The 52786-nt window shown below is 54.6% G+C and overlaps 2 protein-coding genes across 21 annotated transcripts; both read left to right on the forward strand.

The window, feature by feature from the left end:
* The first annotated feature begins 4491 nt into the window (after nt 1-4491).
* Nucleotides 4492-43237, forward strand: SLC27A1 (solute carrier family 27 member 1). Of its 20 annotated transcripts, none has more exons than XM_070587382.1 (15): nt 4492-4569; nt 5989-6078; nt 6998-7165; nt 22515-22909; nt 23007-23168; nt 23263-23332; nt 24088-24179; nt 24244-24353; nt 28822-29031; nt 30127-30253; nt 30342-30479; nt 30552-30716; nt 31104-31250; nt 38643-38838; nt 39414-40046. In XM_070587382.1, the coding sequence occupies exons 3-14, from the start codon at nt 6999-7001 to the stop codon at nt 38798-38800; spliced, it is 1941 nt and encodes a 646-aa protein (XP_070443483.1). In that variant the 5' UTR covers nt 4492-4569; nt 5989-6078; nt 6998; the 3' UTR covers nt 38801-38838; nt 39414-40046. The 20 variants fall into 20 exon arrangements, with proteins under 20 accessions (XP_070443483.1, XP_070443473.1, XP_070443482.1 ...); XM_070587381.1 differs by lacking the exon at nt 4492-4569 and adding an exon at nt 4783-5288; XM_070587377.1 differs by lacking the exon at nt 4492-4569 and adding an exon at nt 5178-5288 and having other exon boundaries at nt 5878-6078.
* A 69-nt stretch (nt 43238-43306) lies between these two features.
* PGLS (6-phosphogluconolactonase) lies at nt 43307-50176 on the forward strand. Its single transcript, XM_070587390.1, has 5 exons — nt 43307-45072; nt 47775-47882; nt 48323-48424; nt 48711-48851; nt 49873-50176. Exons 1-5 carry the CDS (start codon nt 44785-44787, stop codon nt 50008-50010), a joined length of 777 nt encoding a protein of 258 aa, XP_070443491.1. The 5' UTR covers nt 43307-44784; the 3' UTR covers nt 50011-50176.
* The last annotated feature ends 2610 nt before the right edge of the window (nt 50177-52786 follow it).

Below are 52786 nucleotides of genomic sequence, written 5' to 3' on the forward strand. Positions count from 1 at the left end.
TACTTACCGGGTAAGATTGCCAGAATCTCTGTAAACAAGGTGCCAGGCCAATATTTCCAAGTGGCTTTATTCCAGAAAGTCCAACCTTTGTTCCCAAAAAGCTGTCTTGTCAAATCTGAGCCTGTATGTTTCTCTCAAATATGACATTCCAGTCAAAGCCTTGGTAAGATAACCAATGTGTCCTGTTATAAGGAGAACAGATTCTTATTGAACTTATGCAAATAACTAGATTTTCACGAAATAACCATACTCACTCACAAAGAGTTTCCAAATTCTGGAGGGATCAGGTAGGGAGAAAAAGATAAATGTTTCAGTTCTGCTCACGAAGGTATAATTTCACCAAATTGCTATAAAGTAAAGTTAGCATAAGAGAAAAAGATTTCCTTAAATCTGAGAAAACAAAACGAAACATTAAAACATCAACAATATTTCAAACAAAAGTCATAAAAAATTATAAACATCCTCATCAGTTCAGACAGTCCTGTATAATCGATTCTTGATCTTAACCTACTGTTGGCAATTTTATGAGGTCATCACTTTCTCTGTTAGAATGTTGTTGTTACCCAGTTCCGTTTTACAATCAGAAACTTGTAGTTTAGAATACTATGTCAGGGGCTGGCCCCGTGGCCAAGTGGTTAAGTTCACACGCTCCGCTGCAGGCGGCCCAGTGTTTGTTGGTTCGAATCCTGGGCAGGGACATGGCACTGCTCGTCGGACCACACTGAGGCGGCATCCCACATGCCACAAGTAGAAGGACCCACAACGAAGAATATACAACTATGTACTGGGGGGCTTTGGGGAGAAAAAGGAAAAAAATAAAATCTTAAAAAAAAAAGAATACTATGTCAGAATTGTTTCCATGAATTTCTCTTAAGACGAAACATATTTGCTAAAGCAAAAAGCATCAGAGTAAAACAGAAACTATCTCAAAAGGACAATTCACAAAGAAACTTGGCTACTTCTGCGACACACAACACTTCTAGATGATAACTAAGATTATGGCTGACGACCAGGACAGATCAGAATTTTAGGAATGCTATATAATTTTAAAACACCTATTTCAACAACATTCATGTGCATAATACCATCTAAGAAAGTTTATCATCACTTATTTGACAATGCTTCCCATGTAGTTTAATAGACCAAATAAGCCTAATTAGTTTAGTATTTTCCTCCTTCCAGGAAACAGAGCAAATTTCTTTGAGAAGTCTCAGGGGCCCTCTGAAAATCCTCAGAGAAATTTTCTTCCTTCTACCAGGTCAAAAGAAAGCCTTCATTCAGGATTTGAATTTTTTTTTTGAGGGAGGAGCTTGTCAAAAACATCAAAAGTTTAGGGGCCGGCCCTGTGGCCGAGTGGTTAAGTTCACGCCCTCCGCTTCTGCGGCCCAGGGTTTCGCCGGTTTGGATCCTGGGCATGGACGTGGCACCGCCCATCAAGTCATGCTGGAGAAGGCACTCAAGCTGCTAGATTTTTTGGCAAGGGCATGCTTATGGCCATTTTTTGGCCTTTTCCCTTTTTTTCCCCCCTTCAGTCTTAGGAACTAGCGGTAGGCTAGATACTCCCCAGAGGATTTGCAAGCTCTTTGAGATAAGGGAAATGGAGGGACCTGAATGCCTCTAGAGCTGCCTTTCCAGCCTTACAAGGATTTTCCGAGGACAGTTGCTCTTGATTTCTCAGAAACTGGGTTGTAACTCAAATCACATTCTAGATTGATCTACCCGTCCAACTGCATCACAAAGGCACAGGGAAGCCACTCAAGTTTTCTCCCAGATGGAGTTTCTGGGGCATAGCCCATCCAATTGAAAGTGTTCCCAATGAGTTAGAATGCATCCAAGGGGCGGGTCTCCGGGGATGCTTGGGGCGTTCCCCGTGGCCGTAAAGCACCGTCAGCATCTGGCTGACAGCAGTCCAGAGGCAGGATGCAGAGCCCTACAGCAGGCGTCAATATGGTTATAAGATCTAGTCCAGTCCCACTCAGCCGGGGCACTTAGTCCCTGAGCCAGCACGAGGCGAGCCAGGGAAGCAGGAGGCAAAGGCCTGGAGTTGGCCGGGGGCTGGGATCTCAGCCCCGGGGTTGGGAGTTAAGTCCCTGGCAAAAGTTTCAAGTTTTTACAGAAAGTCCAGGTTCTGCTCAGGGCGAGCCTGAACTTAACCTCAACTTGGTGACAACAGAGGAGGTGACAAATGAGACAGACAAAGAAAGGAAAAGAGGACATCAGACCTCGCCCTCATGGCCTCTTCCAGAGGGTTACCAAGATAAGAGTCACACAACAGTTCCCGTGCTGGGCACACAACCCAGCAGGACAGTTCACAGAATAAGTCACAGGTCTCCTATCCTCATAACCAACTCAGTATGTGCCTAAAATACTCAACAAATCAACCGCCAAAGGAGGGCACCCCACCTGGTTGCAGGGTGATCAGGCCCGGAAACCGGAGTGGGGACTCCCAGGGATGGAGCTTTGACTCTTTAAAGATTTCTTTGTTTCTCGGTTGCAAAGCTCAAAAGGAGCCCAAAATGGCCACTGTAACTCTAAGAGAGACGAAAGAAATGGGTCCATTACCTTGAAATGCCCCCTGAACCTAGGGCAGTGTCCTACCTGTTGTTCCTCCTGTGGGGTTCCTACAGCAAGGGGTGACAGGGCGTCCCCCTGCATTGCATCCCTTGCATACCTTGCCTATTCTGCCTGGCAGTAATAGGTGCCTGGTGAATGGTCCCCGAGATAAAAGAATAGAGCAAAACAGTGAAGAATTTTCCACTGGTCTGGGGGACATTCTACCCAATTGCGTCCTGGAGCCGTTCTCCCAAGAAGGGGTTCCCATACTCAACCAAAGGTTAGAGTTTGGCACTTTCCTTGAACTGGAGTCCCGATTGGGACTTTCCCACGGTTCAGAGTGTGGGCATGAGCCATAGGGAGTGATCCCAATCCAGCCTGAGGAAAAGAAACCTTCCACGGGAGTCTTGGAGATTGGCGACCATCCTAATGACTTAAGTGGTTGACCGGCGCCCATGTAAAATTTATATCTTAGAGATAGGATTAGGAAGGAGTGGATTAATTTGTTCTCCATCACCCTTAGGCTTAAGGTACTGATTCTCTTCAGGCTGAATGCTGTGATTTGCCCCATAGAGTAGCCATGGGCAGAAAATGTGGATGCAAACAGCTGTCCGAGAAGGTTCCCGATGGAGAACTGAATTTAGATCCATCCTTGAAAAAGAGAAAGGCACAAGGAAGAAAAGGGCCCTTACCAGAACTTCAGCTCACAAGCCAGTGAAGCAAGATCCCTGTGGGGGCCACCAGAAGAAATGATGCAGGCTTGGCGAGCCAAGGAGTCGAAAGAAAGATTTTTTGGACTCTCAAAGTGTGGTAGAAGTGCTCTTTTACTCAGAGTATAGCTTGGGGACAGGGCCCGTGGGCAGTAAGGGCTGCAGCATGGGGACGGGGCCTGTGGGCAGTAAGGGCTGCAGCATGGGGCCGGGGCCCGTGGGCAGGGATAGCTGCAGTGGGTTGAGGGTGGGGCTGAATTTATAAGGCACAGGCATGTGAGTTATTCCTCTACAAGACAGAGGAAAGATCATGTAAAAAATGTTTTTAAGCTGTCAGTGCACGTGGGGTCTGGCTATGGGGTGGTCCTGTAACTTTGGATACGGGTCAGGTCGGGTCAGGTGAGGACACCCTAGGCCTCCCAGAGGGTGGTGTCAATCAGCATGCAGGCCCGGACGCCTCGGCCTTCTCTCCCGGGGCAGCCTTGCTCCACGTCACTTTGTGATGGCAGCCACAAGAAACTAGCACGTTTACTGTGGCGCGCACTTGAATTTGGCAGAGAGAAATGGTTCATTCTCACACAGTGCTCACGTTCTACTTCAGTGAAATCCCCGCGGTGTAATCTTTTAGTATTTTATTTTTAATGTATGCTTCATTTCTCTCCTTCTGGAAAGTTCCAACAGTTCCCTCTGCTGTGGCCTGCAGGCCCCTGTGGTCACATGAGGCTGCGTCCCACACCTACCGGGTGCCTGGCCCATTCACCTCCAGCTGAGAAGTATGTGCAGTGGGTCATCCACAAATCTCTGACGCTCAGGGTGGCAGGCTCACCGCGGAGGGCAGCCAAGGTTCAGAGGGGCGAGGAGACAGGCACAAGGCTGTCAGCTGAAGAGGGGCAGGGCCTGCTCTGCCCCCCTGCCCAGGCCTCAGTTTCCCCTTCTGTGAAATGGGGATAGGATGCTCATCTGGCATCCCTCCAGACAGTTGTGTTTCAGAACTGGGAATTGTGTGTATCTTAGGAAGGTAACTGACGGCGGACGCTGCTGTATATTATGTGATGCCCTGGGGGTCTAGGAGTAGCTCCCACGCAAAGGGAAAAATACGGGTTAATAGGGACACAAGGGACTAGTGACCACTGAAAACAGCCTGGGCCAGCGCAGCGTGAGGGCGTCCCTCCACTGGAGTTACGGCTCCACCTTAAGAAAAAGTTGGGTTTCCAGAGCCTTTTGGATTGTGGGACTGCGGACTGACTGTGGGGAGAGTTGGAGGAGACTGTCACAGATGATTCTTTGTCAGGGCTCAGTCAACTTGGTAAGACGGAGGGGAGGAGGAGAAGGAAAGAGGGGAAAGAGAGGGGGAAGGGGAGGAGAGAAAGAAAGAGGAAGAGGAAGGGGGTAGGAGGAGGCAGGGAGGAGGGCAGGGGTGGGGGAAGTGGAAGGGTGGAGATGACAGGAGGACAGAGGGAGGGGAGAGGGGGAAGACGTGGGTGGAGGAGGAAAGGGGGAGGGGGGAGATACAGGAAGAGGGCAAGGAGGATGGGGGAGGAGGAGAGAGGGAGGAAGGTGGAAGGATGAAGGGAATCAAGGCCAAAAGGAGGAGGGGAGGAGAAATTTAGGGAGGAAGAAAACGGGAAGAGGAGAGGGAGGAGGGAGAGCAAGCCTGGAGCCCACATTTGTGAATGAATGAATCTCAGCCCCAGCTAATGTGACAGGCGCAGCTCTCGGCTTCTGTGCCTGTAAAATGGGGTGATCACAACAGTGCTACCTGGCAGGGTAGGAACCCGGCTGTAGTTGCTGGTCGTCGCTGACTCCGCTGACCCCTGGCCAAAAAAGTAGCAGATCAGTGGCTGGCTCTGGGCCTGTCCTCCGGATCTGTCTCCTCGCCCCCCTTCCACCCACCCTGGGCAGCCCGCGGGGACCAATGGCAGCGTGGGGGCGGGGGGGGGGGAGGGATGAGCTCCTGTCCTGCCCTGTCCTCCAAATGGCGCTGGAGGCAGGCCCTGGCCGCCTCCCAAGGAGAGCGCTGGGAAGGTCGGTCAATGGCAGGTGGGGGGGGGGGGCGGTAGGGGCAGAAGAGGGGGAGCTTGGAGGGAGGGGTCCGAGGCAGAGGCCCGCATGGCCAGAGCGCAGGCAGAGCAGGGCCCAGGAGTCTGCAGAACCACATGCCCGGAGGCCCACCTGCCCGGGCTAAGTTTGGGTCCTCCGTCTTGTTCTCATCGTCCTTGCCCGCCTTCTGCCTGAGCTTCTGGGAGCCGGCGAGGGAGCGGCCAAGACTGAGGGTCTGTGAACGGCTTCAGGTCAGCCAGGGAACAGGGTGGTGAGCAGCCAGGCCAGCGCTGGCCCGCGCCTGATCTGCAGGAGGGCTTTCTCTGAGTGAGCATTTAGGACCTTGGGGTGCAAATAATGGAAGGGTGGGGACCTGGCGTGTGGATTTTGTCCTCTCTGGGCTCCTGAGGTGTTACATTGAGCCTTAACTGACAAGATTTTGGGATATAGATTCCGAATTAGCTGGATCCTTGAAATAGATCTCTAAGATTGAGGTGGGGTTTGGATTTAGAACCTGCTGGGGCCCCTAGGCTGTGAGTTTAGGACGCCCCTGGGTCCCTGGAATGTGTTTCAGACCGAAGAGGCTTTGAGGCGTGGATTTAGGACAGGCTGGGGCAAGAATCCAGTACGGACAGGCCCTGAGTGTGAACTGGAATTTTCTGGTTCCCCGGGCTACGAATCCTAGATGCCACCGAGGGCTCGGGCTGGGAGCGCCTGGGCTGGGAGAACCGAGGAACCACTGCCGGGGACCGCGTGACGCACGTATTTCCTAAACGTAAGGCTGGAGGACGGGGGGGAGGAGCTTGGTTGCCATGGAGACAGCGGCCGTCCCCACCGGGCCGTTCTAGCCCCTGGGTCTCGTTGGCCGCCGCCTCTCTGGCCGAAGCACCCTCTCCATGACTGTAGCCTCCGAAAGGAGGCGGGCCTCGGCTATGCGGCTGGGGGGCTCTGAGCCAGACAGGTCGGAAGAAGGCCTTGGGGCGGGCCGGGGCGGGCCGGGGCGGGCAGGGGGGCGGGGCCTAGGGCGCTGGGTGGGCGGGAGGGAGCCCAGGGGGTGGTGACTGGGCCAAAGCCTGAGGGCGGGCGGGTGGTCAGGGGTGGAACCTGGGCCAGGCCCAGGGCTGGGGGCGGGGCCTAGTTCCGAGCGGGCGGGGCGTATGTTCCCAGCCGGGCCCAATGAGTGGCGGGGATGGAGTAGAGGCGGGACCTGGAGGAAAGCCCAGGACTGTGGCCGTACGGGCGTGGGGAGGGATACTGGGACCAAGGACAGCGGCTAGGTCATGGCTTGGGAGCGGGGCCTGATTGAGCGGTTGAGAAGGGCCTAGGTATGTGGTGGGGACAAGGCTTGCGAGTCAAGACCGCAGTGTGGAGCTTGGGCCCAGAATCTCGCAGCTGGGTCAAGGCATGGGGCGGGGCTTGACAGTGACTGACGGGGCGGAAGAACCGTGTGTGGGCGTGGCCTGTACTAATGATTGGCAGAGAAGCCTGGGCCGGGCTAGAAGCCAGGAGGCCTGGGCCAAGATGGGATGGGGCGGAGTCTGGCCAGAACGGAGCCAATCCGAGGCATGGGGCGGAGTCGGCTCGAGGCGGGCGGCCCGGGCTTGCCCTGGGGGCGGAGCCGGGGCCTGGGGGCGGGGCCGGCTGGCCGAGGTGGCCAGAGCGGCCCGCCGCCTCAGCGCTCTCTGCCTCCCCAGGATGCGGGCGCCGGGTGCGGGCTGGGTCTCCGTGGCCTCGCTGGTGCTGTTATGGCTGCTGGGGCTGCCGTGGACCTGGAGCGCAGCGGCGGCCCTCGGCGTCTACGTGGGCGGCGGCGGCTGGCGTTTCCTGCGCATCGTCTGCAAGACCGCGCGGCGGGACCTCTTGTGAGTGCAGCCCGGGCCTGGTCCCGGGTCGCGGCCGGCCGGGGACGGGCTGCGCGCCCAGGGGGCGAACTGAAGGGGGCTGCAGGGGCGGCGTGGGGGGCGCCGAGGGCTTGGGGGACAGGTTTTGCATACGGGGGCGGGGCTAGGGGCGGGGCCGGGGCCTGAAAGAGTGGCGCGTTCGGGGGCTCTGAGGGTGCCTGCCCCGCACAGCTTGAGGGGCTCTGGAGGGAGATGAGTAGGTTGCAAGTTCTTGAGACTGCTTGGGAGACCTCAGGGGACTGGAGGGCAACTTGGGGGTCTTTGGGCAGCTGGTAGAGTTCCAGAAAGCTGGGGCCGACTGGGAAGTCTTGGGGATTCGGGGGTCTCTGTGGGGCCTTGGTGACTGTGGGAGGCCCCTGGGGCCTCTTCAGAGACTCTGGCAGGTCCCTAGGGGTTCACAGGGGCGACCCAGTGGTCCCTCGGGCCTACCAGGACCCTTTGGGTCTACTTACGGCTTTCTGGGGGCGCGTGAAGGGCTTCTCAGGGCCTCCGTAAAGGATCTTCAGGGTCTTTGAGGGGTGTGTGTCTCCTCGGGGCCGTTTACAGGTTTCTTAGTGGCCGGCATGCTCCTTGAGAGTTTGGGGTCTGTGCGGGGCTTTGGGGCTTGTTCAGGCTCTGTGGGGAGGTTGCTGTACGTTCCAAGACTTGCTTGGGGTTCTCTGGAGACTGGGTCTCTGGGGAGGGGATTCTGGTGTTGTGTGCAGGCATCCTTGGAAGGTCTCCAGGGCTTCTGAGGGGCTTGCTCAAAGAAGCTGTTGGGGTCCTACGGGGTGAATAGGTGTTGCTGGAGGTCTCCATGGGAGCAAATATCAGTGAGAGTGCCCGGGAGGGAGGACCTGAGCACCTGCTGTGGGACCCGCCTCGCGGGCGCCCTGTCCTCTGGCTCCTCCTCCTTACTTCTCCACTGCCCGGTGAAGAACTGAGTCTCTGCGAGCGCAGGGATGGTGTGGAGCTGCAGAGAGTTCCTGCAAACTGACTGCTTCTGAACCTTCTAGAACCCGTCCCTTCCACCAGCCCTGCCCTCAGTCTTTCTGACACGCAGATCTGACTGCGCCCTCCATTCACACACCCTCCAGGACCCCATCCTCTGCAGAGAGACTCAGCCTTCACTGGGTGCGTGAGGTCCTGCCGACCTCGCTCCTGCCCACTTGGCTGCTCCCCCCTCCACGTTCACCTGGCCCCCACATCAGCTTGCCTTGTGAAGCTCAGGCTGCTCCCTCTGCCTGGAGCACACCAGGCTTCTTTTTGCCTGCTGATGCTTTCTGATGTTGCCTCCCTCAGGGCACCCTTTGCCGAATTTTCCTGCTCAGCACCCTCCCACAGCTGCTTGTTGCCCTTGGAATCTAGAGCACGTGAGGTTCCTGATCACGTCCCCTGCCTTCTCTCCTTTCCTTTGTCACTCTTCCAGCTACGCTGGCCTCTTTGCTGTTCCTAAACCAGCTCAGCCTTGTTCCAGCCCCAGGGCCTTTGCACTTGCTGCTCCCCTGCTCTGTCTGGATCACTCTTCCTCTGGTCTTCATTTTTGTCATGCTGTGGCTTATATGTCACCTTCTTGGAGCGCCCTCCCCTGCCACTGTGTCTCTGTAGACCCTCCCACCTTTTTGCTCTCTGGTACAATGGCCAACACTTAGAGGGCTCCCTCTGCGCCAGGCACCATGCTAAGCACGACTTCTTTAAGCCCCCCAACGGCCTTGTGAGCTGAGTCCTCTCTTGTCACCACCCTACAGGTGAGCAAACTGAGGCACAGCATGGTTTTGTCACTTGCCCAAGGTCATTGAGGTGGCAAATGGTGGGGGCAGGACTTGAACCCAGGTAGTGTGGCTCCAAAGCTAGGCTTGTCACCACCAGCAGCATCTGTCCTTTGTAATTATCGTATGGATCTGCTTTCCTGCCTTTAAATCTTGGGTCTGTTTCCCCCACTAGACCGTGGGCTCCATGGGGCCCAGATGGAGAAGGTGGTCTCTGTGCTGCTGCGGCCCTGGTCCCACTCAGGATGGCACACAGAGGAGCACAGGATGTATCCACCTCCTTAGGCTTGCCTGGGCCCCGCTCTGCTCCATGGAGCCAGGCTATCTGGCTGGCTGTCTCCCCGGGGACAGGGCGGGAGCTGGGTCCACTCCGAGTCCCTGACACAGGGCTTGACGCGTTTCTGCAGGAGGCGGCCTTGAAGATGGCCCCACCTCCTGGTCTTCACGCCCTGGTCTGATCTCCCTTGGAGTGTGGGCTGGACCTGGTGACCCCCTTCTAATAAACAGAATACAGCAGAAGTCGTGGGATGTCGCTTCTGAGATGAAGTCGAAGGAGACGGTGGCCTCTGTCTTGAGTGCTCTCTCCCTTCACTCCCTCTGGGGGAGGCTGGCTGCCATGGCACGACGCAGCCCTGTGGAGAGGCCCTGTGCGTCTGCTCGGAAGTGGATTCTGTCACAGTAAAGCACTGAGGTGACCGCAGCCCAGCTGACACCTTGTGAAGCCTCACAGAGACCCTGAATTAGAACCACCCAGCTCAGCTGCTCCCAGATTCCTGACCCACAGAAACTGGGAGATGATAAATGTTGTTTAGCTGGTAATTTTTAGAGTAATTTGTTAGGCAGCAATAGCTAACTAACGCAGCTTGTTCTAGTGCTCTCACAGTCCTGTGAAGAAGGAGTGTTAATCAATCCTATTTTACAGGTTGGTGAACCAGGGCACAGAGAGGTGAGGTCATTTACCCGGGAACACACAGCCAGGGAAGGGCAGGGCTCCGGAGTCTGTGTTCTTAGCCGCTGTACTATGCTGGGGTGGGGGCGGGGACTGCATTTAGACCCTGGGTTCAGATAATATTTAAGCACCCTGCCCCAGGTCTCCCCACTTGTTCTCTCTTGCAGCATGAAATCTGACCACGTTCATGCTTGGTTTTGTCCTGTCCCCGTGTCCTGGAGCTCACGGTGAAAGCAGGAGGGGGCAGAGGGAACAGAGGGACGAGAAGAGGCCTTGGGAAAGGCCAAGAGGCAGACAGTGGCCTCTTTGTCCCCAGGGTGGGGGTGGCTTTGGCTGCTGCCAGGCAGGGTGGCCTGGGCACGTGGCTGGAGCCGGCGCTGGAGTCCACTGCCTGCCCATGTGGGTGTGCTCCGGAGAGGCCATGGGAAGGCCAGCCATGCCAGGATGCTTGCGCATCCAAGCAGGGCCAGCTGTGGACACGGCTCCTGTTTCTCACTGTGCGGCCTGTGCACTGGCGCAGCAGTGAGTGTGTTGGTGGCTGTGAGGGCGGCAGTTAGGAGCTTGGTGCCCGAGGCAGCGTGTCTGGTGTGGGCCTTGGTGCTGCCCCCTGCTGGCCTGTGGACGCCATCCTGAGTCCCAGGTCTCTGATGGGTGAGCATAGTCCTTGGGCTGCACCTCTCCTTCCAGAGGCGTCAACTGAGACCTGCCGCGTGGTACATGGTGGGTGCTTGACGGATGCTTTGTGACAAGCCTGAGGAGGAGCTGAGGGGCCCTGCCAGGAGGCCTGGTTCTGGGTTGTTCTGTCCCCAACTCACTGTGTGACCTGGGGCGTGTTAGTTCACTTCTGAGCCCCCAGCTCATCCATCATCTGACAGATGGGGGTCTTAGGACCCTGCTTTGGAGGGTGGTTGTAAGGTTATCACGGTGCCTGGCACACAGCAGGTGCTCAATAAATGCAGAGGTTGCTCAGCTTGGCTACTAGATTTATTGATTGACTGGATGAGACACCAGGATCTGACCAGGGAGGTAGGTGTATAAACAGCTAATGTTTAATATTTTGCGTTTTTACTTTTGTTTTGTCATAGTTAATACATAACACCTGGTACAAAATGCAGACGTTACGGGAGTCTGCGGTGACTGTTGCCCTCTCCGCTGCCCCAGCCCTGCGCGTCCCCCTCGCAGGCATCCTGTGCCCCTTCCCGAGGTCTGGTTACAGAAGCCCTCGCAGCCCCTCCTGCCCCGTGCCTGTCCTCCAGCTCCGCTTGCCTGGCGCGCTCCTTCCGTCACACCTGTAGTCTTTGCTCTTATCCCAGACGTGGAGCTCGCGGGGACAGACGCGCAGCCCTCTGCCTCGGGCCACAGCTGCCTGCCCGGCCTCCGCCACGCTTCCCTCCCTCCCAGGGTGACTCTTGCCTCTTGTCTGAATCTTTTGGACTTTATCTGCGTGTCTTTAAGCGGCTTATATGACGTGTACCTTGTCTCAGTTGAGACTTGATCTGTTCATCTCCCTCCGTGGAAGATGAGGGTCGGCGTCCCTTTACCCCGCGTCCCTGTCCTCGCTCTCCGCCTGTCCCTGTGCACATGCATGCATCCCACCCCCCAGACACACGTCCTTCCCTCCCTTCATTGTCCCAGTGTTATTACAGTGGATTCTCAGTATTTGGGGTAGTTTTGTTCTGTAAAGTCACTGCAAACGTGGAGTTTCTAGGGAAAATACAGGGTTAGGTTCCTGGGAGCCTCTGGTCACAACATTCCCATCAGCCAGTCAGTACAGAGCCTTGGTTTATGTGTGTTCTGTTTAAAGACACCTCGTCTTCTATATATTGTTGATTTACTACCGTTGAACTCACGCCAACGGCATAGTCACTCCTGCCTGAACAAGACTGATGTAATATATGTTTTCTCCACAAGGCACATCCCGCCTTCTTGTGCTTAGGACTAGACACCACTTCAGCGTGACCCCTAGAGGCCACTTTAAACAGCAGAATCACCAACAGAAAGCACAAAATGCAAAAAATGTGGTACTAAATAGATTGCCAAAAGGACGCTTGTTTACAACATGAGCTGAAACAAAAAGACAGAACGCCACCTAGTTTGACCTAACCTGGGAATATGCACATTGGTAACTCAATTTTTTTGCCACTCTGCGTGTGTCCTTGAATGATTGTGAAAGCAATGCAAATGTTGATTTTGGGGTTACAAATAAATTTTAGTGAGTGGGTGAATCTGCAGTTAAGGGATCTGTGAATAATGAGGATTGACTGTATATCATATTTGGGTTAGGTTATTAATCAGCTTTTACATTGTTTTGATTGTAACAGTATTCTTGGTGGAACCATGTAGTATACTATAACCACTTTTTATTTCCTGAGCAACTTTATGTGTTTTCTCTGAGGTTATTGATTGCCTTTGTATTTGTTAGTTTTCTGTGTGTTTATCTCTACTTCAAGCCCAAACTCCACAACAGCTGTCTTCAAGCCCAAACTCCTCTCACGACACTTACAGCATCAGATGGGCTTTCAGCTCCACCTTTGTGCAGAAGTCTCTCTTCTAGCCTCCGATCTGTCCAGGCTGGGTGGGTTGACCCCTGCACCTGTGTGCGGCCGTCACCCTGGCTTGCTCCCAGCCGCCTTCCTGAGGGTTAGCATCACTTCTGTCTTGGGTTGGGTACCCTGTTTCTTGGTTTGGGTCCCTGGTAGTCCTCCTGTTTGGTTTATTCCTTCAGTTTATTGAGCACATCTTTATCAGCTTTGGTAGAAGTCATACGTGGAAAGTTAATATTTTGAGACTCTCCATGTATGAAAATATCTTTATTTCCACCTCACACCTGATAATGGTCTAGGTATAGTCTTCTAGGTTGGAAACTATTTTCCTTCAAAATTGAAGTCATTTCTCATTTTCTTCTCAAATCATGGCTGTTGTTAAGAAGTCTGAAGTCTTTCTGATTCCTGATCCTTTGTAGTGATCTGTTTTTTCTTTCTGGAAGCTTGTGAGATCTTTTCAAGATGGTGGGCTATTTCCATCTGTTGTATGGTCTGTTGGGGGGGCCTCAGGTCAAGGAAGTTTTCGCGAATGATAGCGTTGGTGATTTCCTCTGTTCTTCTCGGGACCCCTATTGTTGAGTGCCTGGAGCAGTGTCCAGCTTGATAGCTAATTGTTAAATGAATATAATGTTGGACCTTCTGGTCTGGCTCTCTAATTTTCTTATCTTTTTTATTTATTTATTTATTTTAAAGATTTTATTTTTCCTTTTTCTCCCCAAAGCGCCCCGGTACATAGTTGCATATATATATATTTTTAATTCTGGGTCCTTCTAGTTGTGGCATGTGGGATGCTGCCTCAGCATGGCTTGATGAGCGGTGCCATGTCCGCACCCAGGATCGGAATCGGCAAAACCCTGGGCTGCTGAAGCAGAGTGCATGACCTCAACCACTCGGCCACGGGGCCAGCCCCATATCTTTTTTTTCATTTTTTTTGAGGAAGATTAGCCCTGAGCTAACTACTGCCAATCCTCCTCTTTTTGCTGAGGAAGACTGGCCCTGAGCTAACGTCCATGCTCATCTTCCTCTACTTTATATGTGGGACGCCTGCCACAGCATGGCTTGCCAAGCGGTGCCATGTCCACACTCGGGATCCGGACCAGCAAACCGTGGGCTGCAGAGAAGTGCAACGTGCGAACTTAACCACTGCGACACTGGGCCGGCCCTATCTTTTTTATTTTTAATCTCTGTCTTCTTGTCCCACTTTCTATGATATTTCTTCAAATATATCTTCTAACCCTTCTATTAATGTTTAACTTATGCTCTCACATTTAAATTATTTAAATTAATAGACTATTATTTATTTTTGTTTTTTTCTTGTTTTTTTTTATAGACTTCATTTTTTATTGTCAGTTTTAGGTTTACAGAAAAATTGAACAGAAAGTACAGAGAGCTCCCATGTACCCGCTCACCTCCCTCCGGTTTCCCCTGTATGAAGATCTTGTGTTAGTGTACTTGTTACAATTGATGCCAATACTGATACATTATTATTGGCTACAGCTCACATTTCCCGTTAGGGGTCACTCTGTGTTGTACATTCTATGGTGCCCTCACATTTTACTTTTCCAGGATAGTTTTTTCATTCCCTGGACGCTTTTTTACAGCAGCCTGTTCTTTTCCATGGATACGATATGTCTTCTTACATCTCCAGGGATATTCATGACTTTATTAATTTTCTTTCCTCTTTTGCACAATCTTTTTCCTTAAAGATGTTCTTCTTTGTTTATTTTAGTCTCCGTCATCCCCGTTGGAGGAAATCCCCACGGGTCTGGTAGTCTTGGGTGTAAAGGCACATATCTCAGCACAGATATGTGTGGGGAGAGCGGGTCCTGTCAACTGGGAGCTTCGCGATGGGGTCACCTGGCCAGGCGGTGCTTTGGGGAGACCCGTGGCAGTCTCTCTGCGTCTTTGCTCTGGACCTACTCAGATTCCCCGTGGGAAGCTCTTCTGGTCTCCCGCCTGGACAGCGCCCTCCCAGAAGTGCAGCAGGCCAGAGGCCGAGGGGCTCGCCGCCCAGCAGTGGCATCCCCACCTGGAAACCCTCCCGTGGAGGGACCTCCAGTCCTCTCTGGGGGGGCAAGGCTCGCTTCTTCTTTTTTAAATTTATTGAGATATAATTGACATATAACATTTTGTTAGTTTCAGGTGTACAACATAATGATTCGATATTTGTATATACTGTGAAACGATCACCGCAATGTCTGGTTAATATCTGTCACCGTGCATAGTTACAAAATACTTCTTCTTGTGATGAGAACTGTTAGTGTCTACTCTCTTCGCAACTTTCATACGTGCAGTGCATTGTTACTAACTGCGGTCATTACGTGCCCAGGACTTATTTATTTCATAGAGGGGTCGCTTCTTAAATGGATGTCTATCAGTCCCCTACTGCAGGCCCGGATTCGGCCTTCTCCCACCCCTGGGGGCCCCACCTCTCCACTGCTCCCCAGCTTCCAAAAATGGGGTGATTTGGTCTCCACTCCCATTTTTCCAGTCTTCGTGAGTTCACACTTTAAAAAAAGTCCCTTCACTGGCTGGTTTGGGGGGTGTGGGGAGGAACAACGATCAGCCACCGTCTGGATGTGCGATCTGCGGTCTCTGCCACCGCACCCGTGACTTGCCCACTTACCTGGGGGCTCCTTCCTTGTCCACCTGCGGGGGCAGCGCTCTCGCGAGGGCTGAGCAGCCTCCCGGTGTAAGGATGAGCCGCTGTTCACGCAGCCCCTCCCCTACAGAAGGACTTTGAGGTTCTTGCCCATCTTCTGCTCATTTCCCCCATGCGACTTTAATGTGCGCCAAATCTATACTCCAATGATTGGAATGATCTGGAGACGTGGAGAGAGATTCCAGCCCTGTGCTGTCTCGTCACGCTCTCTGCCTCCCTCCCTCCTCCCTGGCCTGCTCTCTTTTAAACATGCCAGTTTCCTTCCTGCCTCCGGGCCTTTGCACTGGCAGTGTCCTCCGTCTGGAATGATTTCCCCCAGCTTTACCCATGGCTGGCTCCCTCCCATCCTTTCAGATTCAGTGCAAAGGTCTCTTCCTCCGAGAGGGCCCCCGGCCCCGTGGATAAAGTCTGTCTGACTTTATGTGTTCACACCATCCTGTTTGTCTCCTTCTTGGGAAACTGATCATAAAACTCCCGTTGCTTTTGTTTGCTTTTCCTTTGGTTGTTAACTGCCTCCCCTCCCTAGATTGGGAACCCTGTGGGGGTGGGGATCATGCATAGCTTGGTCACCTGTGTGTCCCTGTTGCGTCGAGATGTCCAGTGTGTGGTGTGCTCAGTGCGGTGCCCTGATGAGTGGCTCAGCCCCTACAGGAAGGGCTTCTCTGTGAGGAGGCTTTTGGGTGTGAGTAGTGGAAATCCCAACCAGAAGTGGCATCGACAGTAAGGAACATGTATAGCTGTGTGTTAACATGGAGTTGGGACATGAAGTGGGTTCAGTTTGGTCAGTTCATGGCTCAGTGTTGTCATTGACCCAGGTTCCATCTATTTGTCTGCTCTTCTATCCCCACTGCAAAGGCTTGGCATCACTGGCTGGGTGCCCTCACAGTGTCATAGTGGCTGCTGTGGCTCCAGCCATCACATGCTGATGACAGCTTCCCTGGGCAGAAGAAAGGGAACACAGGACTGCCATGTCCCATGTTGCACGGGTGTTTGAGAGGGGCTGATGTATTAGGGAGAGGTGTATAGGTGGGCAGTTTTGCAGCTGAGGGAGGCAGTGGGGTGAGCAGGCAGAGGCAGGTTTCCAGGGCTTTTAATGCTGAGCAGAGGAGTATCGTGTACCCAGGGAAGGGTTCTGAGCAGGAAAACAGCACAGCTAGGCTGCCTGCACTGAGGAGGAGGAGGGTGGCCCTGTGAGGAGGGTTTGGGGCAACCAGGCAGGCACTTGTTCCCAGGCAGTGGGAGTGGAGTCCCTGTGGGGGGACTGGGGTGGGAGCAGGAAGCGAGACAGCGCAGCGTTGGAGAGGAGGCACGGTGTAGTAGTTCCCTGCGGCTGGCATGGCGCAGGGGCCCGCAGTTGGCAGCTGGAAACTACGGACATTGGTTCTGCCAGAGCTTCCACACCAGGCGTCAGGGGTCCAGCCGAGGGGCTGGCTTCTGCCCCGGGCTCTGAGGGGGCCGTCCCAGGCCGCTCTCTCTGCTTCTGGGGGCTGCTGGCCTTGGCTTGTGGACACACCCCTCCCATCTCTGCGCCCGTCTCCACATGGCCCGCCCCTCTGCGTCTTTCAGGACCCCTGTCATTGGGTTCAGGGCCCACCCTACTCCGGGAGGGTCTCTTCTCAGGATCCTCAGCTTAATGACATCTGCAAAGACCCTTTTTCCGCACACGGACACAGTCACAGGCTCTGGGGGTCCGCGGGGAGTGGGGCCTGCCCCAGGGCAGAGCCAGGAGACCAGGAGGAGTTGACTGCCCTGGTCCGGGCGTGTGGTGGCGGGCGGGCTGGGCCGGCGAGATGGTCAGAGTCTGCATGGTCTGCATGGGAGAAAGTCATTTGTCCAGCCCGTCCCCGAGGACCTCCTGGGCGTCACACCCCATCTAGACCTGGGGGACACCATGGTCGCCGTGAGGTGCTGTGGGTGCGTCAGATGCTCTTTCTGTCCTGTGGAGCCCAAAGCCCAGTCAGGGAGAAGGACAGTCGAGAAAGAAATGGGGAAATAGTACAGCATCGGGAAGGGGCGAGAAGGAGAGCTTGGTGGGGAGGGGCGGGGTGCTGGGGCTGCTGCAGCCAGGGCACTCGGTGCAGGGGACGCCGCACATGTGGCCAGACGAGAAGGAGCCAACCTTGCAAAGCCCTGGGGGCAGGAAGAGTGTCCATGCAGACGACAGCAAGTGCCTAAGTGCCGAGGCAGGACCCTGCTGGGCAGGATACGGATGGATCCTCCTTATTTGAGCCTTCTTCTCTGTCGGGCACTTAATGCTCCTGCGAGATATTAGGCTGAGAATGGCACTGTTCCGCCGTGGACAGACAGGTCGCTGCTCTGGCCCCGCCTCGTTTGTGAATATCGCAGTGGCGGTGGCGGTACCGTCACTTTGTTGAGCTGGAGAGCACCTTGGGGTCAGTAGGTTCAGTCTCCTGATATGCCAAGTAAGGAAAAGGCCCAGAGAGGGCAGGGTCTGCCCAGCCCCACAGCTGGTGGCAGTGGCGTGGGATTTGAACCAAGGCTGTCCGCTCCAGGCCGCTTTTCCTTCCCTGGGCTGTGCCACGGCTCGCAGCCTCTGCAGGCGCTCGAGGCGTCCGCGCTGGCGCCAGGCCCCCGGATGCCGCCCGGCCTCCTCGCCGACCTCACCCCAGCGCTCCGCGGGCTCAGCCCCGCTCGGGAACGCGCTTGTCCCTCTCTCTTCCTGGCGGGGTGGCTGTGAGTGAAGTCCCTGGGCAGAGAAAGTGCTGGCTCACTTCTGATTTCTGACTGATAGTGCATCCCTCCGGGGGACGGACAGCAGCAGATTATTGAGAACCCAGGACGCGCCAGGCCCTGTGCTCCAAAACCTGCATCCGCCTCTTCCGTCCCTATGATGACCAGAAGGTGCAGGATCTTGTCCCCATTTACCATGAGACCCAGAGAGGGAGGTCCTGTGTGCGGCCGCTGTGTGAGCATCCTGGGGCTGCCATGGCAAGTCACCACAAATTTGATGGCTTAACATGACGGGCCTTCGCTGTCTCAGCTGGAGACCAGAAGCCCAAAGTCAAGGTGTGGGCGGGCGGCTCCCGGGCGGCTCCCTGGCGGCTCAGGGAGGCCCTTCCTCGCCTCTCCCCGCTTCTGCAGGCTCCAGGCGTCCTCGGCTGTGGCTGTGTCACCAGTTTCTGCCTCCGTCTCCACGTGGCCTTCCCCTCTGCGTCTCTGTGTCTTTTCTTACAAAGACGCTGGCAGTGGATTTAGGGCCCAGCCGGGGAATTAGGATGCTCACCGTAATTACGTCTGCAAAGACCCTATTTCCAAGTAAGGTCACAGTCTGCAGTTCCGGCTGGACAGGAGTTTTCGGGGACCCTATTCAGTAACTATAGTCACACAGGCAGAGGCGGCGGCTGCGTTGGGGCCAGCCTGTGGGGCAGCAGCGTTGTCCTCAGTTCCAGGCCGGTGCTTAGCAGTGGCACTACCGCCCTGGACACGACAGACAGACAGACAGACAGAGAGCCTCCTCTCATGGAAGCACAACGACCCCAGGACCCTGTGAAGGCCGGCGGCTGTCTAGATTGGGGTGCCCCCTCTGAAGCAGAGAAACAGGCCGGGAGGGTATCAGTCACCCGGCTGTGGAGCAAACTGCCCAAAATCGGGGTCTCAAAACAGCGCTCGCTGTCATTGCCTGTGGCTTCTGTGGTTCAGGAATTCAGATGTCAACAAGATGTCGCCACTTGTCTCTGCTCTGCTGTGTCTGGGGCCTCGGCTGGAAGACTCAAAATCTGGGAGCAGAATCACCTGAAGTCTCAGACGTTCCCTCGACATGTTGCCAGAACACTCACCCGTGGCCTCTCCGCGCGGTTTGGGCCTCCTTCCGGCCGGCACCGGGCTCCCAGGGCCGGTGTCCGGGGACAGAGCGCCTGTGTGCCAGGGAGAAGGTGTGGCATCCTCGCGCTCCAGTGTCAGAGGTCACACGGCATCACTTCTGCCACGTTCTGTACATTAGAAGCGAGTCCCTGAGTCTGCCCATACTCAAGGGGAGGGGAATCCGACCTGCTTTTGAAGGGAGGACTGTCAGAGAGTTTGCAGGCATATTTTCAAACAGTCACGGCAGCTGGGCGGAGCTGGGAGGGCCTCCCTGAGCAGGTGACGGTGGAGCTGAGAGGTGAAGGATAAGGAGCCGATGATGGGCTTAGAGCAGTGGAACTGCACAGGCAAAGGCCCTGGGGCAGGAACCTTTGCTGTGCTGGAGATGTGAGGAGGAGGCGAGAGTGAGCTGGGGGAATGGAGTGTGATGAGGCAGGCAGATGGATGGGGCTGCGCCGTGCAGGGCCTCACAGGTCACAGGGATGGCGTTAGGTCGGAAAAACCATGGGAACCTTCAGAAGCCTAAAACATTTTTTCAAGAATATTTTAGGGGCCAGCCCCGTGGCCGAGTGGTTAAGTTCCTGAGCTCTGCTTAGGTGGCCCAGGGTTTTGCTGGTTCGGATCCTGGGCGCAGACACGGCACCGCTCGTCAAGCCACCCTGAGGCAGCATCCCACATGCTACAACTAGAAGGACCATAACTAAAATATGCAACTATGTACTGGGGTGCTTTAGGGAGAAAAAGGAAAAATAAAATCTTTAAAAAAGAAAAAAGAATATTTTGTTATGGAAATTTTCAAGCCTGTAGAAGCAGAGAGAATAATGTCCTGAGCTCACGCGCCCGTCTCCCTGCCTCCACACCCACATGCTGGTTTCCTGGTGCCCCCGCTTCCTCCTCCGTCTGAACCCCTGTGGCACATCCTGTCATCGGTTGTCTTGCAGACCGTGTCTCTGGGAGCCGAGGACTCCCCTTTCCAGCCTTGCCGTAGTGCGGTCTTCCTGGGTTTCATTCATTCGTTCATCTGTACTGTAGTCAAATACGCGTAATATAAAACTTACCACGGGTGTCCCTGGCACGTTCACAGTGTTGTGCGACTGTCACCTCTGTCTAGGTCCAGAACATTCCCATCATCCCAAAGGAGATCCCCTCCCCATGGGCAGTCCCTCCCTGTCCTCCCCGCCAGCCCTTGGCACCCACCAGTCTGCTTCTTCATGGGTTGTTTTTGGGGTGTAATTTACATACCATAAAATGCCCCCGATCTAATTGTGCACTTGGGGTTTTGACAAAGGTCCATTCCCAGGGAGCCCCCCACGGTCAAGGTACAGAACTTTCCCGTCTCCCCAGGAGACCCTGCCGCCCCGCAGATCTCACTTCCCGCAGCAGACCAGTGCACCTGTGCATGGGCGCTCCCCCTTTGGGGGTGAATGGAGGGTCTGGGCCATCGTGCGGGCCACTAGGGAGGGAGGGCACCCCAGGCTCGGGGTTCCGATGACTCGTGAACACAGTCATCTGGCCTCGGTGTACCAAGCACCCGCCGTGTGCTGGGCCCCTTGGCCAATGCAGCTGTCGCTTCCCTGGGTACTCACAACCCAGCGGGAACAGAACCATGGCAGGATGCCTTTGCACAGGGGCTCTGAGAGGGGCATAGGCGGGCAGGGAGGGCTCCCAGGGTGGAGAAGAGAACTTTCCCTGAGCCCAGCCAGTGCCTCACCCGGCCTGGACCCATCTGGGGAATCTGTGCCGTGAGGAGGAGCAGGGAGCATAGTGCAGGGACCGATCCCTGGAAGGCTTCCTGGGGAAGGTGGTGAGGCTGCTAGGAGGAGCTCAGTGTGCTGGCGGGTGATGTGTGTGCAGGTGCAAACATTGAGCTGAGTCATGAGGGCCACAGAACCCTGGTCCCTCCCCAGGGGCAGCTGGAGGGGCCTTCTAGGGGCTCCCAGGGTAAGCAGCTTGTCCCAAGCAGGGAGTCTGGCAGATCTCGTCGGAACCCTGCCCCTGTGTTTTTAAACCTGCCGATGCAGGTAGCCGTGTGGGCCCGGGCTGTCCTCTCCTCTAACAGACCCCATCTGCCCACCCAGGACCTCGTCTCCCTCTTGCCTGATTCCCACCACACTGCCTCTGTGCTGGTTCTTAAATGTACCTTGTTCCCCAGGCGTATTCCGACCCCAGGGCCTTTGTACTGGCTGTACCCCTGGCTTTACACCACAGCCGCTCCTTTTTGCTTTCTGAGGCCCTGCTCAGACTTCACCTGCCTGCCTCTCTTGAGGGCCTTCCCTGCCCCGGCCCTGGCCCACGTCACTGACTGCATTGCCTGCCACAGCCCTGTCACCATCCAGTACCTCCCTCCTGCTTGTTCGTGTGTTCATGTACGTGGAGGAGGTCTCTCTCCTGGGAGGACTGTGAGCCCGAGTGCTGGATCTGGTCATCTCTGAGCCAAGAACAGTTCCAATACACAGTCAGTGCTGGCACACACCGGCTGCCTGCATGAATGAAGGAGGGAGGGAGGGAGGGAATGAATGTCCGAGCCGAGGTCTGCTGTAGACAGGTTGAGTCCGGGGCTGTGCGGAGGCCGTTGCAGGGAATCTGGGAGGCAGCGGGGAGGGGGCGGGCCAGGGATGGGTTTGATAAGAAGTGGATGCTAAACCCCTGGGACACGGTGGCCAGATGAGGCTGAACGGTGGGTGAAGTCGAGACCATGTCCTGGACTGGTCAGGGCAGAGCAAGCTGCTCTGATACACGGGCCCCCACCTGTCAGTGGCTTCACCCGGAACTAGCTTACCTGTCAGAGCCAGGGGCTCTGGGAGGCGGGGCCGGGAGCCAGACGACGTGGGGGTCTTCTCATTTCTCGAGCTCCTGCACCGGGAAGTTCTGGGTTCTTCGGCTCTGTGATCTAAAGCAAGTTTTGTTTGCTTCAGACACTCTCCCTCATCTGACAGCCTGGCATCAGTGGTGGCCGCTCACCGCCACACGGTCATAAGGGACCCGGCTCCTTCCCCCGGGGTTCTGCTGTCCCCTGGGGCCACTGCTGCCCTGCCATTGCCAGGGGCAGGTGGGGAGGGGGAACAAGACACCTGCCACCAGGGCCTCTGGCCAGCAGGTCTCCAGGCCCCACCTGCGGCAGAGGCAGCCCCTCCCCTGGGCGGGGCACACGTGCTGGACTCGGCCATCTGTGCCTACAGCCGTCAAGTGACCTGGTGGTGGAGCAGCCGCCCGGCTCAGGGCCAGGCCAGGTTCTGGTTGCGACAGGTGGAGCATGAGGAGTCCAGGCTGGTGGCATGGGGGTTCAGGGTAGGGCACTGGGGTCATCCCAGGAGAGAGAAACTGGCACAGGCCTGGGCCCTGGCTCCTTGGGGTCACCGAGCAAGCTGGGGTGGAGGACAGGGGCCTGGCCGGCTGGCTTTGAGAGCCGCCCCCTCTGGGCTGGTTGGTGAGTGTCCCTTTGCCCTTTCTCTGAGACCCAGCAACCCAAAGGTCCTTGTGGAGCCCTCGCCACCGGGGCGCGGGGCCTTTCCCTCTGCGCTCTGCAGAGCGGGTGCTGAGGCTCGGGCAGGGCGCCTGGTGACGCTGTGTCCCCGTCCCCCCGCAGTGGTCTCTCCGTGCTGATCCGCGTGCGCCTGGAGCTGCAGCGGCACCGGCGCGCCTGCCACACGGTCCCGCGCATCTTCCAGGCAGTGGCGCAGCGGCAGCCTGAGCGCCCGGCGCTGGTGGACGCAGCCAGCGGGGCGTGCTGGACCTTCGCGCAGCTGGACGCCTACTCCAACGCCGTGGCCAACCTCTTCCGCCAGCTGGGCTTCGTGCCGGGCGACGTGGTGGCCATCTTCCTGGAGGGCAGGCCTGAGTTTGTGGGGCTGTGGCTCGGCCTGGCCAAGGCGGGCGTGGAGGCCGCGCTGCTCAACGTGAACCTGCGGCGCGAGCCCCTGGCCTTCTGCCTGGGCACCTCGGGCGCCAAGGCCCTGGTCTTCGGAGGGGAGCTGGCGGCAGGTGAGGGCGGGTGGGGACCTGGCCCGGCAGCCGGTGCACCCTAGGCGGTGGGAGGGGCCCGCCCAGCCGTGACCGCGACGTGTGTTTCGGGCTGCAGCGGTGGCCGAGGTGAGCGCACAGCTGGGGAAGAGCCTGCTCAAGTTCTGCTCTGGAGACGTGGAGCCTGAGGGCGTCTTGCCAGACACCCAGCTCCTGGAGCCGCTGCTGAGGGAGGCCTCCACTGCCCCTCTGGCACAGCCCCCTGGCAAGGGCATGGACGGTGAGTCTGGGGTGCATGCCCCCCCGCCAAAACTCAGCTTGTCCCCGCAGCCCCCCGGCCCCACCCCCATCCCCAACAGCCGCATTTCCTGCAGATCGACTCTTCTACATCTACACATCGGGGACCACGGGGCTGCCCAAGGCCGCCATCATCGTGCACAGCAGGTGAGGGCCCGTGCACTGCCCCAGCCCTGGAGAACGACTCCAGGTGGTCTCTCCAGCCGGACCCCCTCCCCCAGCTCCTGTTGGGGTCTTGGGGGCCTCTGGATCCCAACCCAGTAAACCCACAGCCCATCTCAGGACACGGTGCTGCCCTATGCCCGTCCTTGGCCTCCTGCTGCCCTACTCCTGCCCCCGATGGCCCTGCTCCCTTCAGTGGCCACAAGGGGGTTTAAAATCCTAACTCCGACCTCCCCTATGCCAGATTTCCCTGTACCCACCTTGGGACTTAGAATAAAACCCACACTCCCGTTGTGTGGCCCCTGCCACTTCTCTGGTGCTGTTTTCCTCCTCTCCATCCCTCACATTTCCTCAAACCTGCCAGGCTCCTTAGGCCTCAGGGCCTTTGCACGTGCTGTGCCCTCTGCTGGGCACTCTTCCCTAGCTCGCCCCCATGTCTCCTTCTCACTAGGTCTCAGCTCATGTGTCATCTCCCCAGACCATATCCTCTAACCTCCCTGGCTGTGTCACCTTCAGCACGTCTCTGTCCTCTCTCCCTGTTATATTCTGCATGGCACCTGGCACCGTTGACAGTTAATTTTGCTCTTGGCTGCATGTTCCTCTCCCACCAGACTGTAAGCCCCCCGTGAGCTGGGCTGGCTCTGCCTGGGTCCCTTCTGTGTCCCCAGTTCCCAGCACGCTGCCTCTATGCCCGTCCCCTCGGGGATGTGGGTCCCAGCCCCTGCCCTCCCTGCCCGCAGGTTCTACCGCATGGCGGCCTTCAGCCACCACGCCTACAGCATGCGGGCGGCAGACGTGCTCTACGACTGCCTGCCCCTGTACCACTCGGCAGGTAGGCGGGCGCTCCGCGGGGCGGGTGGGCCCCCGGGGACCCCTCACGAGCCCACCCTCCACAGGGAACATCATCGGCGTGGGCCAGTGTCTGCTGTACGGGCTCACCGTCGTCCTCCGCAAGAAGTTCTCGGCCAGCCGCTTCTGGGATGACTGCGTCCAGTACGACTGCACGGTCAGGCCCTGCCCCGCCCTGCCCCGGGGGCTGCCCTGGGTGGGGACAGGCCATCACGTGTGAGCTCACCGGCTCCTCCCCACGCGTGGCAGTGAGCTGAGGCTCCATCCCCATTTTGCATGTGGGGACACTGAGGCTTGACCTGCAGCTGGGATTGGGACCCCACTGCCTGAGCGCCCTACGGCGCTGCCCGCCCATGTCCTGGACCCCGAGGATCTTCTGTGCCGGTGGCTGCAGGGGCCAGAGAGGAGGGGCTGCCATCACCACCTGGTTGTCTGAGCCCGCAGGCACGGGGCTGCCAGGCAGGGTTAGCGCGAGGCAGGACGCCCACCTCCGCTGTCCTGGAGAGCAGGCTGGGGAAGGGCTGGAAACCAGGTGCTGGCACCTTCCTCCAGGAGGAAGAAGGGTGCTGAAGGGAGGGAACGGGAGTGTCCAGGGCCGGGCAGATGGGCAGGTGGGGCCCAGAGAGGTTCGGCCGTTCCCCCAGGTCACGCAGCTGGGCACGGCAGGGGCTCTGGGCACCCTGGCAGACCCCTGGGGCCCTGACTGTGTCTGCTCCACTCTGGAGGGTTTGCGTTCTGCTTGGAGGGTCTTGGGGAAAATTGTTAATTTGAATCTTGAAATGCAAAACAGTCCTTTTTTTTTTAACTTAATTATTGAGAGTTGCAAATATATGTAAATGTGGACAGAAAAAAGTACAGGAGATTCCTGAGCACCCATCCCTGGCCCCAGGCCATCAGTCGCCCAGCCTGCCCTCCACCCCCACCCACGTCCCTCCTTCTGCTTCGTGGTGAAGCAACCCCCAGACAGCAGCGTTTCCTGAGCAGACGTCTCAGGAAAACCTCTGAAAGAGGAGGACAGGTTTTTTTCTTTTAATTGAGATAAAACTCACATACCATAAGACTAACCATTTTAAAATGAACAGTTCACTGGTATCCAGTACATTCACAGTGTTGTGCAGCCACCACCTCTTGTCTGGTTCTAGAACATTCCATCACCTAGATGGAGACCCCCGTCCCCATGAGCAGTCCCTCCTTGTCCCCCTCCCCAGCCCCTGGCACCCACTCATCTGCTGTCTGTGTGGATTTGCCGGTTCTGGACGTTTCATGTACATGGGATCACACACTGTGTGAATTTTTGTGTCTGGTGAGGACTGGTTTTAACACAAAACAATTAAAATCAGAGTCTCCAATTGATATTTGTATGCGCATGTTCACTGCAGCATTATTTACAGTAGCTAAAATGTGGAAGCAACCCAAGGGTCCATCGATGGATGGATGGATAAACACAATGTGGTGCATCCATATGATGGAATATTATTCAGTCTTAAAAAGGAGGAAAGTTCTGACACATGTGCCAACATGGATGAACCTTGAGCACATTATGCTCAGTGAAATAAGCCAGTCACAAAAGGATGAATACTGTGTGACTCCCCTCATACGAGGTCCCAGAGGAGTCACACGCACAGAGACAGAAGGCAGGATGGAGGGCGCCGGGGGCGGGGGGAGGGGGTGGGGAGTTAGCGTTTAATGGGACAGAGTCTCAGTTTGGGATGACGAACAAGTTCTGGAGACGGATGGTGGGGACGGCTGCTCAACCATATGAATGTACCCAACGCCCCTGAACTGCGCAGTTAAAAATGGTTACAATGGTAAATTGTATGTTATATATTTTAACATAATTAAAAAAAAAACCCACAACAACAAAACCGTAACTTGAGTACCACTGTCACAGCCAATGGTTAGGTAAGACCACACATAGCAACCAGTTGCTCGTCTGATAGGGATCCTTTTATGTGTGGTGCCGCTGTGTCTCTCCCTCCCTCTCTGTCCTCTTGTGGCTGATTTATTGAAGGAGTGGAGCTGTGTGTCCCGTGGTGCTGTCCTGCTCCGGGGTTGCTGAGCGCCCCTCACAGGCCCCCTGGCCCTGCTGCCTCCCGTACACTGGGAGGTGCGTCCAGCACAGTGTTTCTCGACCACGGCGCTAAGGACATCTGGGGCGGGGTCTTTCTCTGTGGCGGGGCCGTCCTGTGCACTGTAGGGTGTTGAGCAGCATCCCTGGTCTCAAATCACGTGATGCTGCCATCACTCCACCTCCCAAAGGTGACAGCTAGGATGTGTCCCGATGTTGCCAAGTGTTCCTGCAGGGCAGAACTCCCCGTGGGTGAGAGCCCCTGGTCTAGATGTTTGATCGGCTTCAAATTCAATTCTTTTGGCAAGGATTCCTTGTGGGTGGTAGCATGTCCCCCAACTGAGAGGCCCGTGGCGTCTGGCAGTCCCTGCTTTTGTCCTTGACACGCCACGTTGCATCGGGCACTGGTCCCTTCTCCGGGCCCCTCGTAATTCGTTCCGTTTCCTAGAAGCAGAGTGTCTGTGTCCGAGAGAAGGCGCGCAGTGAGGTGCTCTCTAAGGAAGAGAGGACGGGGCCCTCAGAGGCCGTGTTTAACGAGGATGCCGGGGAAACAGGAGCGTGCGCTTGGGTTTGGAAATCCCACCTCCTGGCTGTGGGATCAGGGAGACTGCTGGCTGCTGTTTTGTTGGTGGCGGCGGCCACAGGCCCAGACCGACAGTGCAGCCATCCTCATGGGAGGCAGCAGATGGGCAGACAACAGGCCCCTCAGCCCATCCCCATCCGGGGGGCTGCATGTGTGTGGCCTTTGTCTCCCACACCCCTCAGCGTGCGGGGTCACCCCAACACAGGACGTTGCAGCGGGGGCCCCAGGCCAATGATCCGCTCCCGCCTCCTGTCCTGGTATGGCCCTGCAGACTGGAGGTCATGGCATGGGGCACCCGGTGTCTGCCTCTCTGAGCTGGCCCCAGTGGTCTTCCCCTTAGTCCTGGGTCTGTCTGAGGGTCTAGGCCAGAGATAAAGATCAGCCGTTTGCTCTCAGTGTGGATGTGGCCACCGGGGCATCATCGTCACCCTCGGCTGCCTCGATCATGGCTGGGTTGCCCCTCTCCTGGCCTGATTTCTGAAGAGGACAGTGGAGAGCTGCTCAGAACATGGCTGGCACTATGCGCTGACAGCCTGGAGGATGGCTCTGTAGCTCAGTAGGACTTTGTTGAGAGGAACCAAAACGCTAATCCTAGCCCTAACCTAAACCCCGGCTTTCTTGAGGAAAGGGATTTATTAGCTCATTCAAGTGAGGAGGCCACTCAGTGACAGCTTGAGGCATAGTTTGATCCAGGAGGGCCTCTAGCTCTCTTTGTTTCTTGTTTTCCTCCTTTCTCAGTGGGGCCCTGATTCCAGCAGCTCCGGTAGAGAAGGGTCTCTCTTCCCACTAGTCCATCAGAAGTCCCAGGGCAGATTCTCATGGGCCTAGCTCTGGTCACATGCTCATCCTTGAACCATTCAGTGGCTGGGAATGGACTGGGCTGATTGGCCAGGCTGTGTCACATGTTCTGTCCTGGAGATGAGGTGGGCTGGGCCACACCCAAGGCACCTGGCTGGGATCCTGGAGGCAGGAGAGAATTCACCACAGTGAGGTTTTGATCTGCCCTGCCCTGGGCTTGCCTCCTGGTCAGCTGCCAGTGATCTGGGCGGGCTGCTCCCCAGTGCCTCCATCTCCAACATGGAGACTTGAGAGGATTAAACAGGTGAGCTCTGTGCTGGGGGTTGGGGTTGGGGGCGGTGTGTGGCCAGTACATTTGTTGAGTCATCAGATACTTAGCAAGTGCCTGCTCAGAAAACACCTCTCAGTGGTGGTGACATTTGAGTGGAGACCTGAGGGTCCAGATACATCCAGAGGAAGAGTGTTCTAGGCAGAAGGCACAGCATATGCAAAGGCCCTGAGGAGGAGCCTGGTGTGGCAGAGCTGAGTGAGTGCAACAGATGGAGGGAGAGGCAGTGAGGGCAGCGGGCCAGATGGAGTTGGCTGCAGGCAGAGATCTGCACTTCCCCGTGGGGGGTGGGGGGAGCGGAGCTGGGAGCACTTCCAAGCTGTAATGATCAACTTGTCAGCTAATCCTGAGCGTGTCAGGATGCCCAGATTCACATAGAATTCTACCGCTTATAAGCCTTGGTCCAGTTTACTTACTGTCTGTGAGCCTCAGTTTCTCCATCTGTAAAATGGGGAGGGTCACGATTCAGAAGCCAAGCCAGTGGTGAGAACTCAAGGGCGCTGGGGGTGTCCGGGAAATGACCTCAGGAGGTGGCGCCGTGAGACGGGGAGGGAGGGAGCCCTGCAGGAGGCGCCAATGAGCAGGTGGCTCTGCGGGACCCGGGGCTTAGTCCCTCTGCGGACCTCGGGGGCGCCGTAGAGCGTGCCCCTGGGAGCGGTGCCGCCCTGGGGGCGCTGGGCTAAGGGTCTCTCGCCTGCCGGACCGAGTGAGCCGAGAGGAGTAAAGGGCCGGCCGCCGCGCCGTCCTCCTCCTGAAGGCCGCTTTGTTCCTAGCCGGCTGGGGGCGGCTCGGGCTCTCGGCCGCCCCCGCCCACCGGCCGCCCCCCGCCCCCCGCCCCCCGCCCCCAGGTGGTGCAGTACATCGGCGAGATCTGCCGCTACCTGCTGCGGCAGCCGGTGCGCGAGGCGGAGGCCCGGCACCGCGTGCGCCTGGCCGTGGGCAACGGGCTGCGGCCGGCCATCTGGGAGGAGTTCGCGCAGCGCTTCGGTGTGCGCCAGATCGGCGAGTTCTACGGGGCCACCGAGTGCAACTGCAGCATCGCCAACATGGACGGCAAGGTGGGCGCGATGGGCCTCGGGCTCCTCCCCGGGCCCCCACAGAAGGGCTGGGCCAGGGTGCACGGGGCGGGGCGGAGGGCTCGGGGCACCCCGGCACACCTGGCACGCGGGGACCCTCCTCCAGCATGCACAGTTTGTCATGTGACTGTCGCCCCTGAGTTTGAGTCCACGCTGCGGCTGTGTGGCCCCGGCAGGTGGCTCAGCCTTTCTGAGCCTCAGTTTCCACCCGTGGTGGTTGCAAGGGAGAGCAGAGCTCTGGGGGACCCAGGGAGAAGGTTGGGGTGCTGATTGCTTCCTACTGGGCAAGTCAGGCTCCTTGGGCCTCAGTTTCCTCATTTATAAAAGGGGGTAACAGCTCATTGGGTTTGTTCTAATCACCCAACATCATGAGCTCAGCAGGGGGGCCCCACCCCAGCAGGCTGTCTGCAAACAAATGCTTCTATGATTAGCAATTATCATCATCTCCATTCTTCCCTCTCTCTTCTACCCCCTTATCAGGCCCCTCCCGCCCAAGGCCAGGAACAGATGATGAGAATAGTGACAGAGCAAGCGCCTGGGGACAGGGACTCTTGCTGTGTTGCAGGCTGCAGGGTCCCCAGCCCCTGGGAACAAGCCCAGCTCCAAGGGCGCCTGTGTGTTGAGCGGACAGCCCAGAGCACGGTGCCGTGCTGGCACAGGTTGCTGCCGTAGCAAACCTCCGATGGCGGACAGCAGCACACGCCCAATAGACAGGCGCTTCTTTCCTGGGACTGAGATAGGCAGGGTGACACACAGCGGCGGCGGGCAGAAGCTCTGTCAAAGCCCCCGCATGCCTCAGGGTCACTCCAGGTGTCCGCCTCCTGCCAGCACCGAGGGTTTCATGGACCAGGAAGTGGCGGCCGGCTGACAGCAGGCTGGGAAGGCGGGAGGAGGGGCATGAGTCCTGGGGGAGCCCTGCACTTGGTACCCTCATTTTTCTGATCACTCCAGATCAGAGTTGGGGTGACACTGAGGATGCTAATTCCAGGCCTGGGGCAGGAAAGGCAAGGTGTCGGGTGTAGGGGGAGGACACCGGGCCACTCTGGGCTCCTGCGACTCAGTCCGCCCTCATCCCAGGTCGGCTCCTGTGGCTTCAACAGCCGCATCCTGCCCCATGTGTACCCCATCCGGCTGGTGAAGGTCAATGAGGACACCATGGAACTCCTGCGGGATGCCCAGGGCCTCTGCATTCCATGCCAGGCCGGTGAGCGGGGCCCCCACTGGTCCCCCAGGGAGCTGGGGCCTCCACCCCCTGCCCGCCCAGCGCAGCCTGAGCGCAGCCTCCTCCCCAGGGGAGCCTGGCCTCCTCGTGGGCCAGATCAACCAGCAGGACCCACTGCGGCGATTCGATGGCTACATCAGCGAGAGCGCCACCAGCAAGAAGATCACCCACAGCGTCTTCCAGAAGGGCGACAGCGCCTACCTCTCAGGTGTGCAGACCCTAGGGACTGGTGTGGGGATGGTGGGCCCCCGTCTCACTTCCCCCCTCTCCCCTCTGCCAGGTGATGTGCTGGTGATGGATGAGCTGGGCTACATGTACTTCCGGGACCGCGGTGGGGACACCTTCCGCTGGCGTGGGGAGAACGTCTCCACCACTGAAGTGGAGGGCGTACTGAGCCGCCTCCTGGGTCAAACAGATGTGGCCGTGTATGGGGTCGCCGTACCAGGCAAGCTGGGGCTGTAGGGGTGGTCCTAGGGTATGGCGGCCCCAGAGGAGCCCAGCCAGGAGGATCTTGGAGGTACAGGTGTCCTTGGGCAGTGCACGACCTGGACAACTGCACACAACAGCCTGGGTGGGAGCACTGGATCTAGAGTCACCTCTCATGGGTGATGTTGAGCCTCAGTTTCCTCATCCAGAAGACGGGATCATGAAAATGACTGTCTCAGGGTTGCAGGGAGTGCAGCAGCAGCTCAATAAAACGTGTGCTGCTTTGGCAAGTGTTATCCCAGGTGGACGGGACTGGAGATCAGAGGCCAGGGGCCACTGTTTGAGGGTGTGTCTGTTCCCACGGTGCGGCCAGTGGTGATGTTCTCAGTTGAGCCTCTGTCTCCAGGAGTAGAGGGCAAAGCAGGCATGGCTGCCATCGTGGACCCCCACGGCCAGCTGAGCCCCAACGCGCTGTACCAGGAGCTACAGAAGGTGCTGGCGCCCTACGCCCGGCCCGTCTTCCTCCGCCTCCTACCCCAAGTGGACACCACAGGTGCAGCCCCTGCCTGTCTGTCTGTCTTCCGTCCGTCCATCTGTCGGTGCGGCAACTGTTTATTTATTTGTCCTGGTTCAGCCGCCGTGCCATGTGTGACATGATGGTGTGTGGGCAGCTGGCACTGTGGGCTTGGGCAGGGCCCTTCTCTTGATTTATTCACATAGGTATTTATTTCCATTCCTCACTCCACCCCCACGAGGCCTCCTGAAATGTGTGGTGCATTTCTTCATTTTCTGCATTTTTTTTAATTGAGATTCATAATAGTTTACATCTATGTGAGATTTCAGTTGTACGTTATTTCTTGTCTGTCACCACATAAGTGCTCCCCTTCACCCCCTGTGCCCACCGCACCCACCTTCCCCTGGTAACCATTGAACTGTTGTCTTTGTCCATGTCTTTGTTTATATTCCACATATGAGTGAAATCATCTGGTGTTTGTCCTTCTCAGTCTGGCTTATTTCACTTAATGCCCTCCGGGTCCATCCATGTTGTTGCAAATGGGATATCTTTGTCTTTTTTCTGGCTGAGTAGTATCCCATTGTGTATATATACCACATCTTCTTCATCTAATCATCGGTTGTTGGGCACTTGGGTTGTTTCCATGTCTTGGCTGTTGTGAATAGTGCTGCAGTGAACGTAGGGGTGTGTGTTACTTTGGGTTGTTGATTTCAAGTTGTTTGGGTAGACACCCAGTGGTGGGAGAGCTGGGTTGTATGGCAGTTCTACTTTTAGTTTTTTGAGGAATCTCCATACTGTTTTCCATTGTGGCTGCACCAGTTTGCATTCCCACCAGCAGTGTGTGAGGGTTCCCTTCTCTCCACACCCTCTCCAACATTTGTTATTTTTGGCCTTAGTGATTGTAGCCATTTTAACAGGCGTTAAGGTGGTATCTTAGTGTAGTTTTGATTTGCATTTCCCTGATGATTAGTGATGTTGAACATGTTTTCATGTGTTTATCGCCCATCTGTATATCTTCTTTGGAAAAATGTCTGTTCGTATCCTCTGCCCATGTTTTGATTGGGTTGTTTGTTTTTTGTTGTTCAGTTGTGTGAGTTCTATATATTATGGAGATTAACCCCTTATCAGATATATGATTTGCAAATATTTTCTCCCAATTGGTGGGTTGTCTCTTTGTTTCGATCCTGGTTTCCTTTGCTTTGCAGAAGCTCTTTAGTCTGATGAAGTCCCACTTGTTTATTTTTTCTTTTGTTTTCCTTGTCCGAGGAGACATGGTATTCGAAAAGGTCCTTTTAAGTTCAGTGTCAAAGAGTGTACTGCGTATATTATCTTCCAGGAGTTTTATGGTTTCAGGACTTACCCTCAAGTCTTTGATCCATTTTGAGTTTATTTTTGTGTATGGCGTGAGATAATGGTCTACCTTCATTCTTTTGCATGTGGCTGTCCAGATTTTCCAACACCATTTATGGAAGAGACTGTCTTTTCTCCATTGTATGTTCTTGGCTCCCTTATTGAACTTTAGCTGTCCATAGATGTGTGGTTTTATTTCTGGCTTTTCAGTTGTGTTCCATTGATCTGTGTGTCTGTTTTTGTACCAGTCCCATGCTGTTTTGATCACTATGGCTTTGTAGTACATTTTGAACTCAGGGGTTGTGATGCCTCCAGCTGTGTTCTTTTTTCTCAGGATTGCCTTAGCAATTCAGGGTCTTTGGTTGCCCCATATGAATTTTAGGATTCTTTGCTCTATTTCCGTGAAGAATGTCATTGGGATTCTGATGGGGATTGCATTGAATCTGTAGATTGCTTTGGGTAGTGTGGACATTTTAACTATGTTTATCTTCCAAACCATGTGCATGGAATGTCTTTCCATCTCTTTATGTCATCATCGATTTCTTTCAGTAATGACTTATAGTTTTCAGTGTATAGGTCCTTCACCTCCTTGGTTAAATTGATTCCTAAATATTTTATTCTTTTTGGTGCGATTGTAAATGGGATTGTATTCTTGAGTTCTCTTTCTGTAAGTTCGTTATTAGAGTATAGAAATGCACCTGATTTTTGTAAGTTGATTTTGCACCCTGCAACTTTACAGTAGTTGTTGATTATTTCTAATAGTTTTAGATGGATTCTTTAAGGTTTGCTATATATAAGATCATATCATCTGCAAACAGCGAGCGTTTCACTTCTTCACTCCGTGTATGGATTCCTTTTATTCCTTTCTCTTGCCTAATTGCCCTGGCAAAACCTCCAGTACCACACCCTTGTCTTGTTCCTGTTCTCAGAGGGATGGCGCTCAGTTTTTGCCCATTGAGTATGATGTTGGCTGTGGTTTTGTCATATGTGGCCTTTATTATGTTGAGGTAATTTCCTTCTATCCCCATTTTGTTAAGAGTTCTTATCATAAATGGCTGTTGGATCTTGTCAGATGCTTTCTCTGCATCTGTTGAGATGATCATGTGATTTTTCTTCCTCATTTTGTTAATGTGGTGTGTCACATGATTGATTTGTGGATGTTGAACCCTCCCTGTGTCCCTGGTATGAATCCTACTTGATCATGGGGTATGATCCTTTTGATGAATTGCTGAATTCAGGTTGCCAATATTTTGTTGAGGATTTTTGCATCTATGTTCCTCAGCGATATTGGCCTGTAGTTTTCCTTTCTTGTGCTGTCCTTGTCCGGCTTTGGTATCAAAGTGATGTTGTCCTTGTAGAATGTGTTAGGAAGCATTCCGTCTTCCCTGATTTTTTTAGAATAGCTTGAAAAGGATAGGTATTAAATCCTCCCTGAAAGCTTGGTAGAATTCCCCGGGGAAGCTGTCTGGTCCTGTCCTTTTATTCTTTGGGATGCTTTTGATGACTGTTTCAGTCTCTGCTTGTGATTGGTCTGTTCAGATTCTCTAATTCTTCTTGATTCAGCTTTGGGAGGTTGTAAGAGTCTAAGAATTTATCCATTTCTTCTAGATTGTCTATTTTGTTGGCATGTAGCTTTTTGTAGTATTCTCTTATAATCCTTTATATTTCTGTGGTATCCATTGTTATTTTTCTACTTTCATTTCTAATTTTATTTATCTGAGCATTCTCTTTTTTTCTTTGTAAGGCTAGGGGTTTGTCAATTTTGTTTATCTTCTCAAGAACCAGCTCTTTGTTTCATTGGTCCTATCTTTTGCCTTTTTTGTTTCAATTGCATTTATTTCTGCTCAGATTTTTATTATTTCCCCCTTCTGCTGACTTTGGGCTTTGTTTGTTCTTTTCCTAATTCGGTTAGGTGTAGTTTAAGATTGCTTATTTGGGTTTTTTCTTGTTTGTTAAGATGTGCCTGTATTGCGATGAATTTCCCTCTTAATACAGCTTTTGCTGTATCCCATATAAGTTGGTATGGCATGTTATCATTTTCGTTTGTCTCCAGGTATTTTTGATTTCTCCTTTAATTTCTTCAATGATCCATTGCTTGTTCAGTTGCATGTTGTTTAGTCTCCACATCTTTGTCCCTTTCTCAGCTTTTTTCTTGTAATTAATTTCTAGCTTCATAGCATTGTGATAGGAACAAGTGCTTGTTATTATTTCAATTTTCTTAAATTTATTGAGGCGTCCCTTGTTTCCCAACTTATGATCTACCCTTGAGAATGTTCCATGTGAACTTGAGAAGAATGTGTTTTTGGATGGAGTGTTCTGTGTATGTCTATTAAGTCCATCTGGTCTAGCTTTTCCTTTAATTCCACTCTTTCCTTGTTGATTTTCTGTCTGGATGATCTAGCCAATGATGTGAGTGGAGTGTTGAGGTCCCCTACCATTATTGTGTTATTATTAATATCTCCTTTTAGGCTTGCTAATAGTTGCCTTGTGTACTTTGGTGCTCCTGTGTTGGATGCATAGATATTTATAAGTGTTATGTCTTCTTTTTTTTTTTTTCCTTCTTCTCCCCAAAGCCCCCAGTACATAGTTGTGTATTCTAGTTGTGAGAGCCTCTGGTTGTGCTATGTGAGACACCACCTCAGCATGGCCTGATGAGCGGTGCCATGTCCGGGCCTGGGATCAGAACTGGTGCAACCCCGCGCTGCTGAAGCAGAGCATGCGAACTCAACCACTCAGCCACGGGGCCAGCCCGTGTTCTGTCTTCTTGGTGGAGTGTCCCTTTGATCATTATATACTGCCCCTCTTTGTCTCTCTTTACCTGTCTTATCTTGAAGTCTACTTTGTATGGTACAAGTATTGTAACACCTGCTTTCTTTTGTTTGCCATTAGCTTGGAGTATCGTCTTCCTTCCCTTGACTCTGAGCCTGTGTTTGTCTTGGAGCTGAGATGTGTTTCCTGGAGGCATCGTATTGTTGGGTCTTGTTCTTTAATCCATCTCGCCACTCTGTGTCTTTTGATTGGAGAATTCAATCCATTTACATTTAGAATGATTATCGATATATGAGGCCTTAATGCTGCCATTTTATCACTTGTTTTCTGGTTCTCCTGCATTTCCTTTGTTTCTTGTCCTGTGTATTTCGGTCTACCAATAGAGTTATATAGTTTTTTATGTTGTGTTTCTTTGTTTTCTCCTTATTTATTATTTGTGTCTCTTCTGCTTTTTTGTTTAGTGGTTACCATGAGGTTTGTATGCAAATTCATGTAGATAAGATAGTCCATTTTCTGATGGCCTCTTATTTCCTTAGACTAAACCGATTCAGTCCCTTTCCTCTTTCCCTCCTAAGTTGTTTTTCTCACATCTTATTCCATCTTGTGTTGTGAGTTTGTGGTTAAAATGACAAGATTATCTTTGTTTTTGGTGTTTTCCTTCCTTTACCTTTAATGTTATACTTGAGTATTTGCTAACCTGTTCTTATGTATAGCTACAATTTTCTGATTCTGTCTACCTATTTATCTCCTTACTCTGTGCTTTGTAACCCCTTTCTCACTTTTTTTTCCCCCAGGTATGAGGGCCTTCTTGAGGATTTCGTGTGTGTGTTTGGGGGCTGTCTTGTGGCTATGAACTCCCTTAGCTTTTGTTTATCTGGGAAAGTTTTTATTTTTCCCTCATATCTGAACGATATTTTCACTGGATAGAGTATTCTTGGCTGCAAGTTTTTGTCCTTCAAAGATTTGAATATGTCATTCCAGTCTCTCCTAGCCTGTAAGGTTTCTGCAGAGAAATCTGCTGAAAGCCTGACAGTGGTTCCTTTGTAGGTTATTTTCTTCTGCCTTGCTGCCCTTAGTATTTTTTCTTTGTCATTCACTTTTGCCAGTTTCACTACTATATGCCTTGCAGTAGGTCTTTTTACGTTGACATATTTAGGAGATCGGGCAGCCTCTTTCGCGTGGATTTCCAGCTCCTTCCCCAGCTTTGGGAAGTTCTCTGCTCTTATTTCTTTGAACAAGCTTTCTGCCCCCTTCTTCTCTTCCCCCTCTGGAATACCTATAATTGTTATGCTGTGTTTCCTAATTGAGTCGGATGTTTCTTGGAGACTTTCTTCATTTCTTTTTAGTCTTAGTTCTCTCTCCTCCTCTATCTGTAGCATTTCAACATGTCTATCCTCGATTATGCTGATTCACTCCTCTAGGGTGTCCGCTCGAGTGGTCAGGAAATCCATCTTTTGTTTTGTCTCATCGACTGTGTCTTTTATCTCCAATATTTCTGACTGGTTCTTCTTTATAGTTTCAATCTCTTTTCTGAATTAGCTCTGACCTTGTTGAATTGTTTCTCTCCATTCTCTTTTAACTTGTTGAGTTTTTTGGTGATAGCTATTTTGAATTCTCTGTCATTTAGATTACATATTTCTGTGTCTTCAGGACTGATTTCTGGTACTTGTCATTTTCTCTCTGGTCTGGAGATTTAGTACAATTTTTGATACTGCTAGAGGGCTTTTTTCTTTCACATCCTGGTATTATTTGATCGCAGTTACTGCCTATTGCCCCTGGGTGGGGGTCAAGAGCCACGTGTTCTGAGCCCTCTGAGTTCCACTGGGATCACAGGCACTGGACCTGGTGCTGAGCGGGTGGTGGGGAGGGGCGCTTTCTCCTGCGTGCTTTCGTGCTTTCTGGGTTTTCTCGCTCTGTTCTCCCTATCTGCTCTCCTGGGGTGTTGGCTTGATGAGGTCACCCCCTGCAATAGCTTTCACCCCAGTAGGGGGCTTCCCCGGAGGCTGCCACAGACCTCAGGGATCTTTGATGTTCCCTCCAGCGGGCGTGCCCTCCCCCTCCTTCCCTCTTGCAGCCCAAGCACAGTCTTCTGTGGAGGGAGCGAAGTTTTCTCTTACATGCTTCTGCCTCATCCTGGGGGGCCTCCAGCACCTCCACCCTCCGACATGTGGCTGCATGGGTCTCTCAGACATCTTTTGTGTTGTGTGGATTCCTCTGATGGAATAGGAGTGTCTTTTTGTTGTATGGTGGAGAGGAGAGATCACCAAGAGAGCTCGCTCCCCTGTGACGCTGACGTCACTCCCTTCATTTTCTGCGTTTTTCTGATGACTGGGTAGTTGAGCAAGTCCTCTGGCGCCTCTGAGGTTTCCTCTTCAGTAACTCGCCTCTTCCTGTCTTCTGCCCGTCTCTGCAGTGCCTCACTGTTTGATTTACGGGAGTTCGTAATAGTCCAGATGTTAATTCCTTAGTGGTTTCAGACACCGGAAGTCTCTTTTGTTTTGGAGTCTGTTAACTTTGTCTGCAGTGGCCTTTGTTGAAAAGAAAACGTTAATTTTGTTGCAGACTTTTTTCTAATCTTATGGTTTGTGCTCTTCAAGTTTTGTTTTTTCAAAAAAAACCTCCAGTGTCTAGAGGTTTTTAAAACCTCTAGAACTCTAGAGGTTTAGAAAACCTCTGGTTTCTAGCGTTTTTTAAAAAAACGTTCCCAGTTTCTAGAGCACACAGGCGTCCTCCTCGATTTTTCTACTAACTCTAACCCTTAGGTTTACCTTTCACGAAACTCTTCTTTAATTGTCCACTGTAAGGAGTGCACACTTTTTCTTAAGGGCTCAGATAGTAAATATTTTTAGTTTCGCAGACCATACCGTCTCTCTTGCAACAAGTCAGCTGCACCGTGTGGTACAAAAGCTGCCGTAGACAATGTATAAATGAATGGGTGTGGCTGTGTGCCAAACTTTACTTACAAAAACCTGTGGTGGGCCAAATTTGGCTCTCGGGCCACATGGTGCTGACCCCTGACCTACTGTGTGACAGACCCAGCCCTAGTCTCATAGGGGGTGAGCATGTGACCAGGCAGGGACTTCACAGAGTTTCAGGCTGTGATGGGGGTGGTCAGGGAGGCCTCCCTGAAGGAGGGGGCATGAAGCTGAGATCTGAAGCACAAGGGGATTGGGCAGGTGAAATGGAGAAGAATGGCCCGGGCTGAGGGGATGGCCTGTGCAGAGCCCAGGAGGTGCAGCAGAGGATGGTGAGTTGGGGGTCCTGGAAGCCCCCTGCCAAGTCCCCACCACTTCCTCACCTCCCCCGCTCCAGGCACCTTCAAGATCCAGAAGACGCGGCTGCAGCGCGAGGGCTTCGACCCCCGCCAGACCTCGGACCGCCTCTTCTTCCTGGATCTGAAGCAGGGCCACTACCTGCCCCTGGACCAGGGGGTCTACACCCACATCTGCTCTGGCGCCTTCGCCCTCTGATGCTTCTCCTCCGCTAGCTGGACTTCTGGCCAGGCCCGGTGAGCGAGGCGCGCCTGAGCCGGACAGCCCTGCCTGGGGGCGGCCGAGCTGCACTTGGGGCCGTCCTGGGGCTGAGAAACTGGACCCGGGACCCTGGGAGGAGCCCGCATCTCTCTGCTGCCTTCTCGCTCCTCTCCCTCATCCCTTTGCCCTCTCAGTGCCCGCCCTGCCCGTATTCCCTCTCCGGCGTCTGCGTGTGTCTCTCTTTTCCCTAGTTCCCGGCCTTCCTCTGTCCCCTTGTGCCCTCACCTCTTCCTCCTCCATCTCTCCTCCTCTCTCCTCCCCCGTTCTCCTGCCAAGAACCAAGCGGACATTTCCTGGGGCCGCAGCCTGTACAGGGCCCAGCTGCCCTTGGGGCCATGACCGGGAGTGGGGCTCATTGCCTCCCTCTCAGCTGTGCCTTCATGAGCCCCACCTCAACCAGGCTGCTAGTCCCAGGACACCAGAGCCTGGTGTGAACCCCAGGTGGGCCCTCTGCCCTCCCTGCTCAACGGAGAAGTGGGTGGTCTGCATGGCCCTTCTGGGTCCAGGACGTCTGCAGGGGACCTCCCAGTGAGCTGGAAATCTTTCCCAGGCTGGGCCAGTTGCCTTTTGCACTTCCCATCCCTGGTGTGGGTCTCCCCTGCTCTGCCTGCCTTTCCTGATGCTCCAGAAGCTTCCAGAATTGACTGTGACCACTTGGATGTCACCCCTGCCTGGATGTCTGAGTTCAGGTGTCTTGGAGTTCCTGCTGGAGGACCTGAAGACTGTGTGGATGGCTGCCCACACACCACTTGCGTGTTCACCCGGCAGAGGACTCTTGGGTGTCCCCAGCCAGTGTGGCTGCTGGCGGACCCATGGGAGTGGCAGAAGTAGGGTCGGGGAGGTCTCCTACAGGGTGGTGCTGAGATGGCCTCTTGGGCCTCAGGGGTTCCAGCCCATTGACTGTCCCCACTGGCCTTGCTAGTGACAGCTCAGACCCTGTGTTGGTAGTGACATTTCACACACCCCCGCCGGCCTTGTTGGTGGCTCCTCCCGGACACCCATTGTTACAGCGAGCCACGCAGACTGCCCTTCTGTCTGTCCCCCGCAGCCCTGTGCGGCCCCGTGTGCAGTGGGGCCGGCCGGGAGTGCCCCTGTTGTTTCGCATGGCCTTTCCAGCACCAAGCTTTTGTTTCCTACTCGAGTATAAGAAATAAACCTGCAGGGCATCAGCTGCCTAGTGGGAGCCCAGTGGTTTGGTGTCTGTCCCCAGGTGGCACAGAACCCTGTCTGAGTTTCAGAAGGGAGGACCTCACAGGGAGCACATGCTCACCAAACATGAGCAAGAAGACACACTTGGCCTTTTCTTGCTGCCCCCTGTTGCCCGCTCACCCACCGGCAAGTGCAGGGGGCCTGGGCATGGGGGCGTACGGGTTAGCCTTCTTGCTGCCTCCCTGCAGCCTCTGGGGCCTCTGGAAGCCCTCTGTCAGCGTCAGTGGTCCCAGGGCAGGGCCAACCGGCCTGCCTGTGGGTTCCAGCAGGTGTGCAGGGTGGCCCAGAGGTGTCCTGGAACGTCTGGCTGCCCCCAGGAAGGGTGCCCCTCTATGTATGGGGCCAGCAGGTGTGGCCATAGCCCTGGATGAGAGCCACTGGGCCTGCAAGGGTGACTGAGCTGGGAGTTGAACCCAGGGCATCAAGCTCCGGAGTTTATACTCTCAGCTCCCACCTTCTGCTGGCCCCCTCCGGAATTAAAATGTCTGTCTCACCTTGTCTCCACTTCAGGAGACAGAGGAAGAAAGGCTTGTGATGATAGAGTATTTGCTGGGAAGGGCCACTGAGGGAGAAGCCCTGGGGATGCGTGGGGGATGGATGAGGCCTTGGCCAGCTCAAGGATGGATGAACCGTCCATGTGTGGGGCTGGTCCCTGGACGCCCACAGTCTGCAAGGAGAGGGATGCAGGGTGGAACCCTTGAGATGCCCTCAGAGTGGGTGCAGGATGTGCTGCTGGGGATGGAGCCCCCTGGTGTGCTGATAGAACAAGTGCATCCTGGGTAACATCCTTTCAGACGTGACGACCACCTCCAAGGGTGTCATCATGGTCCCCGTTCTTCAGATGGGAAAATTGAGGCACGGGGAGGCGGGAATGAAGGAGCCAGGGGCTCCTGGTGAGAAAGTGTCCTGACAGGGACCTTTCTGTTCCAAAGCCTGTGACTCTGGCTGCAGCAGCCTAAGAAGTTCCCTTTGGCCTGGCGAGAAAATAATCCTGATGACTCTTAGGATCGGGCTCTGTTTGTTTTTTAAATTAATAATAGACTTTATTTTTTAGAGCAGTTTTAGGTTTACAGAAAGATGAGTGGAAAGCACAGCGAGCTTGCGAATGCCCTCTCACCGTGTAGGCACCACTGCTTCCCGTTACTGACATCTTGCCTTGACTGCCGCATGTTACATTGATGGGCCCATGTCCATACGTTATTATTAACTCAAGTCCGCAGTTTCCATTAGGGTTCCCTCTTGGTGGTGTACATTCTGGGTTTCAACAAATGTGTAATGACCTGTCTCCCCTTACAGTATCAGACAGAATAGTCCCACTGCCCTGAAATCCCCACTGCTCCATCTCTTCACCCCCCACCCAAACCCTGGCACCCCTGCTCTATTTACTGTCCCCATAATTTTGCCTTTTCCAGAATGTCGTACACTTGGGATCACACAATGTGTGGCCTTTTCAGGCTGGCTTCTTTGACTTAGCAAGATGTGTTTAAGGTCCCTCCATGCCTTTCACGGCTTGGGAGCTCTGTATTTTTTATGCTAGATGAGAAGCTCTGGGACCTGTCCCCAGGGACCCTCGGTAAGGCAGGAGAAAGCTGGGATCAGAAGGCACTGTGCCCGAGTCTCTCCTTTATGGATGTCCACAGAGGGGATGTTTGCATCTGTGATGTGGGAAGAGAGACTCGCCCCAGCCTGGCGTCGACCTGTGGGCCCTGAGAGGCAGGGGCCGAGAAGCAGCTGCCAGAGAGGGCATGTGGGGGAGGGAGACGGGATGATGACAGCCTTCCGAGGAGAGGTGGCTGCAGGCTGGGCCCTGCCCCACCCCCTCAAGGGTCTCCATCACGCTGGAAAAGAGCCCCCACTCTTCGGCCAGCGCTGCCATCCTGCAGGCTCTCTTCCTGCTCCGGCAGCCGGGCGTTTCCAGCCTGTGGCTGACTTCCTCGCCTTTGCCCCTGCTGGCTCTGGTGTTGGAACCGCTGTTCATCCTCTCCACAGCCGGCCAGCTCCTCCTGCTATCTGTCTTCATTGAGACATCATCACATATGATAAAACGCTCCCTTTTAGGTTGTACAACTTAGTGGCTTTTGGTACATTCACAAAGTTGTGCAACTGTTACCTCTCCCTGGTTCCGAACGTTTTCATCACCCCAAAAGGAAACTTGATATCCACTAGAAGTTGCCCCCCATTCCTCCTCCCCAACCCTGGCAACCACTCATCTGCTTCTGTCTCTATGGATTTGCCTATTCCGGGTGTTTCATATACATGGGATCATACACTGTGTGTCCTTTTGTGTTTGGCTTCCTTCACACAGCATGATATTTTTAAGATTCATTGGGGTTGTAGTTCATTCCTTTTTTTTTTTTTTTTTTAAAGATTTTATTATTTCCTTTTTCTCCCCAAAGCCCCCTGGTACATAGTTGTATATTCTTCGTTGTGGGTTCTTCTAGTTGTGGCATGTGGGACGCTGCCTCAGCGTGGTCTGATGAGCAGTGCCATGTCTGCGCCCAGGATTCGAACCAATGAAACACTGGGCTGCCTGCAGCAGAGCGCGTGAACTTAACCACTCGGCCATGGGGCCAGCCCCTGTAGTTCATTCCTTTTTATGGCCAAGTAATATTCCATTGTGTGGATGGACCACATTTTGTTGAACCATTCACCACTGGATGGACATTGAGATATTTCCACTTTTTGGCTATTACGAATATGTTGCTGTGAATATTCACATACAAGTCTTTGTGGGAACATTTGTTTTTAATTCTCTTGGGTATAAACCTAGGCGTGGAAATGCTAGGTCATATGGTAACTCTTTAATCTTTTGAGGAAATGCCACTGTTTTCCAAAGTGATTGCACCATTTTATATTCCCCCAGCAGCAGTGTGTGAGAGTTTGAATTTTCCGTCCTGGCCAGCCCCTCTTATATTGTCTTATTATAGTCATTCTAGTGGGTGAGGTGGTATCTCATTGTTGTTTGGATTTGCATTGCCCTGATGACTAATAGGCAGGACATCTTTTCATGTGCTTATTAGCCATTTGTATATTTTCTCTGGAGAAATGTCTATTCAGAACTTTTGTCCATTTAAAAATTGAGTTATTTGTCTTTTTACTGAGTTGTAAGTGTTCTTAATATATTCCAGATACTAGGCCCTTATAAAACATACGACTTGCAAATTCCTCCCGTGAGTTGTCTTTTTGCTTTCTTGATAGTATCCTTTGAAACACAGAAGGTTTTCATTTTGATAAAGTCCAGTTTGTCTGTCTTTTGTTGCTTGTGCTTTTGGTGTCATTGTCTTACCAAGGTCATAAAGGTTTATGCCTTTGTTTTCTTCTAAGAGCTTCTTAGTTTTAGCTCTTACATTTAGCTCTTTGATCCATTTTAATTTTTGTATATGGTGTGAGGTGAGGATCTGTATTAGTTTCCTAGTGTTGCTGTAACAAATTACGGCAAACTTACTGGCTTAAAATAACCAATTTATCTTACGGTTCTGAAGGTCAAAAGTCAGAAGTGGATCTCAATGGGCTAAAATCAAGGTGTCTTGATTGCTATAGCTTTGTAGTAAGTTTGAAATCAGGAAGTGTAAGTCCTCCAATTTTGTTCTTTTTCAAGATTGTTTTAGCTTTTCGGGGCCCCTTGAAATTCCATATGAATTTTAGAATCAGCTTGTCAGTTTCTGCAAAAAAGGCAGCCAGAATTTTGACAGAGATGGTGTTGAATCTCTACACCAATTTGGAGAGTACTGCCATCTTAACAATATTAAATCTTCCAATCCATAAATATGGGATGTCTTTCCACTTACTTAGATCATCTTCAAATTTTTTCAGCAAAGTTTTATAGTTTTCAGTGTACGAGTCTCGCACTTCTTGTTAAATTTATTCCTAGGTATTTTACTCTCTTTGATGCTGTCATACGTGGAATTTTCTTAATTTGCTGATTTTAAAGATGCACTACTTATGCAAGCTTTGTTGCATTTACTACACTCTACTGAACTGTCTGGTTCCAAGAAGTGGTCCAGCCACCTAGGCCCACCAGGCCTTCTCTCCCTTCCAGTCCTCTCTGCCCATGCTACTCCTTGAAAATTCTCTTATCAGCCAAGGCCCACTAGCCTCAGACCGGGAGCTTCTCCAGACAACAGCCTGGATGGAGGACTCTCTGAGTTGGAGGGACACAAGGCATCCCAACCAGCATTTGCAGAAGGAATTCCACAATTAGGTTTTCAGCCCCTGCTCTGCGCCAGGCGTAGCTTTGCAGCAATCAGTGAACAAAGTAAACCCGCCCTCATGGAGCTTATTAAAGACAGAAACAACAAAGAGCAACAAGATAAATATATCAAAAGGTTCGGGAACTTCAAAGTCCACCAAAATGCGCTCTCCTCCAGGAAATCTTCTCGCATCTCCTTTCTCCACCCCACCACACCCCAAGTCCCTCTTTGGGGGTCCGGAGCTCTGGGTTCCCCTCTCTGGCCCCGCCCTGGCACCAGGAGGCGGAGAGCAACTGCGCCGGCTCCGCCTGCCGCAGCCCAGGGAAAAGCCCTGGCGCAGCGGGCAGAGAATCAACGGGCGCGGCCCCACCCACGGCCCGGGCCAGCCAGCGCGTCACTCATGAGACTACGCATGCGCCACAGGCGGCAGCCCACAGGCACTGAGCGGCGCGGCCCGCCTTTGCGCAGGCGCACTGGCGGCCGTGGAAGGGCTTCCGCCTTCCAGCCGTCGCCGCTATCGCCATGGCCGCGCCGGCCCCGGGCCTCATCTCTGTCTTCTCGAGCCCGCAGGAGCTGGGCGCGTCCCTAGCCCAACTGGTGGCGCAGCGGGCGGCGTCCTGCCTGGCCGGGGCCCGCGCCCGCTTCGCGCTCGGCCTGTCGGGCGGCAGCCTCGTTTCGATGTTGGCCCGCGAGCTACCCGCCGCCGCCGCCCCCGCCGGGCCCGCCAGCCTCGCACGCTGGACGCTGGGCTTCTGCGACGAGCGCCTCGTGCCTTTTGAGCACGCCGAGAGCACGTACGGCCTCTACCGGGTGAGAGCTACGGGGGCCGCCGGGGGTCACGCCGAGAGGGCCGCGCCCGCCGTCTTAACCCGGCTACGGGGGCCGCCGGGGGTCATTCGAGGAGGAGCGCCCACCGCCTGAAACCCGACAGGCGCGTCACGCAGGGTCGCATCGTGCCCTCTGCCTCTATCTGGAGGGGAGCTGGGAGTGGTCGGCTGGGCGCCCCGAGATCCCGCCTGGGCTACACCTCCACTGCCACCCGAGTGGGCCTGTGGGGCCGTAAGTCCCTCTTCACGCTTTAACCGGTGGCCGGGCAGAGGGAACGGCGTGGGCAGGCGTGGGGGTGAGGCGGAGCGGCCCGTCGTTCCAGGGACCCGGAGTACAGGCGCCGCAGCCCCGTGGCCAGCAGGGGCGGCTAGGGAAGAGCCAGGCAGGAGGGAGCTCGTGCGGAGCCTCGGCCTCAGTTTCCCCACCTCCAACCTAAGCGAGTTCTCGGTGGTCTCCACGCAGCTGGCAGCGCTGATAACCGCCGATGACCTCGGGCGCTGCTCATTTTGGACCTGGGCCCCAGGCTCCTATAGAATCGGGAACACGCCCCATTTACAAGCAGGGAAGTAGGCTTGCAGGAGCCGTGGTCGGCCCTGGGGTGCCCGGCTGCAGCTGAGTCAACGCCTGCCCTGCAGCAGGAAGCCGCCCGCGGAGGTGTGGCAGGGGCGGGCTCGGCCGAGCCCGGGTCACCAGGTCCTGCTCTGTTGTTTTCTTTGCACAGAAGCTTGAGCTGACAGTTGTCTCTTGTGTAATAAGGAGGAAGGTTTACCCATTTATCCTCACAACAGCCTGAGAGCTGGGTGCTGTTAGTACCTCCATTTCATAGATGGAGAAACTGAGGCCAAAAGAGATCTTACCTACCTGCCTACCTGAGCCACCTAAATGACCAGTGGGAGAGCCCGGGTTTGAAGCTGCCCCGCTGGCCGGGGCAGATGGCACCTGGGACACATCTCTGGGGCGGGGGGGGGAAGGGGGGGGCCAACCCTAGCGCCCGCCTTCCTGTGTATCTTCCCCAAGAGCAGAATTAAAAAGTGTGCTTTTGTTTCTTATTTTGTAGACTTTGAAAAACTAATTTTTTTAAAATTAGAAAAACTGTACTTCAAGTAACAACATTCAACCAAAATAGTAAAAGAAAGTTGCACAGATGTTCGTTGCCTGTCCCTCTGCCCAGCGCTGGAGACCCCGTGGGGAGCTGGGCAGTTCCTCCACGGGCCTGGGTGGGGTGCCACGCCCCGACACACAGAGTGATAAAGGAGAGAAGTCCCCTCAGAGCATGAACAGAACACAGTGGGGAGCGAAGATGATGGTGTCAGATGCCAGCAAGTGCTGGGGAGGAGGGATGAGCATCCTTCTGCCAGGACCGGGTCGGGGGCGGTGTACTCTAAGGGGGTGACGTGTAAGCTGAGCCCTTGGGGATGTGAGAACCTGCCTATGGGCAGAGCTGGGGCAGAGGGTACAGCTGAGGCCAAGGCCGTGGGGTGGGACTGAGTGTGGGGCGAGGATTTGCTCCTGCTGGTTCCCTGTGAGGGGAATCATGTTAGTTCCCTGGGGCCATCTTGACGAAGTTCCGCACACTGGGGGCTTAACACAATAGGAGTTTCTTCTCACAGTTCTGGAGGCCAGAACAGACAGAGGAGGAGGGACCAGCTCTGAGCCTGTAGGGGGAGGGAGCTAAGGAGGGGACTCAGGTGACAGCAAAGGGGCACCCATGCTCCCTCCTGGCTTTGCTCAGTGCTGTCCCTGAGGGTGTGTGAGGATGAGGACCTTGGACAAGGAGAGAAGTCTTTCCAGAAACTGATCTGATCATGTCCCTCCACAGGTCACACACCCTCCTTGGCTCCCCATTGTCCTCAGTATAGAGCCCACATTCCTCAGGCCAGCTTTCAGGGGGCTCAGCCATGTGAGATGTGGTGGGTTTACCCCGCGTCCCTGCCACCATCACCCTCTGCTCCAGACACACTATACTTTTTCTGCTGCCCTGCTTTTCCTTTGTGGCTCAGCTCCGTGTTGCTGGGCTCAGTCAGTCCACACCTGAAGGGAGGCACAGCACCTGTCCCAGGGCAGACCACAGGCCCTGGGGCTCGTCTCAGTGGGAGGGGGCTGGAGCCTTCCACCTTGCAGAAGGCCTGACTCCAGGGGCTGCTGCATCAAACCTGCTGAGCGGAGGCTGGGGTGCCTGCCTGCTGTGTGTTGGGCACGGGTACCCCGTGATGGCAACCCAGAAGAGAAGTCAGTGCTTATTACAGTTACATGCAGTGCCCCCAAGCAGCGGTGTGGGGAGGTGCAGACAGGGGTGGCTGCTTGGAGGAGGTGGCCTGAGGGATTATAGGAGTTTCCCAGGCAGGGGCAGCAGCTTGTGTCCAGGCTGGGGTGGGAAGGGCCTATGGAGGGCAGAGAGAGGCTGGGTTTTATCCTGAGGGCCAGTGAACCCTGCAGGCTTTGGAACAGAGCTGTGGTGTAGCCAGACAGGTGCAGGCTGGGGCCAGGAGGTCCCCAGTCACAATGGACTTGAAAGACCTCTGGCAGAACGCCACTGGGATCCACCGGGATCCCGACTCACACAGGAAGTGGGTATAATGACAGCTGCGTCCTCGCCTGGAGGATCTAGGTGGTCACACACGGAAGCCCCGCTCCACCAAGGACTGTGCCTCACTGCTGGTGATGCTGTCCCTCCGTCTGCGCAGACCCACCTGCTCTCCAGGCTGCCCATCCCCGACGGCCAGGTGATCACCATCAACCCCCAGCTGCCCGTGCAGGAGGCCGCCGAGGACTACGCCCAGAAGCTGAGACAGGTGAGTCCTTTGGGGCCACTGCAGGGAGACCTCGTCCACCTGACGGCCATTCCAAGGGCGAGGGAGCAGCCCTGCGGGTGACACTGCATGCTCCTCACCGGCAGAAACTCCCTTGGGGGCTGTTGGCAGACCCAGCCCCACCCTGGGCAGAACGCTTTGTGGATCTCCCCTCAAGGATACCTGACCCCAAGGGGAGCCTGGCCTCTGACACCCTGGTGGTGGGCCTGGGTCCTCACCTCTTGGGGACAGTTGTGTCCCCAGACTCTTGGGCAGTTGGACAGGTGAAACGTGGAACCTCATAGGTTCGAGTCCCCCTTTTTGCAAGTGAGGCTGAGCATCGCTCCCTGTGTTATAGCCGCTTGTGATTCTTTTTTCTGACGACTCTCTCTTTGTGTCCTTTCCCTCACAACCTCTCTGGATGGTCTTCATCCCCCACCTAGGCCTTCCAAGGGGACTCCATCCCGGTTTTCGACCTGCTGATCCTGGGGGTGGGCCCCGATGGCCACACCTGCTCACTCTTCCCAGACCACCCCCTCCTGCAGGTGAGCATGCCCATGCAGGCCCTACTTGCACCTGAGCCTGACCTCTGCTGACTGGGGCCTCCAGGGAGCTGGGAATTACCCACAGCAGGGTTGGAGTCAGCTCCTGCCAGTGGGCTCGGCTTAATCCTTCTGAGCCTCAGCTTACCCGTCTTAAAATGGAGGCCTTAAATCAAGTACCATGTGGGATGGCATGGTGGATGGACCATGCCTGGCGTGTGTGAATGAGTACTCAAGAAGCTGGAGTGATGCTGTTCTCCTTTCTCCACCCTGGGCCTCTCTCCTTCAGGAGCGGGAGAAGATTGTGGCCCCCATCAGTGACTCCCCGAAGCCACCACCACAGCGTGTGACCCTCACACTTCCTGTGCTGAACGCGGCCCGGACTGTCATCTTTGTGGCGACTGGAGAAGGCAAGGCAGCTGTTCTGAAGGTAAGAGCTGAGGGCCCCATTCCCAGGAAGGTCGTGGGCATGCGGGCCCAGGGAGAGAATGTGACCCCACCTGCTATTGTGCTGGAAGCACCAGATCCCAAGATCCTTCAGTAATTCCTGGGTTGAAGGGGAGATGGAAACTAATTACAGGTTGGTTAACAATGAATGATTATGAAATGAAATTGATGAGATGAGGCCAAAGCTGCACTCAGGTAAATTCATAGCATTAAATGCATTTTTAAAAAATTAAGTAGAAAATATTTGAAATACGCAAATCAAGCACTTTAGAAAAAGAATAATAATGTAAATCTAAGAAAAGTCAGCAGAGGGAGTAAGTGAAATTAAAATTAGAAATTAATGACTTGGTTAATATTCTTAACCATTTAATGGTAAACAGATCCAAAAGATCGACCCCTGGTAAAGCTAATCAAGAGGGAAAAAAATCATATGTAATAGGAATAAGTAAAAAAGTAGGGATAGGGAAAAAGGTGTAGTTATACAAAATATTTTAGGAAAACATAAAGTAAGATATTAAAAGTAAACAAAACAATAAGAAATTTTTAATTGCCATTATTGAAAAGACCACAAGTATGGAAGAAACTGGAAATATTTTTAAAGGTAAATAATAATTCTCTCCCCAAAAACCTTCGGGCCCAGATGTCCTCAAAGGGCTGTCACTCAGGAGGAGGTGGGTTGGCCCTTTCAGTGTCCGTAAATAAAGTTGTGTTGGAACACGGCCATGCCCATCTGTCGACGCGTCATCGGCTGCTGCTTTTGCTCCATAACAGCAGGGCTGTGCCTGTGACAGACAGGGTGTGACTTGCAGAGCCGAGGTGGTGACTCTCCAGTCTCTGCAGGAAGGAGGGTGTGCCACCTCATTTCCAACAGTCACAGACGGTGGATGGGAAGGACCTGTCCTGGCTGATTAGTTGAGGCTGGGACAGCTGGAAGGATGACATGACATCTTGAGAGTGGGGGCACCCGCTGCGTGAGGCCTCACGCCCCTGCCCTCTCTACACAGCGCATTTTGGAGGACAAGGAGGAAAACCCGCTCCCCGCCGCCCTGGTCCAGCCCCACACTGGGAAACTCTGCTGGTTCCTGGACGAGGCAGCGGCCCGACTCCTGACCGTGCCCTTCGAGAAGCATTCGGCCTTGTAGCCAGCCCGAGGGGCGAAGAAAGCCGTGGCTGGGCCTTCTGGGGCTGGGCCCCACCCGGCGTTTGGCTTCCTTTCAGAAGAGCTGCCACCCCGCCTGCCTGCCCGCGGGGCTCAGCCCCTGGCCGGGCTCTGGGTGACTCAGTTATTAAAAGGAGCATTTGTGTGAAGTCCCCGCTGTCTCATGGTCCTTGGTGGGCAGTGGGACTGGGGTGCCCGGGCTGAGCTCCTGGTCTGACGGCCTTGTCATCCGGCGGAGCGCAGGCCCGGCACTCTGGGTGAGTGTTCTGGGGCTGCCACAGCCAAGTGCCACCAGCTGAGGCGCTTAAACCACAGGAGTTTCTTCTCTCACGGTCTGGAGGCCAGGCGTCTGAGACCGGGGCCAGCATGGGCTCATCTGGAGGCGCCGATGGGGGTCGGTCCCAGGCCGCTCCCGGCTGCCGGCAGTCTGCAGGGTTCCTTGGCTTGTAGACTGGTCACCCCCATCTCTGCCTCCGTCCTCAGATGGCCTCCTCCCTGCCTGTGCCTCTGTGTCCTCTTTTTTTTTTTTTTTTTTTTGAGGAAGATTAGCCCTGAGCTAGCATCTGCTGCCAACCCTCCTCTTTTTGCTGAGGAAGACTGGCCCTGAGTTAACATCTGTGCCCATCTCCCTCTATTTTATATGTGGGACGCCTACCACAGCATGGCGTGCCAAGCGGTGCCGTGTCCACACCCGGGATCCAAACAGGCGAACCCTGGGCCGCTGGAGTAGAACGTGTGAACTTAACTGCTGCACCACCGGGCTGGCCCCTGTGTCCTCTTCTAATGACACCTGTGATTGGATGGAGGGCCGCCTTCAATCAGGATGACCTCATCTCAAGATCCTTCACCAATTACATCAGCTAAGACCCTTATTCCAAATAAGGTCATGTTCTGAGGTTCCAGGGGTTAAGACGTCGACATAGTTTTGTGTGTGTGTTAAAATACGCATAACGTAAAATTTACCATCTTGACCGTTTTTAAGTGCACAGTTCAGCAGTGTTGAGTGCATTCACACTGTCGTGCAGCTGTCCCCACCATCCGTCTCCAGGACTCTCTCCTCGTCCCAGACTGAGCCTCTGTCCGGTTAAATGTTCACTCCCCCTCCCCCCACCCCAGGCACCCTCCGTCCTTGTTTCTGCATCTGTGAGTGTGACTCTAGGGGCCTCGTAGAAGTGGGGTCGTCCAGCGCTTGTCTTTTTGTGCCTGGATTAGTTCACTGGGCATAATGTCTGCAGGGCTCATCCATGTTGCAGCAGATGTCAGAACTAACTTCCTTTTTCGCGTCAAGTAAGATTCCGCTGTCTGTCCCTGCGTCGTGTGTCTGCCCTCCGCCGCGGGGCCCTGGCTGGCTTGCCCGCTGTGTCTGCTGTGAGCAGTGTTACAGCGAACCTTGTGTGCACACACCTCCTTGAGACCCTGCTTCCAGCTCTTTTGGGCATATGCCGCGAGGTGGGGCTGCTGGGTCTTTAGGATAATTCTCTGTTTGATTTTTTGAGGAACCGTTAGGCCATTTTCCAGAGCGGCGGCACCATTTCACATTCCCACCAACAGTGCACAAGTGTTGCAATTTCTCCACATCCTCACCAACACTTGTTGTTTTCTGTTTGTTTATTTATTGCTTGAGGAAGACTGGCCCTGAGCTAAGGTCCGTGCCCATCTTCCTCTATTTTGTGTGTGGGATGCCGTCACAGCAGGGCTTGACGAGCAATGTGAAGGTCTGGGCCTGGGATCCAAACCCACGAACCCTGAACTTAACTGCTACACTGCCAGGCTCCCGGTCTTCTGTTTTTTTTAACAGTAGCCCATGGGCACATGCTTTTGGGGCACACAACTTAGCCCACTGCCCTCTTGGCCGAGCTCCCCTGCACACACGGGGCCAGTAGCGACCTTTGCTAGCGCCCACTGCAGACCTGATCAGAGCCTTGAATGTGCCAAGGGGTGACGAGGGGTGATGTGTGGGGTTGCAGCATCTTTGTGTGCCCGGTCTGACCCACTCCGGCCCTCAGGGGAGGGCAGCTGGGGGCGCCTGGGCAGTCAGCCATGCTGGAGCTTTGCCAGGTTTGGGGGCCGGGAGCGCCCCGCAGAGCCTGCTGAGGGACACGTGGGAATTGAAACCACAGGAAGGGGCGTCCCCCTCAAGGCCTTGTGCAGGGGTCACTGGGGTGAGAGTGAGGAAGTGGGACAGGCGAGCGGAAACAGGTGGAGAAAGCAGAGGAGTGAGCTGGGAGGAAAGCAGCCTGCGGGGGCTTGGGGACAGCAGGTGGCCGTGACCCCCACAGCTGCCGGCAGGGGCTGAGAAGGGACGGGAAAGTGAGGAGATGGGCATGGGGACCCGCGTGAGGGGCCCTGCCTGAGGCGTGTCACTTCTCATGTCACCTCTCCTGTCCCCCTGTCCCCACTGTACCAGCTCTCTCTGCGCCAGACCTGCCTGTGGCTCCCTTTTGGCTGCAGAGTGAACCGGCCCCTTGCTGGCCCACGAGCCCCGGCTCTGGCCTCTGAGACGCTCCACCCTCCTCCCACCCGCCCACCTTGTGCTGTTCCTGGAGCCGGCCAGGGGCCGTCCCGCCATGGCCACCTTCCAGTGCTCTCTTTCCTCCAGCTTTTTGCATGTCTTGGGCACTCACTTCCTTCAGGTCTTGATGCAACACCACCTCCCTGACCCCTTCCCATGCCTAGCATTTCTACCCGCTCCTGTTCCGTTTTTCTCCCTTACCCTTAACATTATCTGACAGCTTTGTGAGCATGCCCACCCATGGTGT

Source organism: Equus przewalskii, chromosome 20 (assembly GCF_037783145.1).
Source record: "Equus przewalskii isolate Varuska chromosome 20, EquPr2, whole genome shotgun sequence".
In the NCBI taxonomy this organism is placed as follows: Eukaryota; Metazoa; Chordata; class Mammalia; order Perissodactyla; family Equidae; genus Equus; species Equus przewalskii.

Excerpts from the sequence above, each read along its gene's own strand:
- SLC27A1 (XM_070587365.1), top strand. The coding sequence starts at position 6,200 with ATGACTGTAGCCTCCGAAAGGAGGCGGGCCTCGGCTATGCGGCTGGGG. Across the intron at positions 30,254-30,341 it reads CTGCATTCCATGCCAGGCCG|GGGAGCCTGGCCTCCTCGTG; the intron begins GTGAGCGGGGCC and ends CCTCCTCCCCAG. Across the intron at positions 30,717-31,103 it reads GTATGGGGTCGCCGTACCAG|GAGTAGAGGGCAAAGCAGGC; the intron begins GCAAGCTGGGGC and ends CTCTGTCTCCAG.
- PGLS (XM_070587390.1), top strand. The coding sequence starts at position 44,785 with ATGGCCGCGCCGGCCCCGGGCCTCATCTCTGTCTTCTCGAGCCCGCAG. Across the intron at positions 48,425-48,710 it reads CAGACCACCCCCTCCTGCAG|GAGCGGGAGAAGATTGTGGC; the intron begins GTGAGCATGCCC and ends TCTCTCCTTCAG. Across the intron at positions 48,852-49,872 it reads GCAAGGCAGCTGTTCTGAAG|CGCATTTTGGAGGACAAGGA; the intron begins GTAAGAGCTGAG and ends CTCTCTACACAG.